At 39.2% G+C, this 72,089-nt stretch overlaps 1 protein-coding gene and 1 long non-coding RNA gene across 4 annotated transcripts; one reads left to right on the top strand and one right to left on the bottom strand.

Annotated features, from left to right (window-relative positions):
* The first annotated feature begins 26,809 nt into the window (after positions 1–26,809).
* Positions 26,810–28,464, top strand: LOC113783867. Its single transcript, XR_003469997.1, has 3 exons — positions 26,810–26,861; positions 28,276–28,298; positions 28,411–28,464. It is a non-coding gene; the product is annotated as an uncharacterized LOC113783867 (long non-coding RNA).
* A 1,021-nt stretch (positions 28,465–29,485) lies between these two features.
* On the bottom strand, positions 29,486–35,990 carry LOC113783361 (54S ribosomal protein L51, mitochondrial-like). 3 transcript variants are annotated; one of them, XM_027329475.1, is made up of 4 exons: positions 35,919–35,990; positions 32,008–32,087; positions 30,766–30,872; positions 29,486–30,013 (listed from the first exon to the last, which is right to left on the bottom strand). In XM_027329475.1, exons 2-4 carry the CDS (start codon positions 32,085–32,087, stop codon positions 29,841–29,843), a joined length of 360 nt encoding a protein of 119 aa, XP_027185276.1. In that variant the 5' UTR covers positions 35,919–35,990; the 3' UTR covers positions 29,486–29,840. The 3 variants fall into 3 exon arrangements, with proteins under 3 accessions (XP_027185276.1, XP_027185277.1, XP_027185278.1); XM_027329476.1 differs by having other exon boundaries at positions 35,907–35,979; XM_027329477.1 differs by lacking the exon at positions 35,919–35,990 and adding an exon at positions 32,181–32,207.
* Between the last annotated feature and the right edge of the window lie 36,099 nt (positions 35,991–72,089).

A 72,089-nucleotide genomic window follows, 5' to 3' on the forward strand; every position in this document is an offset into this window, starting at 1 on the left:
AGTATTGAATGGAATGGCGCGCGTTGCCTTGCACGCGTGTGTAAGATGCCCCTTTTTTTTTTTTGAGTGATGATTTTATGCTAAAAGTCTTACAATAAAAATAAACAGCTAAAAGGGCAAAGAACGAATGCAAAATAAAAATAAAAACTAAAATAAAACAGTAGATAATAATAATAATCTAAAATGCTATACAAATGCTAAAAAAAATCTAAAACCAAAATCATGAAATTAACAAATAAAAATAGACAAGAATTATCACTAAAAAGAAAAAGAAAAATTATTTAAAAATTTTGGTGTCTACATCTCGAATCGTCTCAGTACCCTAAACCCCTGAACGATAGCAAGTACCACACCGATTTGGTAGGAGGTACCTCTCGAGTCGTCTCAGAAACATAAATGGAATAAGTGAAGTGCTACGAATTTAATTATTTACCCGGGTGACGGGGTGTCGTCACAAGAATGTATTGAACTGAACCTGGGGCAAATCAATTGAAAAATTAACTCCTGAGAGCTCCTGCATCCTACTCCTGCACCCTACTCAAGTGTGTTTATTATAAATGTGAACTACTCGAATGTTATAGTTTCCATTATTGTGTAAGTGTTATTGTTATTGAACTACGTGTCTTGCATGTTTTCTTGGCCTCACGAGCATCCGCTCACCCCATTAGATTTGTTTTCCTTAACAGGAGCTGAAATGGAATGAATTATGAAGAAGCTTACTTGATGGCTCATTTGATTAGAATTTTGAATGTAATTGTTTAGACAACTTTTGAATGTAATTGTTTAGACAACACGTATCTGAATCTGCTATCTGTATCTGTATCTGTATCTGTTATCTGTATCTGGATCTGTATCTGTTCTAACGTCGTTTGGAAGCTTGTGTCCAACGACCTTTCTGTGACCTCTGAGCTCAACACCTGTGGCCAGTTACTCGAATCGGGCCGGCAAGGGCCTGGTCGATTAGATAACGAACCACGGTAGTCTGTTTTGGGATCTTTGGGTATTGAGACCCTTGATTCCGGGTATACTCGAGTATTACCATTTCTGATCCGATTGGATTTCGGGCTCGGTGGGGTATGTGAGGTGGAAGGAATCGAAGAAAGTGGAGTCTACGGTATTGGTTACTCCTTTAGCGTTGACGGAGTGTCAACTATTATTTCGATCAAGCTTCGATGATGCTAATGGGAATTTGGCTCCTGAAAGCCACCTGTATCCTTCTGATTTGAATCATTGGTTCATTTACTTTACATCTGGCATGTGTACCTGATTTGTTAAATGTGAAATGCCATGATTTTACTGCTATATGTTTGGTACCTCATTGAGCGCAAGCTCACCCCTTTCTGTTCCTTTTTGTTTTCCTTACAGGAAAATAAATACTTTTGGACTGGATTTGACAATTGGCTGCCAAATTGAGCTAATTGAACATATCTTTTGTATAGCTCATGTATTGAAACCCTAAATGTACTTTTGGGACCGTTTGCCTTTTGATTTGGCAAACCAGACATGTATCCACTTTTGAATACTTTTGTATGCCACTTTGGCTTGTAAATGCTAAGTTTCAAGATGTGAATGTTTGCTTGATATTTGGTTGGGTTCTGACGGGTCGGTTACTATTCATAGCCGACTTCGGTTTCGTTTTTTTTTTATTTTAATATTTTGATTTGTTTACCCGCGTTGGTAAGCTCCGGAATGTATTAGCTCGTTCTATACCGAACCGTTAGTCCTGGCGAGAGCTAGGCAGGCAGTTCTCTAAACCCTTTGGTTCGCCTTAGGGGAAGGTGGGGCTGTCACAGGTGGTATCAGAGCCACTTCGCGTGGTCTCTGCGCGGAGTGAGCTTGGGGCCAAGTGGTGTTATGGTCCTGCTTTCGTGAAAGGTATAAGTGCTCTTTTGAGCATAAGCTATGAACTGTGCATGTTATAAGAGTAAGGATCGTTATCATGGGACTTGAGGAAGCTAGGTATGTATGTCGGGTAGGAATCTTTAATATGGATGATTTACTCTTGGGACCGGCCGGCTCGAGTTGTGAATTATGTTATTTGGGATTCTCGTGCCCGGCTACTAACTCAATGAGAGCCTAGGTTAGAAAGGACTTAGGCGAACTAGAAAGGCGATTCTATGGAACTTCATATGGTCTGTTCGGGTGTGGTTAAGCGTGATCAACCTTGATTAAGATATAAATGGTATTGTTCTCGTGGATGTTGGATAGAGCCCTGGGGGGGAAAGAAAGTTTTTCGTGAGTTCTTTTGTACTCGTGACCTAGTCTGTCTATAGTACTTTTGGAGGACTCTTTTGTTTTATGGGATGACTTTGTATGTACCTGACTGACTGTTTTGTATAATTGTTGATCCTGTTATGTGTTCTCTGTATATGTGTTATGTGTTTACATGCTCTACGAGGGAGTTGTGTAGTTAATTGTTCTTGTTTACTGGTTCCTGTTTAGTGCTACGAAAAGGAGGGTTAGGTGCCCTTTAACAGTATATTTATTTTGTGATCTAGATCGACTTAGATTTAATGGAAGGCACACGTAGTGGCCGGGGACGTGGGCGCGGGCATAGGCAACCTACGCCTGAAAGGGGCACTGGGGAAACCTCCTCTGGACCTAACCCTGAACCGAGAGTTGACCCCAACGGGCAGATAGCTGCCGCTATGCAGCAAATGACCAACCTGCTGGCACAAGTGGTGCAGCAACAAGGCCGAACCTCAAACCCTAATCCTGGAAACCCGGGCAATCATGTCGAAAGCGACGATAGGGCACTTGAGAGGTTCCAGAAGTTCGCACCACCGAAATTTATTGGGGAACCCGATCCGGATGTCGCCGAAAGGTGGCTCGAGAAAATGGTAGACATTTTCGCTGCCCTGCACTACACCGAAGAACGGCAGGTGACTTTCACCGTTTTCCAGTTGGAAGGGGCGGCGCGTTCCTGGTGGAACGTCATACGGCAAAAATGGGAACGGGAACAGACGCCCAGGACTTGGGTGAATTTTATGCGGGAGTTCAACGCGAAATTCTTCCCTCCTCTAGTCCAGGAGCGGAAGGAAGATGAGTTTATCCGACTTCGCCAAGGGGCCCAGTCTGTCGCGGAATACGAGAGCCAGTTCACCCGCCTATCCAAATTTGCCCCTGAACTGATCATGACCGAGCAGCGGCGAATAAGGCGATTTATCCAGGGTTTGAACGTAGAAATTCAGAAGGTCCTCGCGGTGGCCCAGATTAATGCTTTTAGTGAGGCCGTAGAGAAGGCGCACCGAGTAGAAAATGCTAGGCTGTAGGTGAAAAACTTTCAAGCCAAGAAAATGGGCTTTCCTGGGAGTAGCTCTGAGCAAGAAGGTACAAGTACGCCCCCTAAGATGGGAAAGGGAAACGGAGGAGTACGACAACCAGGGGTGTCGCGTGATGTCCCTCAGGGAGGACCGGTTTCTGTTACTCGTGGTCCCTGTGGATATTGCGGAGGGCCAAATCATACGGAGGCAAATTGTTGGAAGAAAGAGGGAAAATGTCTGCGCTGCGGTAGTGCCGATCATCGGATTGCTGACTGCCCAATTCGATTGCGAAAAGGAAAAGGGACCCCGCAACCAACTAAGACTAACCCTGGAGAGTCGGAAAAGGAAGGGACTGGATCCAAGACACCGGCTCAGGTGTATTCTTTAGAACACCATTAGGATCCTGACTCGTCTGAGGACGTAGAAGGTATGGTCCGTTGGGTACCATAGATTTTGATAGATTCCGTTGATAAGAAAATTTCGAGGGCGAAATTTCTTTAAGGGGGAGAGAGTGTGAGAACCCGTAACTTTTCCATTTTCTAGGTTTTGTTATCTTTCTAGGTTTTCTTATCTTCAATGGCTTGTTTTCTGCACTTTCTGTATCCGGAAATTTTTCGAGATAATTTTTATGAGTAAATATAGTTTTTAGATGATTTTTCTAGTATCGAATAGTTTTTGAGAAATTAAGAGCGTATACCGGACGTGGGACCCACTAGTGCGAAAAGTTCGGAAAAATTCGGCCAACTAGGTTAAGTTTCGGATACTGGGTTTAATTTACCGGGTGTTAAGAGATAATTAGAGGAAGCTATTTGGATTGATGTGAGAGGGAACAAAGTGATAGACTTGCATTAAATAAGTGACAAGTGTCACCATTTGATTGGAGGAACTTGTAAGACCACTATTCATTTTCTTACCATTGACCAAATAAATCAAAAATTCACCAAAAATTCCTCATTTTTGTCTTCCTCTTGGCCGAACCTCTTCCTACAAGAAAAGAAAGAAAAGATTCCAAGTTCCTTGCTCCAATCTTGCCCAATCTCACAAACTAACCGTTTCATCTTGAATTCCTTCCATAAAACCTCTTCAATTAGTGTTAGTGAGTTGATTTGTGGAGTTATTTGGAAAGCTAAGAGGACCTATTGCTCTCTCTCTCTTGTTTCTAAGGTGAGTTGTGAAGAACCACCCTCCTCCCTTAATTGATGCTTAAATCATGATTAGTGGTAGTATGAGATGCAATATTATGGATTATTTCTTGATTTGTGGTTGAAGTGATGAAGTTTTATTATTTTTTGGGGATTTTACTGTTTTAATATAAGCATGGTTGTGTGGCTATCTATGATGATTGGAAATGGTATATAATGATTCTAGAAGGTGGAAAAAGTGGACAATTGCAATCAATTTCTGTTTTGGAAGAAATTTCAGAAAATTAGGTTTTGTGAAGGAACATTCTGCCCGAATTTTTAGCTCCTAGTTAGAGGCCGAATTGGCCTTGTCTTAAAACATGAAAGTTGTAGGGAATGACATTTTAGAGGTGCCTACAAAATTTCAGGTCAATCGGAGTAGCGTAGAGTGAGAAAAGTCGAAATTACTATTGCTATTCTGGTTTTACCCGAATGTAAGAATTGCGCCTGTAATTGGTTGTTTTGGCTGGAATTGCTTCCGAATTGGTTGTTGAGACCTTATGATGAAATTTATCCCTGTTTCTTAGCTTTCAGATGGTTTTGGAATTTCTAGATTTGGACTTGTAGATCCTGAGTTATGATGTTTCCGCTAGAATGCGTTCTGTGAATCTGTTTTTGTGATTATGGTATGGTATCTTGAATTTTTGACCTGGTTACACTCGGAACTGGGTTGAGTGACCTTCTGTAATGTTGTAGCCCTATCTCTTAGCTTCGAAACGGTGGGTCTTGTACCTTTATCCGATAATCGTAGTGCCTTTGGCACCATTACCGTAAAATGAGGACAAAAACTGTTTTTTTCAGGGCTAAAGCTAAATCATTTCCGGATTTTTTTGGTTTCCTCTATTGTTTGTATATGCTTAGGGAACCCTGTTTTGGTAGTATGTAGAATTGGTTTATGACTTGTAATCGAGTCTTATTGTGTTTATTCGAATAGTTTAGGGCTTGACTTTCATATCCGGTCATTTCCTAACTAAATTTTGTACTTGAATGCCATTAAGCCTAGTGAACGGCTTTTGGGAATGAGATTATTTTTGTACGAGATGTTGGGACTGATTTGAGGAAATAATGAAGCCATGATGGCTGGAAATTAGGTAAACACAAGGGATATGCTGCCGAAATTTTACTTGAAGGCTAGTTGGATTTACTTGTGACTTGAGCGAAGGACTTTTGGGTTGTTTGAGCCTAGGTCTTCATTTTACCTTTTCGTTTCCAAAAATTCATGTTTTGCACCCTTGCTTTAATCATTATTTGGCGAGGCATACGACTGGTAGTCGAGCCTCACATGTGCATTCTGTATACTCGATTTTGAAAGTGGAACCTTCAATTGTTTTCTTTGGATTATCTTAGGGTTTCTTGGTGATTAAAGCTCTCTTTTGGGAGGTATCTGTACTGACCCCGGTGAGTGTTCCACTACCTGCTACCCGTTATGTGAAATATCTGAATATCTGAATACTTGATTTATGACTGTTGGAGCCAAATACTGTTTTGATAAAAGGGAGGCGAGGGTGTACTTTATCACACTCGTTCTCTGGTCTGTTCATATGCCAATTTTGAACACGTATCTGAATCTGCTATCTGTATCTGTATCTGTATCTGTTATCTGTATCTGGATCTGTATCTGTTCTAACGTCGTTTGGAAGCTTGTGTCCAACGACCTTTCTGTGACCTCTGAGCTCAACACCTGTGGCCAGTTACTCGAGTCGGGCCGGCAAGGGCCTGGTCGATTAGATAACGAACCACGGTAGTCTGTTTTGGGATCTTTGGGTATTGAGACCCTTGATTCCGGGTATACTCGAGTATTACCATTTCTGATCCGATTGGATTTCGGGCCCGGTGGGGTATGTGAGGTGGAAGGAATCGAAGAAAGTGGAGTCTACGGTATTGGTTACTCCTTTAGCGTTGACGGAGTGTCAACTATTATTTCGATCAAGCTTCGATGATGCTAATGGGAATTTGGCTCCTGAGAGCCACCTGTATCCTTCTGATTTGAATCATTGGTTCATTTACTTTACATCTGGCATGTGTACCTGATTTGTTAAATGTGAAATGCCATGATTTTACTGCTATATGTCTGGTACCTCATTGAGCGCAAGCTCACCCCTTTCTGTTCCTTTTTGTTTTCCGTACAGGAAAATAAATACTTTTGGACTGGATTTGACAATTGGCTGCCAAATTGAGCTAGTTGAACATATCTTTTCTATAGCTCATGTATTGAAACCCTAAATGTACTTTTGGGACCGTTTTCCTTTTGATTTGGCAAACCAGACATGTATCCACTTTTGAATACTTTTGTATGCCACTTTGGCTTGTAAATGCTAAGTTTCAAGATGTGAATGTTTGCTTGATATTTGGTTGGGTTCTGACGGGTCGGTTACTATTCATAGCCGACTTCGATTTCGTTTTTTTTTTATTTTAATATTTTGATTTGTTTACCCGCGTTGGTAAGCTCCGGAATGTATTAGCTCGTTCTATACCGAACCGTTAGTCCTGGCGAGAGCTAGGCAGGCAGTTCTCTAAACCCTTTGGTTCGCCTTAGGGGAAGGTGGGGCTGTCACAGGTGGTATCAGAGCCACTTCGCGTGGTCTCTGCGCGGAGTGAGCTTGGGGCCAAGTGGTGTTATGGTCCTGCTTTCGTGAAAGGTATAAGTGCTCTTTTGAGCATAAGCTATGAACTGTGCATGTTATAAGAGTAAGGATCGTTATCATGGGACTTGAGGAAGCTAGGTATGTATGTCGGGTAGGAATCTTTAATATGGATGATTTACTCTTGGGACCGGCCGGCTCGAGTTGTGAATTATGTTATTTGGGATTCTCGTGCCCGGCTACTAACTCAATGAGAGCCTAGGTTAGAAAGGACTTAGGCGAACTAGAAAGGCGATTCTATGGAACTTCATATGGTCTGTTCGGGTGTGGTTAAGCGTGATCAACCTTGATTAAGATATAAATGGTGTTGTTCTCGTGGATGTTGGATAGAGCCCTGGGGGGGAAAGAAAGTTTTTCGTGAGTTCTTTTGTACTCGTGACCTAGTCTGTCTATAGTACTTTTGGAGGACTCTTTTGTTTTATGGGATGACTTTGTATGTACCTGACTGACTGTTTTGTATAATTGTTGATCCTGTTATGTGTTCTCTGTATATGTGTTATGTGTTTACATGCTCTACGAGGGAGTTGTGTAGTTAATTGTTCTTGTTTACTGGTTCCTGTTTAGTGCTACGAAAAGGAGGGTTAGGTGCCCTTTAACAGTATATTTATTTTGTGATCTAGATCGACTTAGATTTAATGGAAGGCACACGTAGTGGCCGGGGACGTGGGCGCGGGCATAGGCAACCTACGCCTGAAAGGGGCACTGGGGAAACCTCCTCTGGACCTAACCCTGAACCGAGAGTTGACCCCAACGTGCAGATAGCTGCCGCTATGCAGCAAATGACCAACCTGCTGGCACAAGTGGTGCAGCAACAAGGCCAAACCCCAAACCCTAATCCTGGAAACCCGGGCAATCATGTCGAAAGCGACGATAGGGCACTTGAGAGGTTCCAGAAGTTCGCACCACCGAAATTTATTGGGGAACCCGATCCGGATGTCGCCGAAAGGTGGCTCGAGAAAATGGTAGACATTTTCGCTGCCCTGCACTACGCCGAAGAACGGCAGGTGACTTGCGCCGTTTTCCAGTTGGAAGGGGCGGCCCGTTCCTGGTGGAACGTCATACGGCAAAAATGGGAACGGGAACAGACGCCCAGGACTTGGGTGAATTTTATGCGGGAGTTCAACGCGAAATTCTTCCCTCCTCTAGTCCAGGAGCGGAAGGAAGATGAGTTTATCCGACTTCGCCAAGGGGCCCAGTCTGTCGCGGAATACGAGAGCCAGTTCACCCGCCTATCCAAATTTGCCCCTGAACTGATCATGACCGAGCAGCGGCGAATAAGGCGGTTTATCCAGGGTTTGAACGTAGAAATTCAGAAGGTCCTCGCGGTGGCCCAGATTAATGCTTTTAGTGAGGCCGTAGAGAAGGCGCACCGAGTAGAAAATGCTAGGCTGTAGGTGAAAAACTTTCAAGCCAAGAAAATGGGCTTTCCTGGGAGTAGCTCTGAGCAAGAAGGTACAAGTACGCCCCCTAAGATGGGAAAGGGAAACGGAGGAGTACGACAACCAGGGGTGTCGCGTGATGTCCCTCAGGGAGGACCGGTTTCTGTTACTCGTGGTCCCTGTGGATATTGCGGAGGGCCAAATCATACGGAGGCAAATTGTTGGAAGAAAGAGGGAAAATGTCTGCGCTGCGGTAGTGCCGATCATCGGATTGCTGACTGCCCAATTCGATTGCGAAAAGGAAAAGGGACCCCGCAACCAACTAAGACTAACCCTGGACAGTCGGAAAAGGAAGGGACTGGATCCAAGACACCGGCTCAGGTGTATTCTTTAGAACACCATCAGTATCCTGACTCGTCTGAGGACGTAGAAGGTATGGTCCGTTGGGTACCATAGATTTTGATAGATTCCGTTGATAAGAAAATTTCGAGGGCGAAATTTCTTTAAGGGGGAGAGAGTGTGAGAACCCGTAACTTTTCCATTTTCTAGGTTTTCTTATCTTCAATGGCTTGTTTTCTGCACTTTCTGTATCCGGAAATTTTTATAGATAATTTTTATGAGTAAATATAGTTTTTAGATGATTTTTCTAGTATCGAATAGTTTTTGAGAAATTAAGAGCGTATACCGGACGTGGGACCCACTAGTGCGAAAAGTTCGGAAAAATTCGGCCAACTAGGTTAAGTTTCGGATACTGGGTTTAATTTACCGGGTGTTAAGAGATAATTAGAGGAAGCTATTTGGATTGATGTGAGAGGGAACAAAGTGATAGACTTGCATTAAATAAGTGACAAGTGTCACCATTTGATTGGAGGAACTTGTAAGACCACTATTCATTTTCTTACCATTGACCAAATAAATAAAAAATTCACCAAAAATTCCTCATTTTTGTCTTCCTCTTGGCCGAACCTCTTCCTACAAGAAAAGAAAGAAAAGCTTCCAAGTTTCTTGCTCCAATCTTGCCCAATCTCACAAACTAACCGTTTCATCTTGAATTCCTTCCATAAAACCTCTTCAATTAGTGTTAGTAAGTTGATTTGTGGAGTTGTTTGGAAAGCTAAGAGGACCTATTGCTCTCTCTCTCTTGTTTCTAAGGTGAGTTGTGAAGAACCACCGTCCTCCTTTAATTGATGCTTAAATCATGATTAGTGGTAGTATGAGATGCAATATTATGGATTATTTCTTGATTTGTGGTTGAAGTGATGAAGTTTTATTATTTTTGGGGATTTTTCTGTTTTAATATAAGCATGGTTGTGTGGATATCTATGATGATTGGAAATGGTATATAATGATTCTAGAAGGTGGAAAAAGTGGACAATTGCAATCAATTTCTGTTTTGGAAGAAATTTCAGAAAATTAGGTTTTGTGAAGGAACATTCTGCCCGAATTTTTAGCTCCTAGTTAGAGGCCGAATTGGTCTTGGCTTAAAACATGAAAGTTGTTGGAAATGACAGTTTAGAGGTGCCTACAAAATTTCAGGTCAATCGGAGTAGCGTAGAGTGAGAAAAGTCGAAATTACTATTGCTGTTCTGGTTTTACCCGAATGTAAGAATTGCGCCTGTAATTGGTTGTTTTGGCTGGAATTTATTCCGAATTGGTTGTTGAGACCTTATGATGAAATTTATCCCTGCTTCTTAGCTTTCAGATGGTTTTGGAATTTCTAGATTTGGACTTGTAGATCCTGAGTTATGATGTTTCCGCTAGAATGCGTTCTGTGAATCTGTTTTTGTGATTATGGTATGGTATCTTGAATTTTTGACCTGGTTACACTCGGAACTGGGTTGAGTGACCTTCTGTAATGTTGTAGCCCTATCTCTTAGCTTCGAAACTGTGGGTCTTGTACCTTCATCCGATAATCGTAGTGCCTTTGGCACCATTACCGCAAAATGAGGACAAAAACTGTTTTTTTCAGGGCTAAAGCTAAATCATTTCCGGATTTTTTTGGTTTCCTCTATTGTTTGTATATGCTTAGGGAACCCTGTTTTGGTAGTATGTAGAATTGGTTTATGACTTGTAATCGAGTCTTATTGTGTTTATTCGAATAGTTTAGGGCTTGACTTTCATATCCGGTCATTTCCTAACTAAATTTTGTACTTGAATGCCATTAAGCCTAGTGAACGGCTTTTGGGAATGAGATTATTTTTGTACGAGATGTTGGGACTAATTTGAGGAAATAATGAAGCCATGATGGCTGGAAATTAGGTAAACACAAGGGATATGCTGCCGAAATTTTACTTGAAGGCTAGTTGGATTTACTTGTGACTTGAGCGAAGGACTTTTGGGTTGTTTGAGCCTAGGTCTTCATTTTACCTTTTCGTTTCCAAAAATTCATGTTTTGCACCCTTGCTTTAATCATTATTTGGCGAGGCATACGACTGGTAGTCGAGCCTCACATGTGCATTCTGTATACTTGATTTTGAAAGTGGAACCTTCAATTGTTTTCTTTGGATTATCTTAGGGTTTCTTGGTGATTAAAGCTCTCTTTTGGGAGATATCTGTACTGACCCCGGTGAGTGTTCCACTACCTGCTACCCGTTATGTGAAATATCTGAATATCTGAATACTTGATTTATGACTGTTGGAGCCAAATACTGTTTTGATAAAAGGGAGGCGAGGGTGTACTTTATCACACTCGTTCTCTGGTCTGTTCATATGCCAATTTTGAACACGTATCTGAATCTGCTATCTGTATCTGTATCTGTATCTGTTATCTGTATCTGGATCTGTATCTGTTCTAACGTCGTTTGGAAGCTTGTGTCCAACGACCTTTCTGTGACCTCTGAGCTCAACACCTGTGGCCAGTTACTCGAGTCGGGCCGGCAAGGGCCTGGTCGATTAGATAACGAACCACGGTAGTCTGTTTTGGGATCTTTGGGTATTGAGACCCTTGATTCCGGGTATACTCGAGTATTACCATTTCTGATCCGATTGGATTTCGGGCCCGGTGGGGTATGTGAGGTGGAAGGAATCGAAGAAAGTGGAGTCTACGGTATTGGTTACTCCTTTAGCGTTGACGGAGTGTCAACTATTATTTCGATCAAGCTTCGATGATGCTAATGGGAATTTGGCTCCTGAGAGCCACCTGTATCCTTCTGATTTGAATCATTGGTTCATTTACTTTACATCTGGCATGTGTACCTGATTTGTTAAATGTGAAATGCCATGATTTTACTGCTATATGTCTGGTACCTCATTGAGCGCAAGCTCACCCCTTTCTGTTCCTTTTTGTTTTCCGTACAGGAAAATAAATACTTTTGGACTGGATTTGACAATTGGCTGCCAAATTGAGCTAGTTGAACATATCTTTTCTATAGCTCATGTATTGAAACCCTAAATGTACTTTTGGGACCGTTTTCCTTTTGATTTGGCAAACCAGACATGTATCCACTTTTGAATACTTTTGTATGCCACTTTGGTTTGTAAATGCTAAGTTTCAAGATGTGAATGTTTGCTTGATATTTGGTTGGGTTCTGACGGGTCGGTTACTATTCATAGCCGACTTCGATTTCGTTTTTTTTTATTTTAATATTTTGATTTGTTTACCCGCGTTGGTAAGCTCCGGAATGTATTAGCTCGTTCTACACCGAACCGTTAGTCCTGGCGAGAGCTAGGCAGGCAGTTCTCTAAACCCTTTGGTTCGCCTTAGGGGAAGGTGGGGCTGTCACAGGTGGTATCAGAGCCACTTCGCGTGGTCTCTGCGCGGAGTGAGCTTGGGGCCAAGTGGTGTTATGGTCCTGCTTTCGTGAAAGGTATAAGTGCTCTTTTGAGCATAAGCTATGAACTGTGCATGTTATAAGAGTAAGGATCGTTATCATGGGACTTGAGGAAGCTAGGTATGTATGTCGGGTAGGAATCTTTAATATGGATGATTTACTCTTGGGACCGGCCGGCTCGAGTTGTGAATTATGTTATTTGGGATTCTCGTGCCCGGCTACTAACTCAATGAGAGCCTAGGTTAGAAAGGACTTAGGCGAACTAGAAAGGCGATTCTATGGAACTTCATATGGTCTGTTCGGGTGTGGTTAAGCGTGATCAACCTTGATTAAGATATAAATGGTGTTGTTCTCGTGGATGTTGGATAGAGCCCTGGGGGGGAAAGAAAGTTTTTCGTGAGTTCTTTTGTACTCGTGACCTAGTCTGTCTATAGTACTTTTGGAGGACTCTTTTGTTTTATGGGATGACTTTGTATGTACCTGACTGACTGTTTTGTATAATTGTTGATCCTGTTATGTGTTCTCTGTATATGTGTTATGTGTTTACATGCTCTACGAGGGAGTTGTGTAGTTAATTGTTCTTGTTTACTGGTTCCTGTTTAGTGCTACGAAAAGGAGGGTTAGGTGCCCTTTAACAGTATATTTATTTTGTGATCTAGATCGACTTAGATTTAATGGAAGGCACACGTAGTGGCCGGGGACGTGGGCGCGGGCATAGGCAACCTACGCCTGAAAGGGGCACTGGGGAAACCTCCTCTGGACCTAACCCTGAACCGAGAGTTGACCCCAACGGGCAGATAGCTGCCGCTATGCAGCAAATGACCAACCTGCTGGCACAAGTGGTGCAGCAACAAGGCCGAACCTCAAACCCTAATCCTGGAAACCCGGGCAATCATGTCGAAAGCGACGATAGGGCACTTGAGAGGTTCCAGAAGTTCGCACCACCGAAATTTATTGGGGAACCCGATCCGGATGTCGCCGAAAGGTGGCTCGAGAAAATGGTAGACATTTTCGCTGCCCTGCACTACACCGAAGAACGGCAGGTGACTTTCACCGTTTTCCAGTTGGAAGGGGCGGCGCGTTCCTGGTGGAACGTCATACGGCAAAAATGGGAACGGGAACAGACGCCCAGGACTTGGGTGAATTTTATGCGGGAGTTCAACGCGAAATTCTTCCCTCCTCTAGTCCAGGAGCGGAAGGAAGATGAGTTTATCCGACTTCGCCAAGGGGCCCAGTCTGTCGCGGAATACGAGAGCCAGTTCACCCGCCTATCCAAATTTGCCCCTGAACTGATCATGACCGAGCAGCGGCGAATAAGGCGGTTTATCCAGGGTTTGAACGTAGAAATTCAGAAGGACCTCGCGGTGGCCCAGAGTAATGCTTTTAGTGAGGCCGTAGAGAAGGCGCACCGAGTAGAAAATGCTAGGCTGTAGGTGAAAAACTTTCAAGCCAAGAAAAGGGGCTTTCCTGGGAGTAGCTCTGAGCAAGAAGGTACAAGTACGCCCCCTAAGATGGGAAAGGGAAACGGAGGAGTACGACAACCAGGGGTGTCGCGTGATGTCCCTCAGGGAGGACCGGTCTCTGTTACTCGTGGTCCCTGTGGATATTGCGGAGGGCCAAATCATACGGAGGCAAATTGTTGGAAGAAAGAGGGAAAATGTCTGCGCTGCGGTAGTGCCGATCATCGGATTGCTGACTGCCCAATTCGATTGCGAAAAGGAAAAGGGACCCCGCAACCAACTAAGACTAACCCTAGACAGTCGGAAAAGGAAGGGACTGGATCCAAGACACCGGCTCAGGTGTATTCTTTAGAACACCATCAGGATCCTGACTCGTCTGAGGACGTAGAAGGTATGGTCCGTTGGGTACCGTAGATTTTGATAGATTCCGTTGATAAGAAAATTTTCCGAGGGCGAAATTTTCTGTTAAGGGGCGAAGAGAGTGTGAAACCCGTAACTTTTCCAATTTTCTAGGTTTTCTGTATATCTTTCAATGCTTGTTGTTCTTGCACTTCTGTATCCCGGAAATTTTATAGATAATTTTTATGAGTAGAATATAGTTTTAGATGATTTTTAGGTATCGAATAGTTTTTGAGAAATTAAGACGCGTTATACCGGACGTGGGGGACCCACTAGTGCGGAAAAGTTCGAAAAAATTCGGCCAACTAGGTTAAGTTTCGGATTACTGGGTTTAATTTTTTACCCGGGTGTAAGAGCATAATTAGAGGTAAAGCTATTTGATTGATTGTGAGAGGGAACAAAGTGATAGACTTGCATAAATAAGTGACAAGGTGTCACCCATTTGATTGGAGGAAACTTGTAAGACCACTATTCAATTTTCTTACCATGACCAAATAAAATAAAAAATTCACCAAAAATTCCTCATTTTTGTTTCCTCATTGGCGAACCTCTTCCTACAAGAAAAGAAAGAAAAGCTTCAAGTTCTTGCTTCCAACTGCCCAATCTCACCAAACTAACCGTTTCATCTTGAATTCCTTCCATAAAACCTCTTCAATTAGTGTTAGTGAGTTGATTTGTGGAGTTATTTGGAAAGCTAAGAGGTCCTATTGCTCTCTCTCTCTTGTTTCTAAGGTGAGTTGTGAAGAACCACCCTCCTCCTTAATTGATGCTTAAATCATGATTAGTGGTAGTATGAGATGCAATATTATGGATTATTTCTTGATTTGTGGTTGAAGTGATGAAGTTTTATTATTTTTGGGGATTTTTCTGTTTTAATATAAGCATGGTTGTGTGGCTATCTATGATGATTGGAAATGGTATATAATGATTCTAGAAGGTGGAAAAAGTGGACAATTCCAATCAATTTCTGTTTTGGAAGAAATTTCAGAAAATTAGGTTTTGTGAAGGAACATTCTGCCCGAATTTTTAGCTCCTAGTTATAGGCCGAATTGGTCTTGGCTTAAAACATGAAAGTTTTAGGAAATGACATTTTAGAGGTGCCTACAAAATTTCAGGTCAATCGGAGTAGCGTAGAGTGAGAAAAGTCGAAATTACTATTGCTGTTCTGGTTTTACCCGAATGTAAGAATTGCGCCTGTAATTGGTTGTTTTGGCTGGAATTTATTCCGAATTGGTTGTTGAGGCCTTATGATGAAATTTATCCCTGTTTCTTAGCTTTCAGATGGTTTTGGAATTTCTGGATTTGGACTTGGAGAGCCTGAGTTATGATGTTTCCGTTAGAATGCGTTCTGTGAATCTGTTTTTGTGATTCTGGTATGGTATCTTGAATTTTTGACCTGGTTACACTCGAAACTGGGTTGAGTGACCTTCTGTAATGTTGTAGCCCTATCTCTTAGCTTCGAAACGGTGGATCTTGCACCTTCATCTGATAATCGTAGTGCCTTTGGCACCATTACCGCAAAATGAGGACAAAAACTGTTTTTTTCAGGGCTAAAGCTAAATCATTTCCGGATTTTTTTGGTTTCCTCTATTGTTTGTATATGCTTAGGGAACCCTGTTTTGGTAGTATGTAGAATTGGTTTATGACTTGTAATCGAGTCTTATTGTGTTTGTTCGAATAGTTTAGGGCTTGACTTTCATATCCGGTCATTTCCTAACTAAATGTTGTACTTGAATGCCATTAAGCCTAGTGAACGGCTTTTGGGAATGAGATTATTTTTGTACGAGATGTTGGGACTGATTTGAGGAAATAATGAAGCCATGATGGCTGGAAATTAGGTAAACACAAGGGATATGCTGCCGAAATTTTACTTGAAGGCTAGTTGGATTTACTTGTGACTTGTGCGAAGGACTTTTGGGTTGTTTGAGCCTAGGTCTTCATTTTACCTTTTCGTTTCCAAAAATTCATGTTTTGCACCCTTGCTTTAATCATTATTTGGTGAGGCATACGACTGGTAGTCGAGCCTCACATGTGCATTCTGTATACTCGATTTTGAAAGTGGAACCTTCAATTGTTTTCTTTGGATTATCTTAGGGTTTCTTGGTGATTAAAGCTCTCTTTTGGGAGGTATCTGTACTGACCCCGGTGAGTGTTCCACTACCTGCTACCCGTTATGTGAAATATCTGAATATCTGAATACTTGATTTATGACTGTTGGAGCCAAATACTGTTTTGATAAAAGGGAGGCGAGGGTGTACTTTATCACACTCGTTCTCTGGTCTGTTCATATGCCAATTTTGAACACGTATCTGAATCTGCTATCTGTATCTGTATCTGTATCTGTTATCTGTATCTGTATCTATTATCTGTATCTGGATCTGTATCTGTTCTAACGTCGTTTGGAAGCTTGTGTCCAACGACCTGTCTGTGACCTCTGAGCTCAACACCTGTGGCCAGTTACTCGAGTCGGGCCGGCAAGGGCCTGGTCGATTAGATAACGAACCACGGTAGTCTGTTTTGGGATCTTTGGGTATTGAGACCCTTGATTCCGGGTATACTCGAGTATTACCATTTCTGATCCGATTGGATTTCGGGCCCGGTGGGGTATGTGAGGTGGAAGGAATCGAAGAAAGTGGAGTCTACGGTATTGGTTACTCCTTTAGCGTTGACGGAGTGTCAACTATTATTTCGATCAAGCTTCGATGATGCTAATGGGAATTTGGCTCCTGAGAGCCACCTGTATCCTTCTGATTTGAATCATTGGTTCATTTACTTTACATCTGGCATGTGTACCTGATTTGTTAAATGTGAAATGCCATGATTTTACTGCTATATGTCTGGTACCTCATTGAGCGCAAGCTCACCCCTTTCTGTTCCTTTTTGTTTTCCTTACAGGAAAATAAATACTTTTGGACTGGATTTGACAATTGGCTGCCAAATTGAGCTAGTTGAACATATCTTTTGTATAGCTCATGTATTGAAACCCTAAATGTACTTTTGGGACCGTTTTCCTTTTGATTTGGCAAACCAGACATGTATCCACTTTTGAATACTTTTGTATGCCACTTTGGCTTGTAAATGCTAAGTTTCAAGATGTGAATGTTTGCTTGATATTTGGTTGGGTTCTGACGGGTCGGTTACTATTCATAGCCGACTTCGGTTTCATTTTTTTTTTATTTTAACATTTTGATTTGTTTACCCGCGTTGGTAAGCTCCGGAATGTATTAGCTCGTTCTATACCGAACCGTTAGTCCTGGCGAGAGCTGGGCAGGCAGTTCGCTAACCCCTTTGATTCGCCTTAGGGGAAGGTGGGGCTGTCACAGTTGATGGGGTAAAAGTTTGCTGCAAATGTGGGGTATCTATCAAAGGACTTAAATTCATACACTGGCAGAAGAGTTTTTATTTTAGTTAATATGATTTATCTGGATTTGACTCCCAATTTTATCAAGGTTCTGTAATTGTTTAAAAGCCTTGAACAATGAGATAATAAGAGTGACATGAAATTGATCTAGTGAAACTTTCCGCCTATTTAGTATGCCAATCTACATCTCTTATCTGTGAACTTCATGCCTGTCTTGGTTTGTTAATGAAATTCATCAGTAGTAGTAGTGCTGAAAATATGAAAGTGGCTTAGATCTTGCTTTTGATGTGTATTGTTGGAAACTTTTCAAAATTTGTATGATGTACATACATGTAATTAATGTATATTCATGTTTTTTGGTACATGTATAGTATTGTGAATGTTTCTATTATGTACATTCATTTATGAATGTGTTCATGTATATGAATATCCTTGAATGAAAGAATAGATTCATGTTTTGATCTTAAGATCATGAGATGCATGAATTAAAGTGCATGAATTTGTACACAATACTTTGAATCTATTCATACAAGTATTTATTAAGTTCTTTTGTTTCTCAAACAATCTTTCTATATAAAGAGGTCAAGTAGAGAGTGGTTTGCTACAGAAAATCACTTTCCTACCATTGTATACTCTCTCGAAAGCACTCCTTAGTTCACAAAGGGTTTGTCTTGCTTTGTGCAAGAGTTTAAGACAAATAAACTTCATCTTATCCTAAAGGATATTTGTCCAAGATTATTGCACGTTCTACCGGACAAATAAAGTCTAAAGGAAAGTGATATCTATCACGATTTGAAACCAATTCTTGTCACCATATTTGCCAGTCCTTTACCATTTACCCAACAATCTTTAAGCTTTATTTGATACTCTACAATGGGTGGTACCCTGAAAGAGTTGGCATCCAACATTGTCAAGCTCGAGAGGTTTGATGGAGGAAATTTCATTCTTTGGCAAAAACGTGTTCGTTTCCTTCTCACTGCACTCAAAGTGGTCTATGTTTTGACCACACTAAAACCATTGATCAATCCCGAGGAAGAAACTCTTGAAGACATCCGAAAACGTCAGAAATGGGAGAACAACGATGAAATATGCCGTGGTCATATCCTCAATACCATGAGTGACAGCCTGTTTGATGTCTACCATTCAATTACTACAGCCAAGGAACTTTGGGATCGTTTGGAGTCCAAGTACATGCAAGAAGATGCTACAAGTAAGAAGTTTCTTGTCTCATCTTTTAATAATTATAAAATGGTAGATAGTAAGTCTGTTATGAAGCAATTTAGTGAGATTGTAAGGCTTCTTAATCACTTCACACAACAATCTACACATGGATGAAGCCATAATTGTTTGTTCAATAATAGATAAGTTACCACCTTCTTGGAAAGATTTCAAGAAAGACCTCAAACATAAGAAAGAGGATATCTCTCTTGAGATTCTTGCTAAATCTCTTCGAGTAGAAGAGGAAATTCGCATGCAAGAAAAGAAGGATATTCAAATCCTTGAAGAGAACAAAGATTCTACTTCAAAAGTGCATGTGATTGAAGAGAGACAAACTGAAAAGTCTCAAGGATGCAAGAAGGGCCAACAACCCAAGAATCAGTCCAAGAAAAGGAAGAAGGGACAATGCTTCTATTGCAAGAAAGAGGGACATTACAAGTCCGAGCGCAAGATTCTTCAAAACAAGAAAAAGAAGCAAGAGTCTTCCCAAAACACAACCAAAAATCTTGTGGCATTGATCTCTGAAGTCAATATGATTGAAGATGATTTTGCTTGATGGGTTGATTCTGGAGCTACGCGACACATGTGCAACAATAGAACGTTCTTCAAGTCCATGAAACCGGTGGATGAGAGCACCGTTGTTTACATGGAAAATTCTGCTACAATTCCGGTTCAAGGCATTGGAGAAGTAGAATTAAAATTTACTTCCGGCAATGTTGTAACCTTGACAAATGTGTTTTATGTACCGGAAGTTAGGAAGATGTGACGCCCCGAAAAGAATGAGAGTGAGAACCCGGAAATTTTCTAATTTTCTAGGGTTTATTTTATTTAATCGTCCGCCTTTTTCGACATTTTCTTTATTAAAAAAAAATTCCCCAGATAAAGTTTATGAGCAAATATAGTTTTAAAATGATTTTTCTAGTATCGGGTAGTTTTTGAGAATTTAAGAGCGTATACCGGACGTGGGACCCACTAGTGTGATAAGTGCGGTAAATGTGGTTCATTTGGAGTAGCTTTGTATATATGGGTTATATTACATGGTGTTATGAGATAATTAGGGGTTTGGTTAGTTCATTAATTCTTGCAAGACAAAAGAAATGAGATAAGCTTGGAATGGACACATGTTGCCTTGTGATTGGAGCTTGGCATTTGACTAGTCTTTCTTTACCTTTACTAAACCAATTTGGACCAAAATTTGTCTTTCATTTTCACCTTCTTGGTCGGCCAACTCTAGAGAGAAAAGAAAGAGAGCTCTTCAATTTTTGCTCCCTTTTCTTGCCCAAATCTTGTAATCCAACCATTTATTTCTCAAATTCCTTCATAAAACTTACTTGCTAGGAGTGATTGAAGTGCTTGGTGGTTTTTGTTTGGAGGGAGAGACTCTCATCTACCTTGTATCTAGTGTTTGTAAGGTAAGTGGTTAAGAAATTGTTTCCTTGTTGGTTATGAGATGAAATTAGTAGGTGTGGTAGTTGAACAAGTGATTTTTTGGATGATTTCATGACTTATGGTGAAGATTGATGACATTTTCTATTTAATCATGAATTTTCTGATTTAATATGATTCATATGTTGTGGCTTTGTATGATGATTGGAAATGGTATATAAGGCATCTAGAAGGTGGAAAAAGTGGAAGATTGCAAGTAATTTCTGTTTTGGAAGAAAATGGAAAAACCTAGGGTTCATGAAGCTACATTCTGTCCGGTTTTATAACTCCTAGTTAGAGGCCGAATTGGCCTTGGCTTAAAACATGAAAGTTGTAGGAAATGACATTTTAGAGGTGCCTACAAAATTTCAGGTCAATCGGAGTAGTGTAGAATGAGAAAAGTTGAAATTACTATTGCTGTCCTGGTTTTACCCGAATTGGAGAATTGCTTCTGTAATTGGTTGTTTTGGTCAGGAATGCTTCCGAATTGGTTGTTGAGGCCTTCTGATGAAATGTAACCCTGTTTCTTAGCTTTCATATGGTTTTGGAATCACTTGATTTGGACTGAGGTAGCCCGAGTTATAGCCAAAACACTCGCACCTGTTTTGTACCCTGGAATTTACGTACGTTCTGCATTTAGCTTCTGCCCTGTTTTGTCTGTTTTGATAACGTACGATCTGGGTGTTGACCCCTTCATAAGAAATATAGATCTTGGTTTCAGCTTCGAAACGGTATAAAGTTCATCCAAATCCGAGTCCCGTAGCTCCAGTTGTGACCAAAACAAGATCGGTTGTCAGAACTGCCTTCGAATTTGGACAGTTCTGACAGGAATGTTTGGACCCATTTTTCTCCATTCTCTGTATTGATTCAGCTTTTGATCCAAACGTGAACGTTATAGCCTTATGTCCTAGCTTTCCAACGCCTTTGGAATTTCTTGATTTGGATTTGTGAGCTGTGAGTTATGGTCCAGCAAACAAACCCTGTTCGTCACCCGAACACGTAAATTTCTGGTACTGTTTTCCATAATTTCGACCTGCTTCCATTCAGATCTAGATTAAGGTGTCTTCATGAGAATGGTAGCCCTTCCTCATAGCTTCGAAGTGGTGTCTCACCCACTTTGATCCGACATTCCCAGCCTAACTTTTGATGAAAACGGTTTTTGGTGCCAAATCTGGCCGTTTCCGTTGCCGTTTCCGCACGCGTGCATGTGCCGATTTTGCCGTTTTGTTTAATTTGCGTCCTTTAGTAGTTGTTTGTGTGATGATATGGCTCAACCTTCTGTTACAGGCGAAGGCGGGCTAGACGGAGCCGGTGGGGCCCACTAGCTAGCGACTTGAATTCATTTCCGTACTTTCTCTCGTTATACTTGCTCTTTAGGTGAGTGATCAGGATTTCTGTGTAACTCAATACAAAAAATGAGTTTACTATGAATGGGCACTTAGGCGAGGGTGTACTTTATCGCACTCGATCTAAACCCCATTAATTGCTATTCATACCTGTGAAATATGATTTTTATGATTTGTCATAGAGCATTCATGACTTGTGAATATTTGCAGAGCATTTATTGCTTGAACCAGAGCATTTATTGCTTGAGAGCATTTATTGCTTGAACCAGAGCATTTATTGCTTGAACTAGAGTATTTATTGCTTGAAAAATATTTTAGAGCATTTATTGCTCGTGACTTGGGCAAGAGAAGTGAGCTGTGTAGCTCAGGATCTTAAGGGTCAACCAGTGATCAAACTCGACAAAAGAGTTGGCTTGGGAGCCACCCGTATCCTTACTATGTAGTGTTACTTTTCTGCTTTTGCTTTGCTCTTACTGGTCAAATGTTGACATGTAAAAACTACATTTTTACCCCTGGTTACTCACTAAGCATATAGCTTACCCCTTTCTATTTGTTTTCCTTAGCAGGGGGCCGACGCGGGGATCGCTCGGGAAGGTGTTTAGATAAGTTGAACTTGTATTTGTTATAAGTGGACTAGGAAGTTGTATATATTTGTCATGGTGGTTAGAGTTATCAGCTTTTCTAGGGTACTTCTGGTACTCGTGGTTTGTATAACTTGATATACTCGTTTATGTAATTATTGAAGAATTTGATGTAATTTTTGAGATTTATATTGTAAACTATTTGAGGATCGTAGTGAGTGAGTGAGTCCCGGCGAGAGCTGGGCAGGCGACCCGCCGAACCCTGGGGTACGCCCTAGGGGGAGGTGGGGCCATCACAGAAGAACTCGGTGTCGGCTGGTTTGTTAAATAAATTTGGCTTTAGGCTTGTGTTTGAGGCTGACAAATTTATTTTGTCTAAAGGTGGTATGTTTGTAGGCAAGGGTTATCTTTGCAATGGGATGTTTAAGCTGAATGTACTTGCTATTAGAAATAATAAGAATGATATTGTTTCTGCGTATTTGGTTGAATTTTCTTTTGAATTGTGGCATAATAAGATTGGCCATGTTAATTACAAAAGAATGCATGAAATGATGAAACTTGATTTGCTGCCATATTGTGAAAAGATTGAAGGAAAATGCAGAACATGCATGCTAACGAAAATCATAAGAAATTCATTTCCTAAAGTTGAAAGATCATCTAAAATCTTGGATCTTATTTATAGTGATGTATGTAATTTGCATGGTACTCCTACTTTGGGTGGTAAAAATTACTTTGTGACTTTTATTGATGATTATAGTAGATACTGTCATGTTTTCTTATTACACTCAAAAGGTGAAGCATTGCAAAAATTTAAGACATACAAATCAGAATTTGAACTTCATTGTGAATCCTTTATCAAATGTCTAAGGACAGATAGAGGTGGAGAGTATTATGATATTACCTATTTTGAGTCTGTTGGGATAAAACATGAGGTGACTGCTCCTTATACACCACAGTAAAATGGTGTAGTCGAGAGGAAAAATCGTGTAGTGACAGAAATAGTTAATGCACTTTTGTCAAAATCTGGACTAAGTCAAGGATTTTGGGGTAAAGCCTTGTTAACGGCTTGTCATATCCTAAATAGAGTTCCTAATAAAAGAAGTTCTATAACCCCTTATGAATTGTGGAATAAAAGGAAGCCCAACCTAAACTATTTGAAAGTTTGGGATTGTAGGGCTGGTGTAAAACTCCCAGAACCTAAAAAAAGAAATTTGGGAGAAAGAGGTATGGAGTGTATATTCTTAGAATATGCACAAAATAGCAAAGCATATAGGTTCATGATAATTGAATCTAATGATTCAATTTCGGTTAATACCATAATTGAATCTAGGGATGTTATGTTTGAAGAGAATAGGTTCACCTCTATAAAAGATGTTATTCCAAAACCAAGTGAATTGACAAAAGATGGTGAAAATGAAACCATTGAATTGAGAAGGAGCAAAAGAGCTAGAAAGTCAAAGGACTTCGGTTCGAACTTTTATATGTATCTAGTTGAAGGAACTAGAGATACAGTGAGCAACCAAATTTCATATTGCTTCAATACTGAGGCTGATCCCAAGACCTATGAAGAAGCAATGAACTCACAAGATGCTCCCTTTTGGAAGGAAGCTATTAATGATGAGATGGACTCAATCATGGGTAATAAAACCTGGAAATTAGTAGACTTACCACCTGGTTCAAAACCAATCGGTTGTAAGTGGATCTTCAAGAAGAAAATGAAGATCGATAGAATTATTGATAAGTTCAAGGTCAGGTTGGTTGCCAAAGGGTTCACACAAAAGTATGGTGTGGACTATTTTGACACATATTCTCCAGTAGCTAGAATTGCTACAATTAGAGTGCTACTTGCTACAGCTTCTATCCAAAATCTAGTCATTCACCAAATGGATGTTAAAACAGCATTCTTGAATGGTGATTTGGATGAAGAAGTATATATGGAGCAACCCGAAGGGTTTGTGATACCTGGTCAAGAGCATAAGGTGTGTAAACTTGTAAAGTCTTTATATGGACTAAAACAAGCACCGAAGCAATGGCATCAGAAATTTGAACAAGTTATTCTTGCTAGTAGATTCAAAATAAATGAATCTGATAAATGCATTTATAGCAAGTTTAGTGATGGCAAAGGTGTCATAATTTGTTTATATGTTGATGACATGTTAATTTTTGGGACTGACTTGGAACAAGTTGAAATCACAAAAACTTTGCTTTCAAGCAAATTTGACATGAAAGACATGGGTGAGGCAGATGTTATTCTTGGTATAAGAATCTTCAAACATGGTAACAATATAATGTTGTCTCAATCACATTATATTGAAAAGATTTTTAACAAATTCAATCAAAGTGATTGTATTCCAGCCTCAACACCATTGGATCTCAAAATAAATTTTGTGAAAAATGAGGGGGATCCAAAATCTCAAATGGAATATGCCAAGGTTATAGGGTGCTTAATGTATGCAATGACTTGTACTAGATCTGATATTGCATAAGCAGTTGGTATATTGAGCAGATATACAAGTAACCCTAATAGGTTACATTGGCAAGGTGTAACCAGAATTTTAAAGTATTTAAAGGCCACTAAGGACTATGGTATATGTTATACCGGTTATCCTTCAGTTTTAGAAGGATTTTCAGATGCTAGTTGGATCACCAATAAAGATGATCACTCGTCGACAAGTGGTTGGATCTTTATGCTTGGTGGAGGTGTAATTTCTTGGGGTTCTAAGAAACAGACTTGTATCACCGATTCAACAATGGCAGCAGAGTTTGTAGCACTTGTTTCGGCTAGTAAAGAAGCTGAATGGCTACGTAATTTACTTTGTGATATACCGTTGTGGCCAACACCTTTGTTGCCTATCTCAATCCATTGTGATAGTGCAGCTACACTTGCTAAAGCATATAGTCAAGTGTATAATGGTAAGTCAAGACATATCGATTTAAGACATAGTTATGTCAAAAATTTGATCACAAATGGAGTCATATCAATTGATTTTGTGAGATCAAATGAAAATTTGAGTGATCCTTTGACAAAAGAATTATCAAGGAATTTGGTGTCAAGAACATCAAAGGGGATGGGTTTAAAGTCCAAAATTCTTGATCACTAATGGTGGAACCTCAATTCAACGCTAGATACAATGTCTAGTCTTGAATTCAATGAGTGAAAGTACACCATTCTAGTAGTTGGTGCACTATGTGAAGTTTAGACATCCCAATGTTGAATAGTGCATGTTATTCTCGCCAGTGCAAATGTAAGGGTGAGTCATTGGACTCTTAACGAATCTTAAAAGTGCTATCTATGGCGGGAGCACTAAGATGTCGCCTATATGAATGTTGGTTTCGGCAAACCACAAAGTTAAGGACTTTACTTTGTAACATTCATGAAAGGATAGTGATACAAGGCCGTAAAATGTATTGTTGAAAAACTTATGGTTGTGCATTGCTCAGTGTGTGATGTGTTTATGAGGTTGGTCCAATGTCCAAGTGGTTCAAAACTTGTCTACCATCTTGAAGGATTGATTTCAAAGAACCTTCACTAAAATAGTGGTTCAATCGAAAGACACCATTCTTTATGCATATGAGTGTCAGATTATTCGGTGACCTTTTAGAAATCCATTTTCTAAATTTTGAAAATGGCGGGGGATTGTTGGAAACTTTTCAAAATTTGTATGATGTACATACATGTAATTAATATATATTCATGTTTTTTGGTACATGTATAGTATTGTGAATGTTTCTATTATGTATATTCATTTATGAATGTATTCATGTATATGGGAATCCTTGAATGAAAGGATAGATTCATGTTTTGATCTTAAGATCATGAGATGCATGAATTAAAGTGCATGAATTTGTACACAATACTTTGAATCTATTCATACAAGTATTTATTGAGTTCTTTTGTTTCTCAAACAATCTTCTTATATAAAGAGGTCAAGTAGAGAGTGATTTGCTGCAGAAAATCACTTTCCTACTATTGTATACTCTCTCGAAAGCACTCCTTAGTTCACAAGAGTTTGTCTTGCTTTGTGCAAGAGTTTAAGACAAATAAACTTCATCTTATCCTAAAGGATATTTGTCCAAGGTTATTGCACGTTATACCGGACAAATAAAGCCTAAAGGAAAGTGATATCTATCACGATTTGAAGCCAATTTTTGTCACCATATTTGCCAGTCCTTTACCATTTGCCCAACAAGTGTATGTGGTTACATCTGTAAATTAGTTAATGAAATGGAAAATTTGAAGTGCCAAGGTGGAGACTGTAGTTCCTTTTGAGTTATTAATCTACCCTCCCCCCCCAAAACACAAAAAAAAACAACAAAAAAAATGCAGTTTTTAGTGATTAATGCCTGATTATGGGTTTTATTGTCTTTTTAAAAGGATAAAAATCTTTCACCACAATGGATCTTTGTACTTCAAAAAGATGTTTGACAAATTGTATCAGGTCAGTGCTATTGGTACTTATTTGTGTGGATTTGTATCAGAAATTTTTTTTTTTGGTTGATTATTCATGCTAGCTATAGTAACAGGCTGACTGGAAACCAGAATCACCAGATAGGTTGGGTGAAATTGCAGAACTGGGCAAGTCCGTGGAATCCTTGAAAATTGATGGAACAAAACCACAAGGTTCTTTTCCTTTGCACTCAACTCCCCTTTTCCAAAGCAACATGACTTTTGTAGCTTTTTCCTACTTCTGAATAATTTTTCAAATTATGATGGAATGATCAGGACAAGGGTCAAAATCCTCCCAGGTTTCCTCAAAACCAGCCAGTACTCCTGCACCGAAACTTGCTGCGTATCGACCACCTCATGCTAAAGCTGCTGCAGCTGTTCAGGCACAGGTATAATTAAAATTTGCATGTACTTCTTTTATCAATTTAAGATAACCAAAACTCTAGTGGGACCAAAAGTTATGTTCAAATCAAAGTTTCCAAGTTATTTTCCTCCTTGTCTGCTTTTTCTTCTTTTAGGTTCAGTTGTTTTTTCCTCTCCCTGTTCTTCTTCAACAGTGATTCATCTATCTCTTTTTAAATTTTTCTTCATCTTCATGACCATATTTGACTATAATGTGAAACTTAATTGGTGCCTTGGCAATCAAGATGAATTAGAGATATCCTGAAGCTATATTTCTCCAAAGGAACTACAGTATCAACATGATATAGGAAATATCTTTTAAGTAATTATCTCAATACCATTTTACTTCAGTTGAGTCACTTGGGAAACATAAGTCACAAGTTGCTGTTTCATTTGGCTGCACTTGCATATAATCTTTGATATGATGACTACCATGACTGCAGTATGCAGTAGGTGGGACACCGTAAATTCTTCTTGGTGAAACAGTTTTTAGATGCAACTAGTCCTAGATGGCAAGGGAATTGGAGCAACATACTTGAAGACGTAACAGTTAGATGCATGCAAAATATTGTTTATGCTGAGGGTTAGATTGCCTAATGTACTCTTTCTCAACACAAGTACTGCTAGTGTCCTCACCAGGTGGAATTTCAGAAGGAAGATTACAGTCACTCTTCTTGGGGCATCGCTCTATGATGATGAAACTGAGGGAATTTGGAGAAAAATGGCAGTCACGGAGAATGACTATTACTGCTTCTTGTATTGATCTCTAAAGAGACTTGATGTTTCAGATGCATAAATTTAGGAAGCAGCCACACAACAAAGATAATTCAACTAAACATTTTGGATACGCTAAAAAAATATGGATACATACGGAGATGACATTTATAGCATACAACTGATGTCCTATGCAGAGGCAGGACTTTCCAAAGTCTTTGAAATGTGCTTATCATGAAGATCATGCATGTGTAGTGATCCTTGCGGATTTCAATGTAAAAGCTGTTGTTGATTACCTTGATGTGCTGCCATTAACATACTGTAATTGACCCTGTCAAAGATATGAATAATTTCTCTGTGGTACTTATACACCATTTCTAACATAAGTTAGTTCCACACCTGGATAACATACGAGACCTTAAGATATCACCTAGTAGGATCTGCTTATAACTATTTCCTTGCAGGAAATTCAAGAAACCATGATAAAATTTTCCAGTTGTATCATAGTTATTGCTGTATACTTTCTTACTACCTGCACTTCTCTTATTAAGTTTTGGTAAAACAGACTTTGACAATTTCATGTAGCTTGAGGATTGCACTCAGATGCTCTTGCTTTTGCATATTCATTATTCATGTAATATTTTGATCGATTGCCGTATTTGACAATATTTTATAATGCTTTTACAGCTATTTGGTGGAAGCCCTTCAGGGTAAGGATGCTATGCAGCTTGGATGCTGATTCTGGTTTCTCTCTTGTTATTCTTTTGAAGATTTATTTGTTGTCATAATCCAATTTTTCCGCTTCGTGTTGCAATAATGTAGAGAATTGAGCAAGAATGCATTAAAGAACAAGAAAAAAAGGGAGAAACAAAGGGAAAAAAAAGCTGCTGAGGCTGCTGGTGGTGCTAGTGATGCATGAGGTGCAGGACTAGGATGTGTTTGATGATCATGATGATTTTTGGGCATTTGCTGAGTGTTTCAAGAAATATGATGTGAAACTGTACAACCTTTCAAGTATTCCCGGAGAGGAATGCACTGTAATATTACTCGTCTTTTTAGGGGGTTTTAACCCCATATTAACAATTTTGTAGTGAGAATAGCACAGATATAAAGGTATGTTGGAGAAGATTGCTTTTGTTGTGGGTTCCTTTCTGATGGAATTTAGGAGAGGTGCATGCTTTTCTGACTAATTATACTCATCTTCGTATGCTACAGCATTACTCAGGATTTTGGCGAACTAACATGGGGTTCCTTTAGTTCATGAAATGGTGTATTTAACCATATCTTAAGTGCACTTTTATCAGGATCTGTCATAGTAGCCCATTTACCAGAAAAGGCATTGTTACAATCTCGTTTAGAGGATGCGCTTTTTTTTCTTCTTCCTTTTGTACTAATCTAGGTTGTTTATGGTTGGTTAGAAGGCGCATTCCATTCAAATCTGAACCAATTTTCCTTAAATGGATGGTTGACTACATTTAGTTTATTGAGGGTTAATTTATAAAGTAAATATCATGCATTTAGCTTGAAAGTCAATCTGTCTATTATTTTCTTCTCCCCTATTTTTCTACATGCAACATAACATATGATGCTTCTTGAAGAACTAGGAAATCAATACGAAGCAAGCTTATGTGTTTCCATAATCCCATTATACTTGAAAAACTTGTTCCAAGTCTGCTGGAAGCAATAATATAGCAACTTCTCTCCTTAGTATCTTCGTAGGGTGCATTTTCCAACTAAAGTTTGACAGCAATATCCTTTTCAGGCAAACAAGGTGATGACTCCTACGTGAAAAAGAAACTACAAATCAGATCTGTAACTATAGTCCCAGCAGGAAGACCAAAACCATGGAACATTCATCATAAACAAGCCGAGATATTATGTTTGGCATATGCTGGTCTTTGTTAATTTTTTTTCATTAATAATCTACCTCTCATTTCATGACTGAATAACAAAGTTGCGATTACAACTCTACCTAAAAAGCATTTTGCCCAGGGGAAGTTTCTTACCTGCAACAACTCAGCCTGTAACAGTGGCAATTTGTGACGTAGAAGCAAGAAAAATAAAACTAGTCTAGAATTCAAGAGAACGTCTGAAAAGCTCATAAACTACACTGTACTGCCACCATTATAACTAGTCCAAATGTTTCAAGCAGCGACCGTGAACTAAAGCACCAGCTGGTTACATAACTAATCTCTCAAGAATTATAGTATTAAATTTAGTTGCTTGGAACCAACCAGTGAACTTCTTTTGGCTCATATCTTCAAGTCTGTTGTCCATGTACCTTGAACACTGGGGTGCTTGGTAACGTGTCTTGTCTTCAACTTGACCACCTTTCTTCCAAGTGAATTTCTTAGCCTGGTTGCACAGAGAAGTATATCCTCTGGTGTCATGTTTTTAACTGATACAACCCTCTCATTCTTGTTACCTGGTTATTAAGCAAATGAAAAGCCATCTCAAAAGGGAAACTCATGAAACCTAACTGTTGCCTTAATGAGACTTGCCAAATTAATTTAAAAAGAAAAATATTTCAACTAGCAGCAAAGTTATGTTTCAAGTAAAAGGCAACTGCTCTTACCTTCAACACATATTAAAGTGCAGAAAAAGCAAAGTGTACATATGCCACATATAATATGACTCTGACTGTCTTTAGCAATTAAGAGATGAAATAGCTATGCTAAAAATATTTGTAGATAAATTACACTTCCACTTGGAGCAGTAGATGCAATGTAACACATTTTGAGAGATGACAGGACAAAGGAACCTAAACCAATCCCGCCATTAAATCTCAATGGGCTTTGACTGCCAGTGTCACAATCAGCAGCTCAGGGTAAATTAGTACACAAAAATGTTTCTGTGGTAGTAAGGTACAGGATAACCTCTGTCCAGGTGCATCCATTAGTTTTGCAGCTAGATAGGCATAATCAATGAGATCAACAGATACAACTTCATTAATTAGTCGTGTTGGCACAAAGCTCAGAAGGTGCATTTACAAAGACATGCATGCTATTTCAATCTATTACTGAACTTTACAACCATATATCCTTTTGATCTGTGTCTAAGGGGCTAAAATTACACAAAGTAGAGAGATAGAAATGAAGTCAAACTCAAGGCATAGACTAAGAATGAAAACATTAATTGCAGAGAACTGGTTTGTCAAGATTGTAAAGATGTTCTTACAGTATAGTCCCTTCAAATATGGATGCTGACCACGATAAAGCTCAGTTACCACCTCCAGCTGGGGATTAATCTCTTTAAATGCTGGCAAATGAGATTCCATGAATGCCCTGGTGTGTTACGGACATGGTTAGTCCTTTCATTGCACTAGAAGATGACAGGAATCTACAACTTTTTATTTCCTATTCCCTCCCATTTAGATTAAAGAGAATTGTCCTTCATCATTAAGATTATATTAATGATATTTTTCTTATCAAAATTGTTTTTCTTTTGGTGAAACTGTGCTTGTAAACTAGCAGATAACTAATCTAAAGCAGGGAAAACTCCCTTTTTATATAAGCTAAACAAATTGTATTATAAGACCACATCTTGGACAGCCAAAATGCCATTCAAAAGCAGCAAAAATGCCAAGTAGACTATAATTTAACCATTCCTTTAATGCATATTTAAAAGATTGGACAGAAATAGTAGCATAGGAACTTGCACTGTAAAGTTGGAATTGATCCAGATATACAGATTTTTGGAGTATGATTGAATTAGGCCTGGGTCATATAAAGTATCCTCTTACATAACAAGAAAAATGAATGGACACAATTTAACTTAGAGTTCCTGATGTTGCCACAAGTAGGATTTCTAATGACTATCACATGTATTCAGTATTCAATGTTATCCCTTTTAACTTCTATAGTCCTCACAGTAACAGAAATTCGTAACCTACAAACCATTGTGGTAGCAATCCATCTACATGCATTTAGACATGTCATGTATCCATTGCTCTGGTGAAAGAAATCCAGTACTATCTATACACTTGAAAATCACTTTGTATCATAAGAGAACCAATGACATTGAACATACATATGAAATAAAACTTCAACAACAAACGAAATGCAAAAATAAGAATCTAAAATCACTAAAATTGACTTAAGATAATACATCGAGGAGCTATAATTGGAACATTCTCCTCAGAATATGCTAATCTAAACTAAAGAGCTATCACACAGTCAAGAAGATAAATTTGTCATGTACAGATCTACCGATTCTCAGGTGATTGCTACTAACTGGGATTTGAAAAGTATAAAGATCAAATTTTTGTCCTTTTGAGTATATTCTGTTATTTTCCTGTGGTTGAATCAACAACAAAATCATATCATACATGTAATCAAGTCAAGTCATTAAAGAAATTTGTACAGGTAAAAGTTCTAAATACAAAAGCAAGAAATACAAAAGCAATTAAGAAAAGCATACCTGAGGCCTCTACTACTTCCACCCCAGTCACAATAGCTCACAATCAGCTTGTTTAACTGCCACACACCTCTTAGGGCCATCTGGTTATCAAAATTATGCACCCCAACATCAGCAATAACCATTAAGGGCATAAAACGTGCACCATTTAATCCAATAATAAGAGAAATTTTAACTTGAAAAGGTGGGTAGTTTTATTTATTCTTTGTTCTCTATGTTTTGTAAGGGAAATATGGGGATCTTTCAAGTCTGAAAAGGCCAAGAATTCATTATTATTCCAGTAACAGCATGAAGGAACAAAATAATAGCAAAGAATTTGCATATAAACCAGAAAAATGAAGTAATTATTTCCTAAACCGATGATGTTTGCCCCCTTGAATGAGAAACATGTCATGGAGTGAAGAAGGCGTGTCCAAGATTACAAAGAAGGCGCGGTCAATCAGCCTGAAGAAGACAAAGGCGTGGTTTCGAAACCACGCCTTTCCTCTGGTTTAACAGAATTATACTTCTGTTATGCGCAAGTGGAGCTGATAATTCTAGAACTCCACGTGTCATAACCTTATTAGTCTGTTTAGAAGTTAGTTAGTCCAGAATTGTCCATAAAAGCATGAAGGAATCCGGATGATAGGAGATTTTGTCATAATTCTCCAAGTGATTGTAAAGGTGATTTGGCTTTGCCAAATTCCCTCCATTTTCTCTTTTTCCTTCATTCTTTCCCCTTCATTCTGTATCCATTGTTTCTGTTTCTGAAATTGATCTTTTCCCGCTATTAATGAGAAGTTGGAGTTCATTATTTGTTCTCCATTTCCAATTCAAATAACTCGCTAAGAGATTAGCTCACTTCTGCTGCAAGAAATCTGTCACCATTGCTGTAATTAGGTTCAATACCATAACAGTGGTATCAGAGCAGCTACGATCCGTCTGGGTTTGGCTGCTTGATTAAAAATCTTTCCTCCTAATTTTTTTCCTTCACTTCTGATTCACTTTCTTCCCTATCCATCTTCATCTCTTTTCCGACCAACCAAAATATATATATATATATATGGAGACCCTTGAAGAAATCTCTAAAATGCTGAATTACTTCCTGGTGGAGCATAAGAAGCCTAAACAAACAACTAACGTAGCAGAGTACTATGAGGAATTTGAAGAGTGGAGAAACGAGATGTTGGCTTTGAAACCAGAACTCAGTGAAGAATACTTTATTGATGGTTTTAACTTTGGGCTTCATTGGAATATCCGGATGAAGCTAAAGGGATTTAGGAATCCACCCAAGATCATGTATGAAGCATATGTCCGAGCAAAAATCGAGGAAGCCGTGATGGAGAAGCATGATTCTGCTCTTGATTTACCAAAAGGAGAGCAGCTTATGAGAGAAAATGAGGTTATGGAGGCTGAACACAATGATATAATCACTAACTTGAAGGATGAAAGTGCAGTCAGCCACATGTTTGATGAATTGTGCCAAAGGACTCCAATGGATTTTTTAGAGGAGAACCAACATAAAACATCAGCAAGGGACTATCAAGAAGAAAAAGCTATAAACCAAGTGTTTGATAGATTGGCTCACAACGATTGTGTTATCTCTCAAGGGCTTAGCTATGAATTGCTTATAGGGGAGCTAGCTTGGCAACAAGGCTCTATAGACAAGGAAATATTTAACTCTGCTTCACCGCTCCATTGTCCCAGAAATTGGTCTTCGGTCAGCTGCAAGGATGGTGCTGTCAATATTGTTCCTTCGCAACCAAATAGACCACTTGATGACTTGATATTTGATCCTGGGGGCAGTACTAAAATAGCAATGAACAAAGATGCAGAGGGTGAAGGGGGAAATGAGATGCAAAATCAAGAGAAAGAGAATGATGGAAATAAAAATAATGGTGAAGAGGAGGAAACTAGAGAAGACGACCGGGGAAAGCATGATGAAGAGCAAAGTGGTGAGGAGACAGGAGAAAATAAAGAAAATGGTGGCGCAGAAAAAGAGAATGAAACGAAGGAGAAGAACAATGAGAATGCTAATGAAGACACACAAGAAAATGGAGCTGAGCAGAAAGGTAATGAGGAAAAGGATGCAAAAGAAGAGAATGGGGAAAATGAAGAGACCAGGGAAAATAAGAATGACCTGGATGGAGGTGAAGAGCAGGAGGTGAAGGAGCAGGTTAACGATGAGAGCAAGGCAACAGAAAAGGAAGAGAAGAAACAATTAGGCAATGAAGATCAAGGTAGAGAGAAACAGGAAGACCATGAAGTGAAGGAACCAAAAGAAGGTAAATCTGAGGAATCACCAGATGAGAAGGTTCATCAAGCAAATGAGCAGACAAACGAAGCTGCTGCACGGGAAAACACCAATGGTGGGAATGCCCAGAGTGAAGAGGTTCAGGATGCTCAAGGTATGAAAGACACTGAGAAAGTAAATAAGGAAAACGTAAATGGGGAAGAACAGTCGACTGAGAAGGTCCAGGACAAGTCTGAAGGCAACAGTGAATATGTGACAGAGGCAAATAAGGTACACGATAATGAATCAGGTTCAAATGCAAAAGAAGGTGAGTCAAATGAACAGAATAGTCCATCAACTGTTGCGACTGATGAAGGCAATGACAGTGAAAACACACAGCAGGGATCAGGTCACGATTCCAATCCTGCAGAAGGAACACATGAAGCTAATCAAGAACAAGGCAACGGCAATGAGACCACACAGCAGGAATCAGGGGAATCTTCCAATCCCACAGAAGGAACAAAGGAAGCTAATCAACAGCAGAGCATTAGCGACAATTCTAAGGCTGATGCTGATCAAAACCAGAGAAATGCTGTTGGTGATGTCCTTCCTGGGGGAGATGGTGCGCAGTCTACTCAAGAGGAGCAAACCGAGAACAAGGATGCTGCAACAAACAATGACAAATCCGATACAAGTTCAAATATGAAGGAGGGCTCAGCATATGGAGAAGGTTCAAATGATGTGGGCAATAGACAAAATGCTGGTAGCGATACTGTTGGGGGTACAGAGAAAAGTTCAGAAAATTCATCAGCCAATCAGGTTAATGAAAAGGTTGAGATCCAGAAGTCTGATGCTCATTCTGAAACAGGACCGGAAGAAAAGATTAACCCTTCAAATGACAATGGCTGATTCATTGGTGGGGAACAGATCCAGCAGAGGCAACATGGGAATTTGCAGAAGAAATTAGGAAACAGTTCCCTCAATTCCAATCTTGAGGACAAGATTTTCTTTTAGGGGAAGGCTCTGTCATGGAGTGAAGAAGGCGTGTCCAAGATTACAAAGAAGGCGCGGTCAATCAGCCTGAAGAAGACAAAGGCGTGGTTTCGAAACCACGCCTTTCCTCTGGTTTAACAGAATTATGCTTCTGTTATGCGCAAGTGGAGCTGATAATTCTAGAACTCCACGTGTCATAACCTTATTAGTCTGTTTAGAAGTTAGTTAGTCCAGAATTGTCCATAAAAGCATGAAGGAATCCGGATGATAGGCAGATTTTGTCATAATTCTCCAAGTGATTGTAAAGGTGATTTGGCTTTGCCAAATTCCCTCCATTTTCTCTTTTTCCTTCATTCTTTCCCCTTCATTCTGTATCCATTGTTTCTGTTTCTGAAATTGATCTTTTCCCGCTATTAATGAGAAGTTGGAGTTCATTATTTGTTCTCCATTTCCAATTCAAATAACTCGCTAAGAGATTAGCTCACTTCTGCTGCAAGAAATCTGTCACCATTGCTGTAATTAGGTTCAATACCATAACAAAACAAGACTGGATTTTTCTCTGAAAATGTCAAGAGTTTGGGTTCCCCAATAAATTCAAACTCTAATATCATGAAAAGGGTTATACCAGAATTTAATAATATTTCAGTAAAAGACGAAGTTTAATATCAAGATGAGAGGAACAGGAAAAAGTCTCGACCTCGAAATGTACCTCAAACGGCAATCTGAAAGGAACCTGTGACAGGCACAGGGAGGCTTGCAGTGGCGTTGGGGGTTTATGGGTTTATCAAACCCAATTAGTAGAAATTATGAGAATTAAAACGGGTAAATTTTAATAAAACCCTCCAAGATATGTATATGTGACGATTGAACCCACAAATTTGACCCTCTGTGAGGACCCAAATTTTACTTATTTTAATCTTATTTTAATAGTTTAATTAATTATTTATTCACCCGTTTTCTCCAAATAATTTATTTCAATCTTTTAGACCCAATTACATGGAACTATGACTTACTTATATTTTTTAAATGACTCGTTTCAAAATTTAATTTTTGAAAGCACGTTTAGTGAGAATAGTGAATACGCGTTTGGAGTCAATAATAGATTCGAGAATACAATAAACTTGAAAAATTGGAGACTTGTACATTAGTCTTGAAATAGGTATTTTTATGTTTAAATGTTCAAGTGTTAGTTAGTTATACTATCGTTATAAGAATTTCTTGAAAATTCCACTTTATCGCGCACAAATCAGTAATACGCGTTTTTACGCGCGCGATTAATTGATAGACTTTAGACCTTTATTTTTAGACCATTAAGAGTGAATAATAATAGTATGAATAGAAGTGCATTAGAGGTTTAGTGCACTAGTGAAACAAACTCGAGAGAAATTGAGCACGAAACGCGCGCGGGGAGAGAGTTGACTTTTAGGTAATTTTGAGCCACACATTAAAGCTGCTCAAGGAAGCTTCATTTGCATCAAACACTCTCCTTTCTCTCTCTCATTCCAGCCGTGCACCCTCAAGGAGGAAGAAGACCAAATTCTTCTTCATTTCTTGCTTCAATCCTTCATCAAATCACCTCAAACTTTAACCACACTTTGCAATCTATTTGGAGAGCAACTCAAGCTACAAAAAGAGCTTCAAATCCACGGTTTTTCTTGAGTAAGGAGGACCGAAATTTCTGCCTTAATCATCTAAAAAAGTAAGTGACGATCAACTTTGTAAATCTTGACTTATGGAAGTTGTTTAGCACTTATGAGTTCATAATTTCTTATGGGTAGCTTTAAATTGTTGGAAAATTGGTGAGTGGGTTCTATGAACTCCCACTATGGTTTGATGGACTGATTTTGTGAGTTTTGATGTTAATAATGTTGGATTAGTACTTAAATTAGTAGAAATGAGTGATATTATGGATGAAAGCTCAAAGGAAGTGAAGGGAAGAATTTTTTCATTTCTGCCCCTGTGAATGCCGTGACCTTTAGAGCATTTTTTTGAAGTTCTATTGACTTGTTTATGATGTATATATGTTGTGTGGGTTGTGTGGAAAGTTTTCACAAAAAAATTACGTGATTTGATTGGCCAAATATGGTGATTTTGAAAGTTCATTCAAAACTGGAAATTTTTCCGTATTGCACTGGCAGTGTTTTTCAAACAGCTATAACTTTTTGCTCCAACATCGAAATCAAGTACCGTTTGTGGCACTGGAAACTAGACATTCCCAGATTTCCAACGGTATAAAATACACATCCTGATTCCACTTGAGTGATCCGAACCAATCTTGTAAAGTTGCCTGTTCTGTTTCTCATTTTACTGGAAGCTCTGTTTTAAGCAGCGAGTTGATGCCCAAATATGAGCTAGTTGTGGATAGATTTTTAAAATGATTTCTTCTGAGAAATTGTAGCTTTATGAAACTAGTTTTTAACGCCACCAACCACGTTCAATTCCAAGTTGAATTGAGTGAGTTGTGGCCGAAGATCGAAACTGATTCAGGGATTGAAAACCCTCTTTTGGCTAGTTGATGACTTAACCTTGAGTGAGACTTGTTGTTTCGAAATTCTTGGTGTTAATCACCTACCAAACACATCCTGGATGTTTCTTAGACATTTTCTACCTAAATGAACCATATTTGAGATGTTTTCATTGGGCGAATATTTAGAAAAGGAAAATTGGCATACAATGATAGATTTGTCTTGGAAATTCGTGGGACTTTAGTGATTTTGTTAACCAACTTTCCGTACTTATTTTTTTATGAAATTTGACAGAGGAATAGCCCTTATATGGTAGTATAATACTGCTAATTTTGGTGGCATTCTGAGTCCGTTTCGATGTTCAACCAAAGTCCCAACTTTCGTGAATTAAATCTGGAATTCGGCCTAACGGTCTCACTTTTCAGCAACTTTGAGCCGCCATATCTTGGTGCTCAAAACTCCAATTCTTGTTCTGCTTGTTTTGTTTTAAACTTTGATTGTAACTCTAATTGATTTTTAAATTTGAGAGGTTAGTTCAAATTCTGTGAATTTTACCGAATTTCCAAAGTTGGCCAAAAACCAACCCCGAAACTGCCTCAATAGCCTAAAACACTAACTTTGAGCCAAATTTTGAATGTCTTCCATTTGGAATCATGGAAAAGTGTCTGCCAAGAACTTTTAATAGTTTGGAAGATGTTTCCAACGGTACCAAGTTTTCCAATTTTGGACTTGTAAAGAGTGAGATACGATTTTTCAAAGATCTCGTATCAAAGCTGAAATTTTCGAAACTTAAGGAAATAGAGTTTTTCGAATTCTCCTTTTTCCTTCGATATCACATGATCGTTTTACACTTGAATTTAGAGATCAAAACTAGATTTCTCTTGTGCTTTAAAACCCCGCCTTTGAGCCTCGATTTACGAGTAAATAGGGCTCATTTTCATGAGATATTCTTAGATTGTACTCTAGTACAATCTTCTTCGATAATTGGGGTTTATGAGTGATAGATTATTATTAATTGCTCAGGCACTCAAGAGGACCTTCAGGAGGATCCCACGGTGAACGCCTGAATCTTCAAGTGGACACTTCCTTGTTTCTTGGATTGGTGGGTGTCAAGTGCATGAATTTGTTGCTAAGTGGTTAACTGTTTCTTATCCGTTATGTGAATTTGAAATTAAGAGACGTGTGTGTATTTTACCGCACTCGTTTTCTTTCGAACAAAATTATATTCGTATTTTGCTATGTGAATTCATATTCAGCTTGTACATAGTAATGTGGATGTGATTCATATTTGTGATTCTTATTTGGAATTGTCGGTTTGAGCGTTGCTCATCGGCCTATGACGGTATTTATCGATTGGACTGAATGTCTTCAACCATTATAAGTATAATCGTATAATTGTGGTCACTGAGCGATAACATGTACCACACCGATCCGGGTGGAAGGTACCTCTCAAGTCGTCTCAAAACCATAAACCATCCTAAGTCGATTGGAGCGATGTCTCACTGACTACTGGGCGATAGTATGTACCACACCGATTTGGGTGTGAGGTACCTCTCATTCGACTCAAAACTATAAGCAAAGCATAAGTCAATTGGAGCGATGTCTCATTGAATAAGTAAAGTTCTACGGACTATTGGATTGAATTTTGGCAAAGCAAGTGGAAATGAGCTCCTAAGAGCTCCCGTATCCTTCTTGAATGTGTTTTGTGAATATTCGGGAATTACTTGAATGTTATAGTTTTATCTCTCGTACCAGCTTTATTGTTATTTGAATTACCTGCTTGCATGTTTTTCTTGGTCTCACGAGCATTCGCTCACCCCGTTAGATTTGTTTTCCTTAACAAGAGCTGAAATGGAAGGAATTTTGGAGAAGCTTACTTGATGGCTCATTTGATTAGAATTTTGAATGTATTTATTTAGACAACTTTTGGAATCTATATATTTTGGGAATGTAAGGTATTTTTGGTAGCTTTTGATGTAAGACTTGAACGTTTAGTAAGGAATTGACCTTCCTTTATATCTTCGACTTCTAGTATCGATTGGTTATTTTTAAGTTTGAATTGAATTTGTACCGAGTCCTGACGAGAGTTGGGCAGGCGTCCCGCGGATACCCTTGGGTTCACCCTTGGGAGACGTGGGAGCGTCACAGTTGGTATCAGAGCCTAGGTTTCAGATCTTTGTAGAGTGTTCTAGGCTTAAAAGTTTAGGATGCCGGACTGTGGGATTTGATTGTGTATTACGTACAATGGGATCTTGGTGTTTGAGATTGTAGCACCATTTTGCTCACAAAATACTATAAGACTTTACTCTTCAAGTTAGGTTGGAGGTGAGTCTAGATTAGGAAATTTAAATAACCATTTGGTGAGTTTAAGGGTTAGGAACCTCGCTTCCTCCATTATTTTGCTTGCCGAACTTTCCGAAGGAAAAGTTGAACCATTTGAACAATTTTGGGTTTCACTTTAAACTTGAAAATAAGACATCTTATGCATTCCATTTGGTTTGACTTATTACCCTAACTTGTATAAGAACTTTCACCTTGGATCTAGTGAGGAGGCTAAGAATTTAGAAAGTAGTTTAGGCTTTTGGATGAAATTTGGAATTTACAATTACTCGAATGATGTGATTTGATATCGTGAATTTTTCTAGTTTTGCCCTAACTAGGCTTATGATTTTTCTCCTTTTGATTCTGCCCACGATAGTAGGGGTAATGCATGCCGTGAGGTCCTTTTGTATTTTGCCTGCAAGTACTATATTTGTGGTATTTAGTTGCCCATGACTTGTAGTTGATACTATTAATTCGTTGTATGCACATCGACATGTGACATAACTTCTAACTTATGCAAATAGTTATGCTTTGATTTAAAGTGTTCTTGCAATGTGTACCTGTTTTTCGATTCACATGCTTATACTTTCTACTTCTATTATGCGTTTAGAAACTTGCTAAATGAATCGGCGAGAACGTGGACGGGGGCGTGGGCGTGAGTTTCAGCAACCCCGCACTTCCGAGAGAGGTGAGGGATCCGCGACTGGACCAAACCAAAACCCTAGAAACGAAGAGGGTAACCAAGTGGTTACGGCCATTAACCGCATAACCGATATTCTCGAGCGCTTAGCTGAGCGTCAGGGACCTGAACCAGGCGATCAACCTAGGAACCAAGAGAGGGGTCAGGATAGAGCCCTCGAGCGATTCTTGAAGTTCGCTCACCCTAAATTCCATGGAGGGTCTGACCCCGAAGTAGAGGAAAATTGGTTTGAAAGGATGGTTGATATTTTTGCTGTTTTAGATTATACCGAGAAAAGGCAAGTGAATTTTGCCATTTTCCAATTTGAAGGGGCGGTACGCTCGTGGTGGAATGTTGTTAGTGCAAAGTGGGAAAGAGAACAAATCCCTTGGACTTGGGTAAACTTTGAGAGGGAGTTTAATGTCAAGTTCCTCCCGCCAATTATATAAGAAAAGAGGGATGACGACTTTATTAAATTAAAACAAGGGTTATTAAGTGTGGCTGAGTATGAGGAGCGGTTCACCAAACTTTTCAAATTTGCCTCTGAGCTTGTACTCACTGAACAGAAAAGGATAAGGAGGTTTATTCAGGGGTTAAATGTAGAAATTCAAGAATCCCTAGCAACTGCCCAGATTACCACTTTTACGGATGTCTTGGATACAGCACAGAGGGTAGAAGATGCTAAGTTTTAATCTAAAACTTTTCATGCTAGACAGAGGGGTAACCCAAGTGATATTTCTAAACCGTCCGAGAAGTCTACCCAACCCCTTAATATGGAAAAAGAGGTTGGAGGAGTGAAGATGCATGAAAAACCCAGAGAAACTCCATCAAGCGAAACCTCGCCAAAAGGAAATTAGAGTAGGCGAGGTCAAAAAAAGAGGAAATCTCAAATTGGCCAAGCCGTGACTCCTCACGTAACTTGTGGATACTGTGGCAAGATTAACCACACTGAGACCGAATGTTGGAGAAAGCAAGGAAAATGTCTGAGGTGCGGTAGTACTGAACATAAGTTTTCGAATTGCCCTAATGCTTCGAAAGGAGAAGGAAATTCTCAACCACCTGCTAAATCCACTGCAAATCAATCGAGTGCCGGAAGGAATAATTAATGCCGGTGATTGTAAGAGGGATCCGAGTAGTGGAAACTCTACGAGTAGGGGTGAATCTAACTCCACTCGACAAATAGGGATTGTGGTTTTACCCTAACATAGACTGGCACTTTTAGAGGTTGTAATCTTTTGTATAGGGGATGACATCCTTTTGTGGTATATTGCGACTTAGCATGTTTTGATCTTGTTGTTTCCCCTTTTCTTTTGAAATGGTTTGAAGAACTTATTATAACTTAGTGTAACTATTATGATCTTTTATAACATATGAAAATGTACCTTGCTTCTAATTGATTTTACGGGTTATATGTATATGTAGTCTATTGCTCCACGCCTCTAGACCTGTAATAAGATCATGGATGGCACCTGAGAATAGTTAAGTTCTTTAAGTGTAAGTTTTTGAAAGGGAGAATTAAAAGTGACAAAAATTGATCACGGGAGAAGAAAGTATTTGGGATTATTCATAAATCAGAGTATGAATTTCAAGTACGAAATTCTTTTTAAGGAGGGAAGAATGTGAGGACCCGAATTTTTATTTATTTTAATCATATTTTAATGGTTTAATTAATTATTTATCCACCTGTTTTCTCCAAATAATTTATTTCAATCTTTTTAGACACAATTGCATGGAACTATGACTTACTTATATTTTTAAAATGACTCGTTTCAAAATTTAATTTTTGAAAACTCATTTAGTGAGAATAGTGAATACATGTTTGGAGTTAATAATCGATTCGAGAATACAATAAACTTGAAATATTGAAGACTTGTACATTAGTCTTGAAATAGGTATTTTTATGTTTAAGTGTTCAAATGTTAGTTAGTTATACTATCGTTATAAGAATTTCTTGAAAATTTCATTTTATGGCGCACAAATCAGTAGTACGCGTTTTTACGCGCGCGATTAATTGAGGGAATTTAGACCTTTATTTTTAGACCATTAAGAGTGAATAATAATAGTATGAATTGAAGTGCATTAGAGGTTTAGTGCACTAGTGAAACAAACTCGAGAGAAATTGAGCACGAAACGCGCGTGGGGAGAGAGTTGACTTTTAGGTAATTTTGAGCCACACATTAAAGCTTCTCAAGGAAGCTTCATTTGCATCAAACACTCTCCTTTCTCTCTCTCATTCCAGCCGTGCACCCTCAAGGAGGAAGAAGACCAAATTCTTCTTCATTTCTTGCTTCAATCCTTCATCAAATCACCTCAAACTTTAACCATACTTTGCAATCTACTTGGAGAGCAACTCAAGCTACAAAAAGAGCTTCAAATCCATGGTTTTTCTTGAGTAAGGAGGACCGAAATTTCTGCCTTAATCATCTAAAAAAGTAAGTGACGATCAACCTTGCAAATCTTGACTTATGGAAGTTGTTTAGCACTTATGAGTTCATAATTTCTTATGGGTAGCTTTAAATTGTTGAAAAATTGGTGAGTGGGCTCTATGAACTCCCACTATGGCTTGATGGACTGATTTTGTGAGTTTTGATGTTAATAATGTTAGATTAGTACTTAAATTAGTAGAAATGAGTGATATTATGGATGAAAGCTCAAAGGAAGTGAAGGGGAGAATTTTTCCATTTCTGCCCCTGTGAATGCCGTGACCTTTAGAGCATTTTTTTGAAGTTCTATTGCCTTGTTTGTGATATTTATATGTTGTATGGGTTGTGTGGAAAGTTTTCACAAAAAAATTACGTGATTTGGTTGGCCAAATATAGTGATTTCGAAAGTTCATTCAAAATTGGAATTTTTTCCGTATTGCACTGGCAGTGTTTTTCAAACAGCTATAACTTTTTTCTCCGACTTTGAAATCTAGTGCCGTTTGAGGCATTGGAAACTAGACATTCCCAGCTTTCCAACGGTATAAGATTGATCCGAATCAATCTTGTAAAGTTGCCTGTTCTGTTTCTCATTTTACTGGAAGCTCTGTTTTAAGTAGCAAGTTGATGCCCAAATATGAGCTAGTTGTGGATAGATTTTTAAAAAGATTTCTTCTGAGAAATTGTAGCTTTATGAATCTAGTTTTCAACGCCACCAACCACGTTCAATTCCAAGTTGAATTGAGTGAGTTGTGGCCGAAGTTCGAAACTGATTCAGGGATTGAAACCCTTTTATGGCTAGTTGATGCCTTAACCTTGAGTGGGACTTGTTGTTTCGAAATTTTTGGTGTTAATCACCTACCAAACACATCTTAGATGCTTTTTAGACATTGTCTACCTAAATAAACCATATTTGAGATGTTTTCATTGGCCGAATATTTAGAAAAGGAAAATTGGCATACAACGACAGATTTGTCTTGAAAATTTGTGGGACTTTAGTGATTTTGTTAACCGACTTTTCATACGTATTTTTCTATGAAATTTGACAGAGGAATAGCCCTTATATGGTAATATAATACTGCTAATTTTGGTGCCATTCCGAGTCCGTTTCAATGTTCAACCAAAGTCCCAACATTCGTGAATTAAATCTGGAATTTGGCCTAATGGTCTCACTTTTCAGCAACTTTGAGCCGTCATATCTTGGTGCTTAAAACTCCAATTCTTGTTCTACTTGTTTTGTTTTAAACTTTGATTGTAAGTCTAATTGAGTTTTAAATTTGAGAGGCTAGTTCAAATTCTGTGAATTTTGCCGAATTTCCAAAATTGGTCAAAAACCAACCCCGAAATTGCCTCGATAGCCTAAAGCAGTAACTTTGAGCCAAATTTTGAATGTCTTCCATTTGGAATTATGGAAAAGTGTCTGCCAAGAACTTTTAATAGTTTGGAAGAAGTTTCCAACGGTACCAAGTTTTCCAATTTTGGACTTGTAAAGAGTGAGATACGATTTTTCAAAGATCTCGTATCAAAGCTGAAATTTTCGAAACTTAAGGAAATAGAGTTTTTCAAATTCTCCTTTTTCCTTCGATACCACATGATCGTTTTACACTTGAATTTAGAGATGAAAACTATATTTCTCTTGTGCTTTAAAACCCGGCCTTTGAGCCTCGATTTACGAGTAAATAGGGCTAATTTTCATGAGATATTCTTAGATTGTACTCTCTAGTACAATCTTCTTCGATAATTGAGATTTATGAGTGATGAATTATTATTAATTGCTCAGGAACTCAAGAGGACCTTCAAGAGGATCCCACAGTGAACGCCTGAACCTTCAAGTTGACACTTCCTTGTTTCTTGGATTGGTGAGTGTCAAGTGCATGAATTTGTTGCTAAGTGGTTAACTTTTTCTTATCCGTTATGTGAATTTGAAATTAAGAGACGAGTGTGTACTTTACCGCACTCGTTCTCTTTCGAACGAAATTATATTCGTATTTTGCTATGTGAATTCATATTCGACTTGTACATAGTAATGTGGATGTGATTCATATTTGTGATTCTTATTTGGAATCGTCAGTTTGAGCGTTGCTCATCAGCCTATGACGGTATTTGTCGATTGGACTGAATGTCATCAACCTTTATAAGTATAATCGTATAATTGTGGTTTCTGAGCGATAGCATGTACCACACCGATCCAGGTGGGAGGTACCTCTCATGTCGTCTCAAAACCATAAACTATCTTAAGTCGGTTGGAGCGATGTCTCATCGACTACTGAGCGATAGTATGTACCACACCGATTCGGGTAGGAGGTACCTCTCATTCGACTCAGAACTATATGCAAAGCATAAGTCCATTGGAGCGATGTCTTATCGACCACTGAGCGATAGTATGTACCGCACCGATTCGGGTGGGAGGTACCTCTCATTCGACTCAGAATCATAAATGGAATAAGTAAAGTTCTACGGACTATTGGATTGGATTTTGGCAAAACAAGTGGAAATGAGCTCCTAAGAGCTCCCGTATCCTTCTTGAATGTGTTTTGTGAATATTAGGGAATTGCTTGAATGTTATAACTTTATCTCTCGTACCAGCTTTATTGTTATTTGAATTACCTGCTTGCATGTTTTTCTTGGCCTCACGAGCATTCGTTCACCCCGTTAGATTTGTTTTCCTTAACAGGAGTTGAAATGGGAGGAATTTTGGAGAAACTTACTTGATGGCTCATTTGATTAGAATTTTGAATGTATTTGTTTAGACAACTTTTGAAATCTGTATATTTTGGGAATGTATGGTATTTTTGGTAGCATTTGATGTAAGACTTGAACGTTTAGTAAGGAATTGACCTTCCTTTATATCTTCGACTTCTAGTATCGATTGGTTATTTTTAAGTTTGAATTGAATTTGTACTGAGTTCTGGCGATAGTTGGGCAGGCGTCCCGCGGATACCCTTGGATTCGCCCTTGGGAGAAGTAGGGGCGTCACACCCTCGAAAATGGGAAAGATTTTAGAAACCTCCCCTAAAGTTTTCAAAAATTTCATTGAATGCCCTAAGGTTTCAAAAATTACACCTACTACCCTTTAATTTAATTGTTTTTATAATGAAAACTCTTTTTTTTTTTACTCTATCAGGATATATGTGACGCCCCGAAAAGTATGAGTGTGAGAACCCGAAAATTTTCTAATTTTCTAGGGTTTATTTAATTTAATCGCCCGCCTTTTCTACCGTTTCTTTATTAGAAAAATTCCCCAAATAAAGTTTATGAGCAAAAATAGTTTTAAAATGATTTTTCTAGTATCGGTTAGTTTTTGAGAAATTAAGAGCGTATTTTGGACGTGGGACCCGCTAGTGCGGTAAATGCATTATATTTTTGACAACTTGTTGGCATTTTGTATTTAGTGATATTATTTTACAAGGTGTTAAGATATTTGTATTGGAGAGACAAAAAGATAAGTTTTGAACCAAAAGGTGACAAGTGTCACCATAAGATTAAGTCTTGGACTTTGACCATTTGACTTTACCTTTACCTTTACCAAATAAATATCAAAAAATTGCCAAAAATCATCCTTACTTCTAAAGCTTCATAGCCGGCTCTCTCTCAAAGGAAAAGAAGAAAAGCTCTCAATTTCTTCCTTCTATTTCTTGCTCAATCTTCAAATCCAACCAATAAAACTCCAAATCATTCCATAAAATCTCTTTGCTAAGTGGTCTTGAGGTGTTTTGTGGAGTTGTTTGGAAAGCTAAGAGGTTGCTAAGGTGAGTTGTGAAGGACCCCTCTCCTTCCTCTAATGATGTTCAATTCATGATTGGTGGTGGTATAAGATGCACTTTTATGGATTAAATCTTGATTTTGGTTGAATTGGTGAAGTTTTATAATTATTGGGGATTTTTCTGTTTTCATATGAATATGATTATGGGGTCATGTATGATGATTGGAAATGATGTTTAATGACTCTAGGAGGTGGAAAAAGTGATTAATTGCAACCAATTTCTGTTTTGGACCAAAAATTGAAAAGTGAGGGTTTTGTGATGAACATTCTGCCCGAATTTTTAGGTCATAGATAGAGGCCGAATTGGCCTTGGCTTAAAACATGAAAGTTGTAGGTATTGATGTTTTAAGGGTGCCTGTAAAATTTCAGGTCAATTGGAGTAGTGTAGAATGAGATAAGACGAAATTACTATTGCTGTTCTGGGTTCATCAGGATGTTAGAACTGTGTCTGAAATGGGTTGTTTTGACTGTAATTGTTTTGGATTTGGGTATTGAGGTCTTCTGATGAAATGTAGCTTGATGTCCTAGATACCATATGCCTTTGGAATTTCTGCATTTGGACCTGTTTAGACTGAGTTGTACTGATTACAGCATAGTGTAATTTGTAAACCTGCAATTACGGTTCTGGTTTGTTATTTTGCATATTTGACTTAGTTGTGATGGGATTTGGACTGAGTGACCTTCTACATTGTTGTAGCCCTGGTTCTTAGCTTCGAAACGGTGGGTCTTGGACCTCAATCCGATACTCGTAGTACCTTTGGTGCCATTACCGCAAAAGGACATCAAAACTGTTTTTCTGGTTTTGAGCTTAACTTTCATTTCCGGACTTTTCCCTAGTTTGACTTGTACTAGTACTACTTGGAACTTGATGAATGACTATTAGATGAACTTGTTGTTGTGTGTGTACCTCTGGGACTGGCTGAGGAAATAATGAAGCCATGATGGCTGGAAAAGTTAGCAAATTCAGGGGAAGTGCTGTCCGAACTTTGAAGGGACTTGTTTGCATTGGGTTTGTGATCTAAGACTTGGATTTGAGCAAGGCAATGTTATATGATGGATGATTTCTGAGCCATGGAGGTGAGTGACCCTAAACTATTTCCAAAGTACTTGTGAAATGTTTCTTGCATTATGTACTCGATTGCATCTCATGCGTGCTTGCATGTGAATTCATGACATGATTTGGCTTCAATGAGTTCTGGGAAAATCTTGTGCTGGACACCAACGTCTCCACCATTTTCGTGAGTTCGTGACATGACGGAGCAAATGGCTCCGGAGCTCAAAAAGGGGCTCCCTCCTAATGTTAATGTTAATGTTAATGACCTATTTGAGCGTTGGGTGTTCAAGTGCTGTGATTTCACCGGCTCACGAGAGCACTAAACGTACATTTGATCTCTGAATCATGACATCATCGAAATGATCGAAATGCAACATTGTGAAATATATTTGTTTAATGATTTTCCTGGTTACTCGCTGAGCTTTTAGCTCACCCCAAAAATATTTTATTCCCCTCCGCAGGGCTCGTGGCGAAGGAAGGCTTGTAGTATTTGTGCGCGTGATTGGATGGCCGTTATGTTGTACAGTTTGGATTTGGAATCATTTTATGTATAGTTGGGAATTGTTTCCGCTTCGCTTTTGACATGTAATTATTGGAGAATTTATTGTAATATTTGAGGTTTATTCTTGTAATGCATTTGAGGATTGTAGTGGTGAACGACTGAGTCCCGGCGAGAGCCGGGCAGGCGGCCCGCCGAACCCTCTGGTTCGCCTCAGGGGGAGGTGGGGCCGTCCCAGCTGGTATCAGAGCCATATGCCGACAGTTGGGACCTTAAGTCCTTCGTCTGGAAAAGCCCCGAGCCTCTCGTTCGTGAAGAGTCACGAAGCGAAACTCTCCGTAGGGGATGCCCGCGTGCGGGTGGCAAGCTGATAGGTACCCCGTGATGTGACCCTGAGAACTGTTACAGTTGGTATCAGAGCTTAGGCTTCAGATCTCTGTAGTGTATCCTAGGCTTGAAGTTTAGGATGCCGGACTGTGGGTTTGGTTTTTAGTGATTCTTGCGGGATGTCTCGACTTGATTGGTACAAGATGGAATGTCGAGGACGACATTCTTTAAGGAGGGGAGATTGTGACGCCCCGAAAAGTATGAGTGTGAGAACCCGAAAATTTTCTAATTTTCTAGGGTTTATTTAATTTAATCGCCCGCCTTTTCTACCGTTTCTTTATTAGAAAAATTCCCCAAATAAAGTTTATGAGCAAAAATAGTTTTAAAATGATTTTTCTAGTATCGGTTAGTTTTTGAGAAATTAAGAGCGTATTTTGGACGTGGGACCCGCTAGTGCGGTAAATGCATTATATTTTTGACAACTTGTTGGCATTTTGTATTTAGTGATATTATTTTACAAGGTGTTAAGATATTTGTATTGGAGAGACAAAAAGATAAGTTTTGAACCAAAAGGTGACAAGTGTCACCATAAGATTAAGTCTTGGACTTTGACCATTTGACTTTACCTTTACCTTTACCAAATAAATATCAAAAAATTGCCAAAAATCATCCTTATTTCTAAAGCTTCATAGCCGGCTCTCTCTCAAAGGAAAAGAAAGAAAAGCTCTCAATTTCTTCCTTCTATTTCTTGCTCAATCTTCAAATCCAACCAATAAAACTCCAAATCATTCCATAAAATCTCTTTGCTAAGTGGTCTTGAGGTGTTTTGTGGAGTTGTTTGGAAAGCTAAGGTGACTAGTTTCTCTATCTCTTGTATTGCTAAGGTGAGTTGTGAAGGACCCCTCTCCTTCCTCTAATGATGTTCAATTCATGATTGGTGGTGGTATAAGATGCACTTTTATGGATTAAATCTTGATTTTGGTTGAATTGGTGAAGTTTTATAATTATCGGGGATTTTTCTGTTTTCATATGAATATGATTATGGGGTCATGTATGATGATTGGAAATGATGTTTAATGACTCTAGGAGGTGGAAAAAGTGATTAATTGCAACCAATTTCTGTTTTGGACCAAAAATTGAAAAGTGAGGGTTTTGTGATGAACATTCTGCCCGAATTTTTAGGTCATAGATAGAGGCCGAATTGGCCTTGACTTAAAACATGAAAGTTGTAGGTATTGATGTTTTCAGGGTGCCTGTAAAATTTCAGGTCAATTGGAGTAGTGTAGAATGAGATAAGACGAAATTACTATTGCTGTTCTGGGTTCATCAGGATGTTAGAACTGTGTCTGAAATGGGTTGTTTTGACTGGAATTGTTTTGGATTTGGGTGTTGAGGTCTTCTGATGAAATGTATCTTGATGTCCTAGATACCATATGCCTTTGGAATTTCTGCATTTGGACCTGTTTAGACTGAGTTGTACTGATTACAGCATAGTGTAATTTGTAAACCTGCAATTACGGTTCTGGTTTGTTATTTTGCATATTTGACTTAGTTGTGATGGGATTTGGACTGAGTGACCTTCTACATTGTTGTAGCCCTGGTTCTTAGCTTCGAAACGGTGGGTCTTGGACCTCCATCCGATACCCGTAGTACCTTTGGTGCCATTACCGCAAAAGGACATCAAAACTGTTTTTCTGGTTTTGAGCTTAACTTTCATTTCCGGACTTTTCCCTAGTTTGACTTGTACTAGTACTACTTGGAACTTGCTGAATGACTATTAGATGAACTTGTTGTTGTGTGTGTACCTCTGGGACTGGCTGAGGAAATAATGAAGCCATGATGGCTGGAAAAGTTAGCAAATTCAGGGGAAGTGCTGTCCGAACTTTGAAGGGACTTGTTTGCATTGGGTTTGTGATCTAAGACTTGGATTTGAGCAAGGCAATGTTATATGATGGATGATTTCTGAGCCATGGAGGTGAGTGACCCTAAACTATTTCCAAAGTACTTGTGAAATGTTTCTTGCATTATGTACTCGATTGCATCTCATGCGTGCTTGCATGTGAATTCATGACATGATTTGGCTTCAATGAGTTCTGGGAAAATCTTGTGCTGGACACCAACGTCTCCACCATTTTCGTGAGTTCGTGACATGACGGAGCAAATGGCTCCGGAGCTCAAAAAGGGGCTCCCTCCTAATGTTAATGTTAATGTTAATGACCTATTTGAGCGTTGGGTGTTCAAGTGCTGTGATTTCACCGGCTCACGAGAGCACTAAACGTACATTTGATCTCTGAATCATGACATCATCGAAATGATCGAAATGCAACATTGTGAAATATATTTGTTTAATGATTTTCCTGGTTACTCGCTGAGCTTTTAGCTCACCCCAAAAATATTTTATTCCCCTCCGCAGGGCTCGTGGCGAAGGAAGGCTTGTAGTACTTGTGCGCGTGATTGGATGGCCGTTATGTTGTACAGTTTGGATTTGGAATCATTTTATGTATAGTTGGGAATTGTTTCCGCTTCGCTTTTGACATGTAATTATTGGAGAATTTATTGTAATATTTGAGGTTTATTCTTGTAATGCATTTGAGGATTGTAGTGGTGAACGACTGAGTCCCGGCGAGAGCCGGGCAGGCGGCCCGCCGAACCCTCTGGTTCGCCTCAGGGGGAGGTGGGGCCGTCCCAGCTGGTATCAGAGCCATATGCCGACAGTTGGGACCTTAAGTCCTTCGTCTGGAAAAGCCCCGAGCCTCTCGTTCGTGAAGAGTCACGAAGCGAAACTCTCCGTAGGGGATGCCCGCGTGCGGGTGGCAAGCTGATAGGTACCCCGTGATGTGACCCTGAGAACTGTTACAGTTGGTATCAGAGCTTAGGCTTCAGATCTCTGTAGTGTATCCTAGGCTTGAAGTTTAGGATGCCGGACTGTGGGTTTGGTTTTTAGTGATTCTTGCGGGATGTCTCGACTTGATTGGTACAAGATGGAATGTCGAGGACGACATTCTTTTAAGGAGGGGAGATTGTGACGCCCCGAAAAGTATGAGTGTGAGAACCCGAAAATTTTCTAATTTTCTAGGGTTTATTTAATTTAATCGCCCGCCTTTTCTACCGTTTCTTTATTAGAAAAATTCCCCAAATAAAGTTTATGAGCAAAAATAGTTTTAAAATGATTTTTCTAGTATCGGTTAGTTTTTGAGAAATTAAGAGCGTATTTTGGACGTGGGACCCGCTAGTGCGGTAAATGCATTATATTTTTGACAACTTGTTGGCATTTTGTATTTAGTGATATTATTTTACAAGGTGTTAAGATATTTGTATTGGAGAGACAAAAAGATAAGTTTTGAACCAAAAGGTGACAAGTGTCACCATAAGATTAAGTCTTGGACTTTGACCATTTGACTTTACCTTTACCTTTACCAAATAAATATCAAAAAAATTGCCAAAAATCATCCTTATTTCTAAAGCTTCATAGCCGGCTCTCTCTCAAAGGAAAAGAAAGAAAAGCTCTCAATTTCTTCCTTCTATTTCTTGCTCAATCTTCAAATCCAACCAATAAAACTCCAAATCATTCCATAAAATCTCTTTGCTAAGTGGTCTTGAGGTGTTTTGTGGAGTTGTTTGGAAAGCTAAGGTGACTAGTTTCTCTATCTCTTGTATTGCTAAGGTGAGTTGTGAAGGACCCCTCTCCTTCCTCTAATGATGTTCAATTCATGATTGGTGGTGGTATAAGATGCACTTTTATGGATTAAATCTTGATTTTTGGTTGAATTGGTGAAGTTTTATAATTATTGGGGATTTTTCTGTTTTCATATGAATATGATTATGGGGTCATGTATGATGATTGGAAATGATGTTTAATGACTCTAGGAGGTGGAAAAAGTGATTAATTGCAACCAATTTCTGTTTTGGACCAAAAATTGAAAAGTGAGGGTTTTGTGATGAACATTCTGCCCGAATTTTTAGGTCATAGATAGAGGCCGAATTGGCCTTGACTTAAAACATGAAAGTTGTAGGTATTGATGTTTTCAGGGTGCCTGTAAAATTTCAGGTCAATTGGAGTAGTGTAGAATGAGATAAGACGAAATTACTATTGCTGTTCTGGGTTCATCAGGATGTTAGAACTGTGTCTGAAATGGGTTGTTTTGACTGGAATTGTTTTGGATTTGGGTGTTGAGGTCTTCTGATGAAATGTATCTTGATGTCCTAGATACCATATGCCTTTGGAATTTCTGCATTTGGACCTGTTTAGACTGAGTTGTACTGATTACAGCATAGTGTAATTTGTAAACCTGCAATTACGGTTCTGGTTTGTTATTTTGCATATTTGACTTAGTTGTGATGGGATTTGGACTGAGTGACCTTCTACATTGTTGTAGCCCTGGTTCTTAGCTTCGAAACGGTGGGTCTTGGACCTCCATCCGATACCCGTAGTACCTTTGGTGCCATTACCGCAAAAGGACATCAAAACTGTTTTTCTGGTTTTGAGCTTAACTTTCATTTCCGGACTTTTCCCTAGTTTGACTTGTACTAGTACTACTTGGAACTTGCTGAATGACTATTAGATGAACTTGTTGTTGTGTGTGTACCTCTGGGACTGGCTGAGAAAATAATGAAGCCATGATGGCTGGAAAAGTTAGCAAATTCAGGGGAAGTGCTGTCCGAACTTTGAAGGGACTTGTTTGCATTGGGTTTGTGATCTAAGACTTGGATTTGAGCAAGGCAATGTTATATGATGGATGATTTCTGAGCCATGGAGGTGAGTGACCCTAAACTATTTCCAAAGTACTTGTGAAATGTTTCTTGCATTATGTACTCGATTGCATCTCATGCGTGCTTGCATGTGAATTCATGACATGATTTGGCTTCAATGAGTTCTGGGAAAATCTTGTGCTGGACACCAACGTCTCCACCATTTTCGTGAGTTCGTGACATGACGGAGCAAATGGCTCCGGAGCTCAAAAAGGGGCTCCCTCCTAATGTTAATGTTAATGTTAATGACCTATTTGAGCGTTGGGTGTTCAAGTGCTGTGATTTCACCGGCTCACGAGAGCACTAAACGTACATTTGATCTCTGAATCATGACATCATCGAAATGATCGAAATGCAACATTGTGAAATATATTTGTTTAATGATTTTCCTGGTTACTCGCTGAGCTTTTAGCTCACCCCAAAAATATTTTATTCCCCTCCGCAGGGCTCGTGGCGAGGGAAGGCTTGTAGTACTTGTGCGCGTGATTGGATGGCCGTTATGTTGTACAGTTTGGATTTGGAATCATTTTATGTATAGTTGGGAATTGTTTCCGCTTCGCTTTTGACATGTAATTATTGGAGAATTTATTGTAATATTTGAGGTTTATTCTTGTAATGCATTTGAGGATTGTAGTGGTGAACGACTGAGTCCCGGCGAGAGCCGGGCAGGCGGCCCGCCGAACCCTCTGGTTCGCCTCAGGGGGAGGTGGGGCCGTCACAATATAGGTGGGATTTAAAAAGTGGAGACAAACCCAACCCCAATAGGGAAGGAGTGAGATTTAAGAAATAAAAACAGAAAAGGGAAATTTGAATCCAAGACATCTATGATTTCGAATCTCATTTTTAGCAAATAGATCAAGTCATCCTCGATTTATAATAGAACTCTTTAAAAAACATTGACCTAGTAAAAAAATGTAACTAAATAGCCTAAAAAACAAATTGAGGCATGCGGTGAATTATTTTTAGTTTAATTTGAACTTCAAACGCATGACAAATTAGCAATGGCTTCTTTCCACTATATAACTGCGGAAAACAATTCTCACTCTAGGAATATTTTGCAACAATTTTCTTCATCTTCTAAAATCTGTTCGCATTTTAAATACTTTCCTTAAAATATCAGGGCTAACTTGAAGAATTCTAGTCTAATTTGGAAATTTAGGAGATCACTCAAGTGGGACATTTGCATGCATTTAGGCAGAAGCCCGAACCAGCAAGATCATCTATACGTCTATAAGTGGGATTAGCGGTAATTTTTTTTGGGGGGATTAGCAGTTGTGTGGTTCTTTAGAATATGATTTATGATTACGTTTTTTTTTTAAAATATGTTTTTCTAGAATACCTTTCTTTGGTTGGAAATCCCACTTTTAGAATTTTTGTATCCTAGCGTAAATGTGTTTTATTTTTTTAATTATCATTTTTTCACTTCAAATACATCACAACAGTAGGAAAAAAGTGCTAAGTATTATTCTAATTTTGTTTCCCAATTGATATTCGATCCAAAGGGACTACATTTTTCTATTACATTCTTGTGAAAAAGCCATCTAGAAGAAGCCATATTCACAACTCATTCCTTAGTCTTTCGCATTGCTCAAGTAAATTCATCCAGTATCACATCCATGAGTGGTCTGTTATTCGTTCCAGTGGAGGATTCGATTAAGTGGTAAAATGAGATAGATTGTAAGTAGAAGATTCTAAATTTAAAACCTCTCATTTACTATAAAGAAGAAAGAGTGGTATGTTCGTTCTAAAACCTAAAACTCCGTTAGGTAGAAGGACTAATTTCATTTTGCATCCTTCAACTTCTAAACCATTTTCATTATAATAGAATCTAATTTTGCACAAAATATACCTCGAGATTTTCATAGTTGTGACATTTTGGTCAAAGTGTTAATAATGTTAATAAAATTAATCCTTCCAAGCAAGGGATACACAGTTATTTAACAGGTCAAATTGTACTTTTCATCCTCAACCTATCACCCTTTTAAACTTTGCGTCCTTGCTGTTAATATTTGGAGAAATTGAGCCGCCACTAATTTGCTTTTTAAATACACTGACAGGTATTTTAAATGTGCAGCACTCACACATGCATACAATTTTACCCTGTGCATTTGGCACTCCTAGCCATTGTCTATTAGAACAATTATTTTTAAAATTTTTATACTATTATAATTATGGAAATATTAACTAATCAACTAAAAGGGCATGCACAATTTATTTAGGCGCTATTAACAGTCTAGGGTAATTAACTTTTTGATAATTGATTTATTTATCAATCAATAAACCTATTGAATTTATTGTCAAATAGTTTGAGAAAATGTATCATAGTTGTTGTTTTTAATGTGTTAAATCAATATCAAGTAGCATACTAATCCTGATAAGACATACAAATTGTTGGATAGTTATATACTCACTCATTCATGTCTTATTATCTGTACATGTTTATCGTAACTGTCATATGCCGGAAGGTTTCTTCCTGCCAGGGCTGTAGTTGCAAACCTAATCTAGAGTTTCTTATGATATTGGAAGCACTTTGCACCCAGTTGGCATGTAAAAGACTAAACCCAAAAGGTTGCTAGTTTAACTTCCTTCCTTCCGCAGACCTGCATCATTATTTAACAGGAACTGTTCTCTTACAACCATAACATCAACTAATTTTCAAGTTTGATGGAAACCTTTAGGCTTGCTTGGTGTTGATTTCCTAGTTGATGGAGAAGCATCATCTGTTATAATGTAGTAGCAAAGGTTGTGAGGAATTGCAATTTGCAAGCATGAAAGTGCTGTGTGCCTGTAAAAGAAGGAATAAACAAGACTTTAGCACACAGGAATTTTATGCAGAAGAAGGTTTTAGCCACAATCTCTGTCCAAGATTTTGTTTTCTAATACCATTCTATTTGGAGTTGGTGATGTAAGGGGTCAAGCTTGGTTCTGAATTTGAACAGCCAAATATGTTAATCTTTTGCCTAGCGAGAAAAGTGTTCCTACGCGAGAAAAGTGTTAATCTTTTGCATCATCGTACCACTTTTTCACTTCTCTTACCAAATCCCGCCTAGCTTTTGAAACTTTTCAAAATTCAAGAACACAGTACATAAAACTCATCTGGTCCAAACAAGAATAGATCCTTGAAAAGATCCATGCGGGGATCATTGAGGAAGATAGCATACTATGTATGCTCCAATTTAATATTGTCTTAGTAGATTTCTCTTTCTTTTTCTTTTCGTCCCTTTCTTGTTCTTCCTTCTGGTTTCCACCTGTCAAGAGAAGAAGTAAGCTCGTGTGCACTGAATCCTGAACTAAAGAACTCCAGGAACCCAGTTAGGGGGAAGAGAGAGTCTTTTATTGCTTTCTGCTTTTCGTTTTGTGTTTTATTAGTATCACATTTCTAGTTTTCTGTGGTGCTCTTGTTTATCTCTTTTATGCTCAGGTCAAAAGGTTGCTTGTTCATCTTAAGATAGTACTGAGAACACTACATGGTTTTGGGGAAGATGGAGGAAGCTTTAACAAATGCCTTACAAAGATTTGATCTGTCAGAAAAGGAAGTGGGTGGAATAGATCTGAGTAGTGAAGATGTAGCACAAAGCATTCAAGATTATAGATGGAGCTTGGTAGGAAGAATAATGGGAGATAAGATAGCCAACTTCACTGGGGTAAAGAATTTTACCAACCACGTTTTGGGTTATCCCAGAAACTTAAGAGTTACTGAGATAGGTCCAAACGTGTTCCAATTTCAGTTTGAAATGGAGGAGGAACGGAAAAAGGTGTTGGCGGGAGGTCCCTAGATATTAGATAACCAGGTTCTAGTAACTAGAGAATGGTGTGCAGGCTTTGAAAAAAATGTTGAGTGCTTTAGGTTTGCTTGTCTCTGCATTCAAATCTGGAATCTGCCTGTGCATTGGATGAGTAATGCATCAAGGAGGAAAATAGGGGGAGTGTTTAGAAAGGTTAAAGAAGTCCTCCTACCACCAGGGGGTGGAAAGGAGGGGAGACATATGAAGATATCTTTTGAGTGGACTGATCGGAGCCGTTATCTAAAGGATTAGGAGTATCATTTGATGATTGTGTAATTACAGTTCCTGGAAACTACTCATCTTCTTCTTCAAAATCCTGGACTACATAGTTGGACATGTTGATTGCAACAAACAAACTAATCTCCCTTTTTCGGGTCCGCGGGCAGGAGATTCTGTTGCAGGTTTTGGAGATGAGGGAAACATACTGAAGTTATATGGCTCTTGGAAAGTGTAAGCAAGGTAGGAGACAAAAACAAGGAGAATTTCCTCATCAAACTCGATCAAAGAGACCATGGTCCAAGAATTGTTAATCAAATGCCTTAAAAATTCTGTTGAACAATGACACATCCATTCTTAATTCTTCAAGAATGGACGTTTAGGAGTTGCTCATAGTCTGGATGATAAGTATACGGATTGTTTCGAATTATAGACTTGTACACTAGATGGCCTCCGGTACTCGAGGTGGAGGTAGAGGGCGAGGACGAGGCCCTGAAATGGAACATGAACAAGAGCCAGACCAAGTAGCTACAGCCATCCAACGAATGGCTGACTTGATGGAGCGTATGATTGACCAACAGGCTCAGGGCCACGGGAATGCTGCTGGAAACCATGGACATAATCCGGGACATAATCATGAGGGCGAGGACCGTGCCTTAGAACGGTTCCAAAAGTTTGCACCTCCTAAGTTCATAGGAGGACCTAATCCTGATTTAGCAGAAACCTGGATGGACCGAATGCTCGATATATTTGCCGCGCTTAGGTATTCGGAAGAGCGGCAGATATCTTTTGCTGTTTTCCAGTTTGAGGGGGCCGCTCGAGCCTGGTGGAATGTGATCAGAGCTAAGTGGGAGCGGGAACAAACCCCTTGGACCTGGATCAATTTTACCCGAGAATTTAATGAGAAGTATTTGCCGCCCATCGTGCAAGAGAAACGGGAAGATGATTTTATTCGCCTGCGTCAAGGTGCATCTAGCGTGGCAGAGTACGAAACCCAGTTCACTAAACTTTCCCGCTTTGCCCCAGAGCTGGTGTTAACGGAGCAGAAACGAATCCGTCGCTTCGTTCAAGGTTTAAATGTGGAAATCCAGGAGTCGCTAGCAGCTGCTCAGTTAAACACGTTTAGCCAAGCGCTAGAAAAAGCACAGCGGATTGAGACTGCCAGAGGACAGGTTAAAGCCTTCCACGATCGAAAAAGGAGGCAACCTAGCTCAAATGATTCCATGGTCGGACAAAGCTCGCGAAACGAGCCACCTGCCAAGATAACGAAAGGTACGGATGGTCCACGACCTGCAGGGACCCCGAAAAACTTTGTGCGGGGTCAGGTCGTGCAAGAGGGGCCGAGGACTGTCCAGCGTGGAGGGGCAAGTACAGCCGCCAAGTCAGCCTGTGGTTTCTGTGGGGGCAATCACACCGATGAAAATTGCTGGAAGAATAGTTCGGTACGCAAATGCTTCAAATGTGGTAGCACCGAACACCTGATTGCCCGGTGTCCTAAGATGAAAAAAGAAGAATTTAAGTCACCGACTGAAGGGACCACAACTAAGCCGTCCAATGCAGGGGACAATCGATCTAAAGGGCCAGCAAGAGTGTTTGCAATGGGTCAACAGGAGGCGATTGACCCTTCGGCAGGTTTTGAAGGTACGCTTTGACCAACGAATTAATTTCGAGGACGAAATTGTCCTAAGTGGGGGAGATTGTGAGGCCCCAGTCCGATCGTAAGTCGATATTAGGGTTATTTGATATTTGGTTTGGAAAATAGGGTTTTATGGCTAGGAAGGAAACCCTAATTCGGTTAAGTTGGAAAATCCTAGTTTACGTATTATGATTATAAGGTTCAAGCTATAATTTATATTCGGTAATCTAGTGTGTGCCTTGACATAGGTTAGTAAGTTTGAATGATTAGCAAACCTCTCGTGTTGCAATATTAGAAAGTTTCAGTGGAGATTATTTATCGCCGCTTTTCCACATTTTCTTATTAGAAAAGTTCCCCAGATAATTTTTATGAGTAAATATAGTTTTTAGATGATTTTTCTAGTATCGGTTAGATTTTGAGAAAATAAGAACGGATTTCGGACGTGGGACCCACTAGTGCGAAAAGTTCGGAAAAATTCGGCCAATAAGATTAAGTTTCGGATACTGTGTAAAATTTATCGGGTGTTAAGAGATAAGTAGTGTGTGTGAAGTGATTGATGTGAGAGAGAAAAGAAAGATAAGAAGGCATTAATGGAGGTGACAAGTGTCACTTTCCTATTGGTTGGACTTTAAGAATTACTATTTACTTTCTTGATTTTTTTGACCAAAGGATTAAATATCAAAAAAAAAATGCCCAAATTCACCATTTTTCTCTTCCTTGTGGCCGGCTCTCTCCTTGCAAAGAAGAAGGAAATTCCACCAACTTTCAAGCTTCCATAAGCTTCAATCTTCTATAAACAAAAGCTTAGACTAGATTTCACTCCATAAAATCCTATCTTCTAGTGCTAGTAAGGGTTGTAATGAAGTTTGTTTGAAGAGCTAAGTGTCCAACACCTCTCTACATCTCTTGTTCTTAGGTAAGTGATGTTTTACTACTTCCTTATACTTAATGATGGTTATTTTGTGCTTAATGGTGGCATAAGTGTTAGAATATATGATTTATTTCTTGATTTGAAGAGTTTTGGTGAAGTTTTCCATTTTATGATGAATTTTCTGGTTTAAAATGAATGGGATGTTGTGGCCTTGTATGATGATTGGCAATGGACTATAATAACTCTAGTAGGTGTGAATTGTTGATAAATGCAATCAATTATGGATTTGGATGGAAAAATGGAAAGTTAGGGTTTATAAAATCCCAATTCTGTCCGGTTTTGGATCATAGGGTTAGAGGCCGAATTGGACTTTGCTCAAAACATGAAAGTTGTAGGTATTGATGTGTATAAGGTGCCTGTAAAATTTCAGGGCATTTCGATTAGTGTAGAGTGAGTTATGACGAAATTACTGTAGCTGTTCTGCTTTGATCAGAATGCGAAAACTGCGTTGGTATTTGGCTGTTTTGACTGGAATTGGTTTGGATTTTGAAGTTGGTGTCTTCTGATGAAATGTAACTGGATTTCTTAGCTAACATATGCCTTTGGAATTTCGGCATTTGGACTTGTATGGACTGAGTTATATCGATTACAGTTTTCTGCGTTTTGCAAACCTGTTTTGGTGAATCTGGTTTAGTATTTGGCACATTTGACCTAGTTGTGCTAGGAACTGGATTGAGTGGCATTCTCCAATATTGTAACCCTGTTTCTTAGCTTCGAAACGGTGGGTCTTACACCCCCATCCGATAACCGTAGTGAATTTGGTGCCATTACCGCATATTAAGGTCAAATACGGTTTGTGATCCTGTTTTGCAATTCTGGTATAGTGTCTTGCATTTTTGACCTTGTTACATTCAAAATTGGACAAAGTTTCCTTCTTCAACATTGTAGCCCCTTAAGTCCCGGATATCCCTGTAAATTTTCAGGTTAAACGGATTAGTATATCCTGAGCTATAAACGAAATACTCAGACCTGTTTTGACCGTCAAATTCTGTTACGTTTTTGGACAGTTTATGACTGGAACTTTGGCTTCACATTTGACTAGGTTACAAGCTGTTTGGGCTTGCGACCAAAACACCAAACTTATAGCTCTATATCAGAGCTTTCTAACGCCCTTGGAATTTCATGAATCGGATTTATAAAACCTGAGATATAGCCGAGCAAATAAGGCCTGGCCGTGAAGATGACCATTTTCTGGTCAGATCTGTTTTGGTCTTGATGACCAATTTCCGTTCCGAATTTGGATTGCCGACCTTCATGAAAGTTGTTCCATTTGGAATGAACTATCTAACTGCCAATTTTCAGCTCTTTTGACCATGTGTAGCATAGAAAACAGTTCGCACTCAAAACTGACCATTTGTGCATTGGCCAGATTTCGTAAGTGATTGTGTTTGGTCATTTGGGAATGAAGCCTCCAGTTTCAGTTCTGGATGTCTTCATAACAGTTGTTGTTCATCCTTTAAGCTTCGATTTGGAAATGATTATGGGGTCATGTATGATGATTGGAAATGATGTTTAATGACTCTAGGAGGTGGAAAAAGTGATTAATTGCAGCCAATTTCTGTTTTGGACCAAAAATTGAAAATGAAGGTTTTGTGATGAACATTCTGCCCGAATTTTTAGGTCATAGATAGAGTCCGAATTGGCCTTGGCTTAAAACATGAAAGTTGTAGGTATTGATGTTTTAAGGGTGCCTGTAAAATTTCAGGTCAATTGGAGTAGTGTAGAATGAGATAAGATGAAATTACTATTGCTGATCTGGGTTCATCAGGATGTTAGAACTGTGTCTGAAATGGGTTGTTTTGACTGGAATTGTTTTGGATTTGGGTGTTGAGGTCTTCTGATGAAATGTATCTTGATGTCCTAGATACCATATGCCTTTGGAATTTCTGCATTTGGACCTGTTTAGACTGAGTTGTACTGATTACAGCATAGTGTAATTTGTAAACCTGCAATTACGGTTCTGGTTTGTTATTTTGCATATTTGACTTAGTTGTGATGGGATTTGGACTGAGTGACCTTCTACATTGTTGTAGCCCTGGTTCTTAGCTTCGAAACGGTGGGTCTTGGACCTCCATCCGATACCCGTAGTACCTTTGGTGCCATTACCGCAAAAGGACATCAAAACTGTTTTTCTGGTTTTGAGCTTAACTTTCATTTCCGGACTTTTCCCTAGTTTGACTTGTACTAGTACTACTTGGAACTTGCTGAATGACTATTAGATGAACTTGTTGTTGTGTGTGTACCTCTGGGACTGGCTGAGAAAATAATGAAGCCATGATGGCTGGAAAAGTTAGCAAATTCAGGGGAAGTGCTGTCCGAACTTTGAAGGGACTTGTTTGCATTGGGTTTGTGATCTAAGACTTGGATTTGAGCAAGGCAATGTTATATGATGGATGATTTCTGAGCCATGGAGGTGAGTGACCCTAAACTATTTCCAAAGTACTTGTGAAATGTTTCTTGCATTATGTACTCGATTGCATCTCATGCGTGCTTGCATGTGAATTCATGACATGATTTGGCTTCAATGAGTTCTGGGAAAATCTTGTGCTGGACACCAACGTCTCCACCATTTTCGTGAGTTCGTGACATGACGGAGCAAATGGCTCCGGAGCTCAAAAAGGGGCTCCCTCCTAATGTTAATGTTAATGTTAATGACCTATTTGAGCGTTGGGTGTTCAAGTGCTGTGATTTCACCGGCTCACGAGAGCACTAAACGTACATTTGATCTCTGAATCATGACATCATCGAAATGATCGAAATGCAACATTGTGAAATATATTTGTTTAATGATTTTCCTGGTTACTCGCTGAGCTTTTAGCTCACCCCAAAAATATTTTATTCCCCTCCGCAGGGCTCGTGGCGAAGGAAGGCTTGTAGTACTTGTGCGCGTGATTGGATGGCCGTTATGTTGTACAGTTTGGATTTGGAATCATTTTATGTATAGTTGGGAATTGTTTCCGCTTCGCTTTTGACATGTAATTATTGGAGAATTTATTGTAATATTTGAGGTTTATTCTTGTAATACATTTGAGGATTGTAGTGGTGAACGACTGAGTCCCGGCGAGAGCCGGGCAGGCGGCCCGCCGAACCCTCTGGTTCGCCTCAGGGGGAGGTGGGGCCGTCACAATATAGGTGGGATTTAAAAAGTGGAGACAAACCCAACCCCAATAGGGAAGGAGTGAGATTTAAGAAATAAAAACAGAAAAGAGAAATTTGAATCCAAGACATCTATGATTTCGAATCTCATTTTTAGCAAATAGATCAAGTCATCCTCGATTTATAATAGAACTCTTTAAAAAACATTGACCTAGTAAAAAAATGTAACTAAATAGCCTAAAAAACAAATTGAGGCATGCGGTGAATTATTTTTAGTTTAATTTGAACTTCAAACGCATGACAAATTAGCAATGGCTTCTTTCCACTATATAACTGCGGAAAACAATTCTCACTCTAGGAATATTTTGCAACAATTTTCTTCATCTTCTAAAATCTGTTCGCATTTTAAATACTTTCCTTAAAATATCAGGGCTAACTTGAAGAATTCTAGTCTAATTTGGAAATTTAGGAGATCACTCAAGTGGGACATTTGCATGCATTTAGGCAGAAGCCCGAACCAGCAAGATCATCTATACGTCTATAAGTGGGATTAGCGGTAATTTTTTTTGGGGGGATTAGCAGTTGTGTGGTTCTTTAGAATATGATTTATGATTACGTTTTTTTTTTAAAATATGTTTTTCTAGAATACCTTTCTTTGGTTGGAAATCCCACTTTTAGAATTTTTGTATCCTAGCGTAAATGTGTTTTATTTTTTTAATTATCATTTTTTCACTTCAAATACATCACAACAGTAGGAAAAAAGTGCTAAGTATTATTCTAATTTTGTTTCCCAATTGATATTCGATCCAAAGGGACTACATTTTTCTATTACATTCTTGTGAAAAAGCCATCTAGAAGAAGCCATATTCACAACTCATTCCTTAGTCTTTCGCATTGCTCAAGTAAATTCATCCAGTATCACATCCATGAGTGGTCTGTTATTCGTTCCAGTGGAGGATTCGATTAAGTGGTAAAATGAGATAGATTGTAAGTAGAAGATTCTAAATTTAAAACCTCTCATTTACTATAAAGAAGAAAGAGTGGTATGTTCGTTCTAAAACCTAAAACTCCGTTAGGTAGAAGGACTAATTTCATTTTGCATCCTTCAACTTCTAAACCATTTTCATTATAATAGAATCTAATTTTGCACAAAATATACCTCGAGATTTTCATAGTTGTGACATTTTGGTCAAAGTGTTAATAATGTTAATAAAATTAATCCTTCCAAGCAAGGGATACACAGTTATTTAACAGGTCAAATTGTACTTTGCATCCTCAACCTATCACCCTTTTAAACTTTGCGTCCTTGCTGTTAATATTTGGAGAAATTGAGCCGCCACTAATTTGCTTTTTAAATACACTGACAGGTATTTTAAATGTGCAGCACTCACACATGCATACAATTTTACCCTGTGCATTTGGCACTCCTAGCCATTGTCTATTAGAACAATTATTTTTAAAATTTTTATACTATTATAATTATGGAAATATTAACTAATCAACTAAAATGGCATGCACAATTTATTTAGGCGCTATTAACAGTCTAGGGTAATTAACTTTTTGATAATTGATTTATTTATCAATCAATAAACCTATTGAATTTATTGTCAAATAGTTTGAGAAAATGTATCATAGTTGTTGTTTTTAATGTGTTAAATCAATATCAAGTAGCATACTAATTCTGATAAGACATACAAATTGTTGGATAGTTATATACTCACTCATTCATGTCTTATTATCTGTACATGTTTATCGTAACTGTCATATGCCGGAAGGTTTCTTCCTGCCAGGGCTGTAGTTGCAAACCTAATCTAGAGTTTCTTATGATATTGGAAGCACTTTGCACCCAGTTGGCATGTAAAAGACTAAACCCAAAAGGTTGCTAGTTTAACTTCCTTCCTTCCGCAGACCTGCATCATTATTTAACAGGAACTGTTCTCTTACAACCATAACATCAACTAATTTTCAAGTTTGATGGAAACCTTTAGGCTTGCTTGGTGCTGATTTCCTAGTTGATGGAGAAGCATCATCTGTTATAATGTAGTAGCAAAGGTTGTGAGGAATTGCAATTTGCAAGCATGAAAGTGCTGTGTGCCTGTAAAAGAAGGAATAAACAAGACTTTAGCACACAGGAATTTTATGCAGAAGAAGGTTTTAGCCACAATCTCTGTCCAAGATTTTGTTTTCTAATACCATTCTATTTGGAGTTGGTGATGTAAGGGGTCAAGCTTGGTTCTGAATTTGAACAGCCAAATATGTTAATCTTTTGCCTAGCGAGAAAAGTGTTCCTACGCGAGAAAAGTGTTAATCTTTTGCATCATCGTACCACTTTTTCACTTCTCTTACCAAATCCCGCCTAGCTTTTGAAACTTTTCAAAATTCAAGAACACAGTACATAAAACTCATCTGGTCCAAACAAGAATAGATCCTTGAAAAGATCCATGCGGGGATCATTGAGGAAGATAGCATACTATGTATGCTCCAATTTAATATTGTCTTAGTAGATTTCTCTTTCTTTTTCTTTTCGTCCCTTTCTTGTTCTTCCTTCTGGTTTCCACCTGTCAAGAGAAGAAGTAAGCTCGTGTGCACTGAATCCTGAACTAAAGAACTCCAGGAACCCAGTTAGGGGGAAGAGAGAGTCTTTTATTGCTTTCTGCTTTTCGTTTTGTGTTTTATTAGTATCACATTTCTAGTTTTCTGTGGTGCTCTTGTTTATCTCTTTTATGCTCAGGTCAAAAGGTTGCTTGTTCATCTTAAGATAGTACTGAGAACACTACATGGTTTTGGGGAAGATGGAGGAAGCTTTAACAAATGCCTTACAAAGATTTGATCTGTCAGAAAAGGAAGTGGGTGGAATAGATCTGAGTAGTGAAGATGTAGCACAAAGCATTCAAGATTATAGATGGAGCTTGGTAGGAAGAATAATGGGAGATAAGATAGCCAACTTCACTGGGGTAAAGAATTTTACCAACCACGTTTTGGGTTATCCCAGAAACTTAAGAGTTACTGAGATAGGTCCAAACGTGTTCCAATTTCAGTTTGAAATGGAGGAGGAACGGAAAAAGGTGTTGGCGGGAGGTCCCTAGATATTAGATAACCAGGTTCTAGTAACTAGAGAATGGTGTGCAGGCTTTGAAAAAAATGTTGAGTGCTTTAGGTTTGCTTGTCTCTGCATTCAAATCTGGAATCTGCCTGTGCATTGGATGAGTAATGCATCAAGGAGGAAAATAGGGGGAGTGTTTAGAAAGGTTAAAGAAGTCCTCCTACCACCAGGGGGTGGAAAGGAGGGGAGACATATGAAGATATCTTTTGAGTGGACTGATCGGAGCCGTTATCTAAAGGATTAGGAGTATCATTTGATGATTGTGTAATTACAGTTCCTGGAAACTACTCATCTTCTTCTTCAAAATCCTGGACTACATAGTTGGACATGTTGATTGCAACAAACAAACTAATCTCCCTTTTTCGGGTCCGCGGGCAGGAGATTCTGTTGCAGGTTTTGGAGATGAGGGAAACATACTGAAGTTATATGGCTCTTGGAAAGTGTAAGCAAGGTAGGAGACAAAAACAAGGAGAATTTCCTCATCAAACTCGATCAAAGAGACCATGGTCCAAGAATTGTTAATCAAATGCCTTAAAAATTCTGTTGAACAATGACACATCCATTCTTAATTCTTCAAGAATGGACGTTTAGGAGTTGCTCATAGTCTGGATGATAAGTATACGGATTGTTTCGAATTATAGACTTGTACACTAGATGGCCTCCGGTACTCGAGGTGGAGGTAGAGGGCGAGGACGAGGCCCTGAAATGGAACATGAACAAGAGCCAGACCAAGTAGCTACAGCCATCCAACGAATGGCTGACTTGATGGAGCGTATGATTGACCAACAGGCTCAGGGCCACGGGAATGCTGCTGGAAACCATGAACATAATCCGGGACATAATCATGAGGGCGAGGACCGTGCCTTAGAACGGTTCCAAAATTTTGCACCTCCTAAGTTCATAGGAGGACCTAATCCTGATTTAGCAGAAACCTGGATGGACCGAATGCTCGATATATTTGCCGCGCTTAGGTATTCGGAAGAGCGGCAGATATCTTTTGCTGTTTTCCAGTTTGAGGGGGCCGCTCGAGCCTGGTGGAATGTGATCAGAGCTAAGTGGGAGCGGGAACAAACCCCTTGGACCTGGATCAATTTTACCCGAGAATTTAATGAGAAGTATTTGCCGCCCATCGTGCAAGAGAAACGGGAAGATGATTTTATTCGCCTGCGTCAAGGTGCATCTAGCGTGGCAGAGTACGAAACCCAGTTCACTAAACTTTCCCGCTTTGCCCCAGAGCTGGTGTTAACGGAGCAGAAACGAATCCGTCGCTTCGTTCAAGGTTTAAATGTGGAAATCCAGGAGTCGCTAGCAGCTGCTCAGTTGAACACGTTTAGCCAAGCGCTAGAAAAAGCACAGCGGATTGAGACTGCCAGAGGACAGGTTAAAGCCTTCCACGATCGAAAAAGGAGGCAACCTAGCTCAAATGATTCCATGGTCGGACAAAGCTCGCGAAACGAGCCACCTGCGAAGATAACGAAAGGTACGGATGGTCCACGACCTGCAGGGACCCCGAAAAACTTTGTGCGGGGTCAGGTCGTGCAAGAGGGGCCGAGGAGTGTCCAGCGTGGAGGGGCAAGTACAGCCGCCAAGTCAACCTGTGGTTCTGTGGGGGCAATCACACCGATGAAAATTGCTGGAAGAATAGTTCGGTACGCAAATGCTTCAAATGTGGTAGCACCGAACACCTGATTGCCCGGTGTCCTAAGATGAAAAAAGAAGAATTTAAGTCACCGACTGAAGGGACCACAACTAAGCCGTCCAATGCAGGGGACAATCGACCTAAAGGGCCAGCAAGAGTGTATGCAATGGGTCAACAGGAGGCGATTGACCCTTCGGCAGGTTTTGAAGGTACGCTTTGACCAACGAATTAATTTCGAGGACGAAATTGTCCTAAGTGGGGGAGATTGTGAGGCCCCAGTCCGATCGTAAGTCGATATTAGGGTTATTTGATATTTGGTTTGGAAAATAGGGTTTTATGGCTAGGAAGGAAACCCTAATTCGGTTAAGTTGGAAAATCCTAGTTTACGTATTATGATTATAAGGTTCAAGCTATAATTTATATTCGGTAATCTAGTGTGTGCCTTGACATAGGTTAGTAAGTTTGAATGATTAGCAAACCTCTCGTGTTGCAATATTAGAAAGTTTCAGTGGAGATTATTTATCGCCGCTTTTCCACATTTTCTTATTAGAAAAGTTCCCCAGATAATTTTTATGAGTAAATATAGTTTTTAGATGATTTTTCTAGTATCGGTTAGATTTTGAGAAAATAAGAACGGATTTCGGACGTGGGACCCACTAGTGCGAAAAGTTCGGAAAAATTCGGCCAATAAGATTAAGTTTCGGATACTGTGTAAAATTTATCGGGTGTTAAGAGATAAGTAGTGTGTGTGAAGTGATTGATGTGAGAGAGAAAAGAAAGATAAGAAGGCATTAATGGAGGTGACAAGTGTCACTTTCCTATTGGTTGGACTTTAAGAATTACTATTTACTTTCTTGATTTTTTTGACCAAAGGATTAAATATCAAAAAAAAATGCCCAAATTCACCATTTTTCTCTTCCTTGTGGCCGGCTCTCTCCTTGCAAAGAAGAAGGAAATTCCACCAACTTTCAAGCTTCCATAAGCTTCAATCTTCTATAAACAAAAGCTTAGACTAGATTTCACTCCATAAAATCCTATCTTCTAGTGCTAGTAAGGGTTGTAGTGAAGTTTGTTTGAAGAGCTAAGTGTCCAACACCTCTCTACATCTCTTGTTCTTAGGTAAGTGATGTTTTACTACTTTCTTATACTTAATGATGGTTATTTTGTGCTTAATGGTGGCATAAGTGTTAGAATATATGATTTATTTCTTGATTTGAAGAGTTTTGGTGAAGTTTTCCATTTTATGATGAATTTTCTGGTTTAAAATGAATGGGATGTTGTGGCCTTGTATGATGATTGGCAATGGACTATAATAACTCTAGTAGGTGTGAATTGTTGATAAATGCAATCAATTATGGATTTGGATGGAAAAATGGAAAGTTAGGGTTTATAAAATCCCAATTCTGTCCGGTTTTGGATCATAGGGTTAGAGGCCGAATTGGACTTTGGTCAAAACATGAAAGTTGTAGGTATTGATGTGTATAAGGTGCCTGTAAAATTTCAGGGCATTTGGATTAGTGTAGAGTGAGTTATGACGAAATTACTGTAGCTGTTCTGCTTTGATCAGAATGCGAAAACTGCGTTGGTATTTGGCTGTTTTGACTGGAATTGGTTTGGATTTTGAAGTTGGTATCTTCTGATGAAATGTAACTGGATGTCTTAGCTAACATATGCCTTTGGAATTTCGGCATTTGGAAATGTATGGACTGAGTTATATCGATTACAGTTTTCTGCGTTTTGCAAACCTGTTTTGGTGAATCTGGTTTAGTATTTGGCACATTTGACCTAGTTGTGCTAGGAACTGGATTGAGTGGCCTTCTCCAATATTGTAACCCTGTTTCTTAGCTTCGAAACGGTGGGTCTTACACCCCCATCCGATAACCGTAGTGAATTTGGTGCCATTACCGCATATTAAGGTCAAATACGGTTTGTGATCCTGTTTTGCAATTCTGGTATAGTGTCTTGCATTTTTGACCTTGTTACATTCAAAATTGGACAAAGTTTCCTTCTTCAACATTGTAGCCCCTTAAGTCCCGGATATCCCTGTAAATATTCAGGTTAAACGGATTAGTATATCCTGAGCTATAAACGAAATACTCAGACCTGTTTTGACCGTCAAATTCTGTTACGTTTTTGGACAGTTTATGACTGGAACTTTGGCTTCACATTTGACTAGGTTACAAGCTGTTTGAGCTTGCGACCAAAACACCAAACTTATAGCTCTATATCAGAGCTTTCTAACGCCCTTGGAATTTCATGAATCGGATTTATAAAACCTGAGATATAGCCGAGCAAATAAGGCCTGGCCGTGAAGATGACCATTTTCTGGTCAGATCTGTTTTGGTCTTGATGACCAATTTCCGTTCCGAATTTGGATTGCCGACCTTCATGAAAGTTGTTCCATTTGGAATGAACTATCTAACTGCCAATTTTCAGCTCTTTTGACCATGTGTAGCATAGAAAACAGTTCGCACTCAAAACTGACCATTTGTGCATTGGCCAGATTTCGTAAGTGATTGTGTTTGGTCATTTGGGAATGAAGCCTCCAGTTTCAGTTCTGGATGTCTTCATAACAGTTGTTGTTCATCCTTTAAGCTTCGATTTGGCATCTCATACGCCTTAATCCGATATTCGTAGCTCAACTTATGGGTAAACTAGAAATGAGTGTCAAATCTGCCGTTTCCGCTAACGGCCGTTTCCGTTTCCGTCCGTCATATTTACGTGCGCGCGTGTCGTTTTTGCCGTTTTGCTTGTTTTAGGCACAATAGTAGCCGTTTGTGATTTTATGTGACACAATCTTCTATGTCAGACGGTGGTGAGCTGGGCGAAACTGGTGGGGCCCACTACTAGCTGTTCATTTCGATCCGACTTCGTACTTTTGCTATTTCAGTTTCTGAGTAAGTATTCAGGCCAGTTTGGTGTGTTTTTCTTTGCTATGTGTTTGAGATGTGTGAAAAGGGTACTTAGGCGAGGGTGTACTCTATCGCACTCGACCTAAACCCTAATTTGAATGTATAATTGTACTTGGCATATGTATATGAACCTTTTGGAACCAAAACCCTTGAGCTTGTGGCTCGGGGCGACTTTCGAGTAAAGTTTGTGAAGTTTGCAAAGTTTGTGAGTTCGTGGGCCCGATCTAAGACCTGTTTGGACTATTCGAGCCGGTTAGGGCTTGGTCGAAGTCAGTCCAACTTAGTCTGAGGTCACCAAGTTTGTAGGTTCATGTTATGAACCAATTTTGTGAATCCGGTTCACCGAGAAGGTGACCAAGTTTGTGACCCGAGCTTGTGACTCAAGCTCAAGTTTGTGATTTCGTTCGCCCGGGCAAGTTTGTGAGGTGACTGGCCAGTGAGGGTGATAAGGTGTCGGTGGGTGTACAAGTGAAGTTCTACGGACCATTGAGTGTGGTCGACGGAGTGTCGGCAGGAGATCACGCATGGCATATGAATTGGCTTTGGAGCCACCTGTATCCTTATTATATGATGTTGTTCTTTTCTGCTTTTGCTTTACTCTTATTGTGTAATTGTTGCTACGTGAAATTTATGCTTTCGCCCCTGTTTACTTACTAAGCATATAGCTTACCCCTTTCCTTTTGTTTTCCTTAGCAGGGGCCGACGCGGGGACTTTTGGCTCGTATACTAGTATAGGTAGATTGGCTTGTAATAGTTGAACAGTTAGGATGTTTGTTTTTGTTTTGGTGGTTTGTATAAGGACCCTTCTTAGGGTCTACCTTTTGCTGGTTATTGTTATAGTATATTAGAGCGGTTTGGCTTGATGCTTTTGAAGATGTAAATAGACTTTTGGTGGTTGTATATATTATGAATCGTGTTCTTGTGGCTTAGAAGAGTTTTATTAGCTTTAAGTTTTGAGTCCTGGCGCGAGCTAGGCAGGCGGCCCGCCGATACCCTTGGGTTCGCCCTTGGGAGAAGTGGGGTCGTCACATAATATTATAAACTCAAAAGAGTTTTGGATACCTGCTTCCTACGTTCGTCCGTTCACCCTACAGCATATACTCTCATGACCGAGCCGCATTGTGACGCCCCACCTTTCGGCAGCTCAAGACCCCACAATGACAACGTGTACCACACACTAACTGACTTTTAAATATTGTTTGTACACAGTGGCAGAGCCAACACCCTATAGGCTATAGTTAGAGGGCTCAATTTTATTTTTTATAGTACATGAAATGAAGTGAT

Source organism: Coffea eugenioides, chromosome 9 (genome assembly GCF_003713205.1).
Source record: "Coffea eugenioides isolate CCC68of chromosome 9, Ceug_1.0, whole genome shotgun sequence".
Lineage (NCBI taxonomy): Eukaryota > Viridiplantae > Streptophyta > Magnoliopsida > Gentianales > Rubiaceae > Coffea > Coffea eugenioides.

Excerpts from the sequence above, each read along its gene's own strand:
- LOC113783361 (XM_027329475.1), bottom strand. The coding sequence starts at position 32,087 with ATGGCCCTAAGAGGTGTGTGGCAGTTAAACAAGCTGATTGTGAGCTAT. Across the intron at positions 30,873-32,007 it reads GGAAGTAGTAGAGGCCTCAG|GGCATTCATGGAATCTCATT; the intron begins GTATGCTTTTCT and ends GTAACACACCAG. Across the intron at positions 30,014-30,765 it reads ATATTTGAAGGGACTATACT|GTAACAAGAATGAGAGGGTT; the intron begins GTAAGAACATCT and ends CTTAATAACCAG.